The sequence below is a fragment of the Tenrec ecaudatus genome, chromosome 11 (assembly GCF_050624435.1).
Source record: "Tenrec ecaudatus isolate mTenEca1 chromosome 11, mTenEca1.hap1, whole genome shotgun sequence".
In the NCBI taxonomy this organism is placed as follows: domain Eukaryota; kingdom Metazoa; phylum Chordata; class Mammalia; order Afrosoricida; family Tenrecidae; genus Tenrec; species Tenrec ecaudatus.
Genome location: NC_134540.1, coordinates 65,499,106 through 65,571,194, shown reverse-complemented (window position 1 = coordinate 65,571,194; position 72,089 = coordinate 65,499,106). Strand labels below are relative to the sequence as shown.

The window sequence follows — 72,089 nt, the reverse complement described above, 5'->3', positions numbered from 1 at the left end:
CGACCCAAAATATGGGAGAAGCATTCTCACCACCCGAGCTTTCAAGTCCGGGTTATACTGCTTCCAAGACAGACTTGTTCATTCTCCTGACAGATCAGCGTGTCTCTGATACGCCTCACCAACACCATCATTCGAAGGCACCATCAGAACAAAAATTATATCATTGTGAACGATGGGGAGTGCGGACTGGAGACCCAAAGCCCATCTGTAGGTTACTGGACATCCCCTTACGGAAGGGTCTCGGGGAGGAGACAGCCAGTCAGTGTGCAGTGTAGCAATGATGAAAAATACAACTTTGCTCTAGTTTCTTAATGCTTTCCCCTCCCCACCCTCCCACTATCATGATCCCAGTTCTATCTTACAAATCTGGCGAGAACAGAGGATGTACACTGGTACAGATAGGAACTGGAAACACAGGGAATCCAGGGCAGATGATCCCTTCAGGACCAGTGGTGAGAGTCGCGATACTGGGAGGGTGGGTTGAAAAGGTGGAACCCATTACAAGGATCTACATATAACCTCCTCCTTGGGGAACGGACAATGGAAGAGTGGGTGAAGGGAGATGTTGGACAGTGCAAGATATGGCAAAATAATCATTTATAAATTATCAAGGGTTCATGAGGGAATGGGGGGTGAGGAGGGAGGGGGAAAATGAGGAGCTGATGCCAGGGCTTTGGGTCAAGAGCAAATGTTTTGAGAATGATGAGGTCAAGGAATGTACAAATGTGTTTTACATAATTGATATATGTATGGATTATGATAAGAGTTGTATGAGCCCTAATAAAACGATTAAAAAAGAACGAAATCTACTCTTACTATAAGTGCTACGGTAAATTATAAGTGAAAACATGAAGAAATATATACCATACTAACACTAAAAGAAAAAAAAGGCTGGAGAAGCCATATTCAAATGAGAGAAAGTAGATTTCAGAGCAAAAACATTACCAGGGATAAAGAAAGTAATTTAATAATCCTTAAAAGATTCATTCATCAAAAAGACATAATCCTAAATGCTAATGCACATAATACCAGAACTTTTAGATATGTACTCTAAAACAGAGACCTGTACTGAGAAACAGGCAAAGCCTATGGTTAAAGATGGCTATCAGCACTGCTCTCAATGATATATGGAAGTAGGCTAAAATCTATAGGAGCCTAGAAGACTTGATCAATATGATTAACTAACTTAACCTAATGTACATCTATAGGGCAATCTAACCACAGCAGAATATGTGGTTGGTTCTTTTTTCAAGTCCACTTGGAACACTTAGCAAAATCCTATCAAATCTTAAGAAACGTAAAAGGATTTTATCATATAAGGCATGATTCCTTACCACAGTGGGATTCAATTAGAAATCAGTAACACGAATGTATCTGGAAAATCCCACAGATATTTGAAAGCTAAATAGCACACTTATAAATAACTCCTGGGTCACAGGAAAAACCCAAAAGAGGCTTTAGAAAATTATTTAAAACCGAATGAAGATGTAACATAAAATTGGTAGATTGCTAGATCGTTTAGAAGGAAACTCAAAGCATTAAATTCTTTTTTTTTTTTTTGAAACTCAGTACTAATTTATTTTTTTTAAATTTTTTTTTTAAATTTTAACAATTTATTGGGGCTCATACAATTCTTTTCACAGTTCATATATATACATACATCAATTGTATAAAGCACATCTGTACAGTCTTTGCCCTATTCATTTTTTTCTCTTTTCTTCTTTTACATTTTATTAGGGACTCATACAACTCTTACCACAATAAGCATTAAATTCTTATGTTTGAAAAGAAGAAAGGACTTACATTTGAGTTACCAGAGTAAGCAAATACAGGCTACCCAGCTGAATTTGAATTTCAGATAAACCAAGAGTAGTAATTCTTTAAAAGGGTCACCATGGAATGTGGTGCGGTCCTTCCTCGGAAAGTTAGGTAAAGAATTACCATATGAGCCAGCAATCCCTCGACCTGGTATGAGTCCTGGAGAAGGATGAGCCGGGCAGCAAATAGATGGATGCGCTGCCATGTCCATCACAGCACTATTCACAAAGATAGTGAAACCCAGCGGCCCATCCCCAGAAGCACGGGTGACTTTGGTGTGCACACGCTAATCAAGAACAATGATGAAGCTGCAAAGCGCCTCATAAAGCGGATGGACCTGGAGGCCCTTATGCTGAAGGAAATGTGTCAATCACAAAAGGATACATGTTTCATGAGGCCACTGCTGCCAAAATCCCATAAAAGGCTTTCACACTAAAAGCATCATTGTTCGGTAGTTACCATGGGTGGGCAACAAAGAGAAGGCGAATGACTGGCTAGAGAGTGGACATGTGCTAACTCGGGTGGAGGGCTTCCCTAAGAAGAAGATGGGTACAAATAACCGAGGCGGGCGAACACGCTGAGAGGTCTGCAAGAGCTAATGGCAACAAAGGTAATAGATACTGCTGTCTACACTCCGCTGCGATCTACCAGGAGATACAGGGATACAAGGTAGACTGGACAGGTGTTGGAGGGACAGTGGGAATAAATTCAAGGATAGAGATAGGTGAGTTCTAATCAATTGATATGGCCCTTTCAGCCATAATTCTTTATATGATGTATTAGGATTCTGGACTTCATATGCCTGTGGCCATAGTCCCAACTGTGGGGGGCTTTCTCTTCTAATGAACAGGAATAGGAGGGGATTGAGACCTGGCCTTAGTAGAGGGTATGGATCAGACCACACTTTGTTTCCTTGATAATGTCTTTTTGATCCTACTTTAGACCCAGAATAGGAACCCTGGTGGTATAGTGGTTATGAGTTGGGTTACGATCTGCAAGGTCAGCAGTTCAGTGGGAGAAAGATGAGCTTTCTACGCCCCGGAACAGTTACAGTCTCAGAAGCTCACAGGAGCAGTTCTCCCTGTCCTGTAGGGTCACTATGAGTTGGAATCAACTTGATGGCAGCGAGTTTGACTATTTTGGCTTTAGAACAAGATGTAAACCCAACACTCTTTGTTTCTTTGATGAAATCTTCTAAGGATTCCAACTTAGAAGCAGTTGTGAATCAAGCCACACCCTGTTTTTCTTGGGTATGTAATGGTGCCATCATACAATTCCATACATTCACTTTTGAATATTTTTGGCTTCTGGTTCTCAACCCTGCATTTGACTCATTTCTACCTCAGATTTGGGACTGAGTAGTACCCACTACCACAAGAGGCATTTCCTCAAAGTTGTCTGAGTTTCTGTGGAAAGTTGCAGAGAATCACAGAACCCAGGGATGTGAAGAAATATACTTAGAGTGTGTACGTATGTGTGTGTGGGTGGGAGGAGTTTGGGGGGCGTGGGGTGGTGGGGGCCAGGAATAGAGCAAAGTAGTAGCTTGGAAGAGTTTGGCATTTGGGACATCTTTAATCTCCAACTCCTTGGAATTGGTTCTGTATTAATTCTTACAAAAGACATTATTACCACAATAGTTTTAACAGGGGTTATCGGTATACATGTATTTGCCTTTGCTGCAAATATATCCATGAGTGTAGAGGCAAACATTAAAAAAATTCTTAGACATCACCAAACAGCATAAGGGAAGAGTTGCTGGGCCTAAAGTGTCAGACTTATAGTCCCGGGGGAGGCCAAGGTCAACTGACATAACATAGTCCACCAAGAAAGTGTTCTATACCTACTTTCATGAGTAGTGACTGGTGTCTGCAAAGCTTTTGAGAGTCCATCCAAGGGGCAACTATTGGTCTCTCTCCTCACAGAAGAAAGAAGATTGATAGAAATAAAAACACAAACACCAAACTCACTACCATTGAGTCCATTCCGACTTAGAGTAACCCTGAAAGGCAGAGTAGATTTGTTCCTGTGAGTTTACGAGGTTGGAAATCTTTATGGGAATAGAAAGCTTCATCTTTCTCCCACAGAGCAGCTGGTGGCTTTGAACTGCGGACCTTATAGTTAGCAGCCCAACAAGTCCAATGGACTAATGGGTCAAACAAAGCTCAGTCTTCACAGCCTGAGGGAGACCTGAAGAACTAGATGATTCTCATCCACCACTCCCAACTGATCTGAAAAAGTATCACATTAGAAGTTTCTGGACACGTAGTGGTGGGGGAGGGAATGTGGAACAGAATTCAAAATCCTAAGAGAGAGCAGACTTACGAGTTGGACAGACACTGGTAGAACCCCTAAGCCTATGGCCCTTAGTCACTCTTCAGATCTGGGACAGAATTCACCTGCATCCCTTAATTATCAGCCAAACAATAGGTCCATAAGGAGAATATTAACACTAGTGGTGTGCATGCCCTGCACACTAATCAACCATTTAAGATCAAATGGCAGCACTTATCCCCAGGCCACGGGAAAGAAGGAAGCATGGAGACAGGAAAGCCAAGAAGAACGTGGGATAAGCTGGTGGGGGCACATCGACGGGGCATCATTGCAATGAAGAAGATACACCCTGCGTGACCGTGAAACTGCTGATCTGCTACGCGAACTGTCACCTGGTTCACATAACCAGCTCAGTGAGTAAATAAAACAGAGATGTCACCTGAATAGTTGGCGTACACTTCTACTGACTCTCACCTCCTCTTTCTTTTCCATGTCCCTCCCTCCTCCTTTCCCAGTCCTTCTGAACGTGTCCTTGGGCAAATGCTGCCCTTTTAATCTCAAAGGTCTGATTATTCAAAACATGCAAACTTTCCCAGGGCTCCTGTCCCCCTATAGATTTGTCTATTATTTGGCTGAAAATTGAGCCCTGGGGATAAGTTCATTTCCAGACATCAAAGATTAAAAGGGGACAAGGTCTCAAGGGTTCCACAAGTCTCTATTTGCCCTAAAAGGTCCTTCTTCCTTTTTTTGGGGGGGGGGGTAATAATTTTGAATCCTCCCACCCCTTCTAATGATTCCTTTCAGAGCAGTTGAGTCCCCCCCACCCCTTCTAAATGATTTTGAGCCACCACCACCCCACCCCTTCTAAATGATTCCTTTCCGAGCAGTTGGCAGTGGTAAGTTGGCATCATGTAATTCTTCTGGTCCCAGAGCGGTGGAGACTGATGTGTGTGCAGTTCATTAATCCACTGGACTATTATTTTTCTCCATGGGGCTTTCCATTGTCATCCACCTTCTTTCCTCTGGACAGAGAGATCAATAGTTGCATCTTTGATGACTGCTCACACGCTTTTAAGACCCCAAGTTCAGCAAGTGTTTTTCTAGAAATCAACAGGCGGATTGTAAAATTGATAGAGAGAAAAGCAAAGAAACTAAAATACCAAACATTTGTTTGTTTGTTTTAATTGCAGAGTTAGTGGGGGTGGGGGGGGGAGGGGCAGAATTGGAAGACTTGTGCGACTTGACCCCATGCCTTACGATAAAGCTGCAAAAATGAAGACAAATCAACCTAACAAAACCATGAAGACGGAAGATGATGCACGCACACACATACATAGTCTTAATTTTGTGTCTGTGTGGAAAGGCAATTACATGGAGAAACACCAGGCTTTTCAACAAATGGTGCTGGAACAATTGGAAAAAAGACTCAATCCATATTGGATACTGTATACGAAAATCAACTCTGTGAATTCACCGGCATAAATATAAAACCTAACACTCTAAGACTTCTAGAAGACAATGTAGGGAAGAATCTTTGTGATTGTGAGGTAGCCAAAAATTCTGTCTATATACACTCCAAAAGAACAACCTATGAAAGACTGTTTTGTGTCTTAATTGTGGTAGTAGCTACATGCCTGAATGTTTGTCAAAACTTACAAAACTGAAGAAAAAAAAAACAAAAAATAACAACTTACAAAACTGTACACAAAATGGTAAATTTAATGCACATAAATAACTTAAAAACACGAATGCATAATAATATATGGTATGTAAAACCTTAACAGTGCAAATGCAAAGTTTATTAAAAACTGATCATTCCCTTAATTCTAGCTCCAATTGAAGAACAGCTACTTCTTTTGTTGGTTTGTTTGGTTTTGCCACCCCGATGTGATGCGAACATCCCAGTTAGTTCTTCTGACATGGCCCTGCTGATTACTCACCTTGATGAAGTGATCCTGGCAGATACTGGTGCAACAGTAAAGTGTGATGAAGAAAAACAGATGGTGCTGGCGATCAATCGGAATAGTGTCTGGGGTTTTATAGACTTGTATTAAAACAAGCAGCCATCTAAGTGAGGTGTCAACTAAGTTAGTGATCAAGAGATGACAAGTAACAAGATCCAAATTTGATGAAGGGAAAGGTATCAGAGCTTAAATTGTGGCCATCCAATTTGTCGAAGGCTATGGAGGGCAGTGGGAGCCCCAAATCCATCTACAGAGCACCTGTTGGAAGTAAGCCTCGGGCAGCCCTCTGACCTTAATTGAGCAACATGAACCACCTTATTATCAGACAGAGGTTATTGTAAGTTTGATTATGGTGGATGGAACTACAGTGTAATATGATACCTGGTCAGTTGACCTCCTTCTTGACCCATCCTAAATTTGCTCTAGGATTAAATATTTCTCGCTTGTTCCACGACATAAATTTTTCCTCTTTGACTTATTTTAATATTGCCGTGGTCATTTTCATCTCCCCTGCCCCTGTTTTGTTTTTATTGTTTCTGTTATGTTCCCCGGTTTATGAAGCACAGAAGGGACAGGTGCATGGCGACAATAACTGATGTAATAGCTTCTCGGGGATGGGGAGAGAGCGGTTGAGGGGACCTGGGGAGGAAGTAATAAGTACAGTAGGGGAAGGGTGCAATAGCACTGATTGTGGTGATGCATACACAACTCTGTTAAAAGCATCTACCTATGGAATATATGATAGGAATTTTATGCCAATGAAACTATTGGGGGAAAGAAAAAGAGGAAAGAAGAGCTGGTCATTCCATTGATGACACATGGAGAGACATCAGTTGAGTCTGGAGGCAGAAATAGCCAGGGAATGGCCAAAGAAGTGAAAAACAAGAACCAGGTAAACGTTTAAAGCAGTCAGAGTTAAAACAAAGGCTCAAAGAGCACAATGGTGCGGTTGTCCCCGGGCAGAGCAGTGCTTCGTTCTCTTGTGCATTAGAGTTGCTATGAGAGAGAGCTGAAGAAAAGGCACCGAACAGAAGGAGCAAGGGAAAGACAGACAAACCTATAGGGCTCTGTCCACTCACACAGTGTGAGAAACGGGGGAGAGAAGGCACAGATTTGAGACGGCTGACGGTGGACGCCACTCCGCCTCCGTAACTCATTGCAGACCAGCTAGTTGGCGGTGAAGTTTGGGGAGAACCTAGAGCAGAAGCTCAGTGAGGGGTCACTGTGTGCTAAGTCGAACACATCATCGTTATTGCTGTGACAGAAAGAACCTCGAACCAGAAACCGGGCTATGTGGGCTCTTAGTAACCAGCGTTATGACCTGAGGACACCAGAAGAGCCGCAGATGTCACATTTCCTGAGCTTTGGGATGATGGGGTCTCACAACTCCCTTGCCTGTTTCTGTGGAGTCAATTCTGACCCAAAGCGACATAGTAGCAGGACCTCTTGGGGTTTCCAAGGCTGTAATCTTTGTGGAAACTGGTGGCCACCTGAGAGGCTGGTAGAGGTGCAAACTGCCAACCTTTCACTAGAGCTCCTCCATGACTTTAACCATCTTGGGATACATACTTTATCACTGAAAATGAGGCTCATTGGACCATCCATTTCCAGTCTTTCTAAGCACTCAGCACCCCAATGCCTGTGGAGCACATATGATCCTTCCCTTTGACAGATGAGGACGCTGCGCTGAAGACCCAGTGCCCCGTTTGCCACCCACAACAATGGACAGAGCTGTTTCTCTAGCCTCGTAGCCATGCTCGTCAGGATGAGCCCTGAAGCCCACCTCGTGGGCCCAAGGTCCGAGAGGAAAGCCCATTCCTGGGATGAGCTGCAGTGAGAGAGGCACCCTGGCATATCAGTATTGTCTTTATATCAGTATTGTCTTTGCTGCTCCGCTCGTGTTTATGGACGCGCTGCTTGCAGCTCACACTCTCTTCACTAATCCCGAGAGCTGGAAGGCTAAGGTACACGATGGCCCCTGAAGATGTCCAAGTTCTAATCCTTGCCACCAGCGAGCATGTTGCCTTACATGGTAAAGGGGATTGTGATGGTATGATTAAGTGAAGGGTCTTGAAATGAGGGGATTATCCTGGATTATCCCATGAGCCCAGTGTAATCACAAGGTCCTTATAAACTAGAGGCCTACGGGTCAGAGACAGAGCAGGAATATAACCAAGCTGGCTGCAGTCGTGTGAAGAAGGAAGTGGGCATGCAAGTGGTCTCTAGAAGCTTTAAAAAGCAAGGAAATGAATTCTTCCCGAAGCCTTCCGGAGGAACACAGCCCTTCCAGAACAATAAGAAAATCAACGCGTGCGTGTGTCCACGGTGGACCTGCAGTGATTTGTTACGCAGTGAGCGAGCGAGCGAGCGGGCGACAGGGCATTGGGACAGCAGGGGGAGAGCACTGGCATTTTGAAATGAAGTGGATGCAGAAAATGTACAGGCGCGATCCTTGATTTTGCACGTGTCACCACATTTCAACAACACAACCGCTACCCACATTCTACCTGGGGTCACCAGCATCTGTGGGTGAAATCTGTTGACGCCATCTGTCCGAAAAGAAAATGTTCATGACTTTGCCCTACTCAGGAGGTGAAGTTCAACAGACATGATTACACGATTCACCCCCAGATCTCAAATCAACCAGGAACAAAGAAACTTAGAATCCTGTTTTACTCAGGAATGTACTTTAGATAAAAGAATTGGTGCAGAAACTTTGATTGATGCAAATTCATTTCAGGGAGGATTCACTGCATTGAGAAGTTACATGAATTAAAATCCATTGGGAGTTTTTGATGGTGACATCTGTGACCTGCCCAATTTCAAATTGGCCACCTTATCTCCATAAACACCTGGGTCTTCTCAAAGACAGAGATGCAGACAGAGATGCAGTTCAGAAACTCCACTCTTTTGGATTCCAAAGCAAGTGTTGGACTATTTTAGGAGTTGCTCAAATAGAATATTGGAATACAATTTCTTTTCCATATTGGAAATTTGTTTGCGGTTTCTCCCTAGCTTTGGTTGCGGGAGGGGCCTTCGGTTCCGTTGCCCCAAGTATAACTTTCGAGATCATGCCATTCTGTGTTAGCAGTCAGTGACATCACCTGGAAGCCCACAGTGGCTCTCAGGTTACCCTATCAATTGACTTCAGCTTTGGGAGAGGATTACAGGGCGGCTCTTCGCTAAGTGTGCAGATGCCATTACACTAAATCAAAGGTAACTGTGAGGTCTGGCAGGCACCTGTCAACAGGTAAGGAAAGGAGAAGCCCATGAAGGAGCCTGGAGTTGGGATTAAATTCTCCAAGCTTTATTTTTATTTCAGGTTAAAGGGTCAGACAGAAAAGCCATTCCCAATGGTCTTTATTTATGGTTCCCAGAGGCCTGGTTGGTGAAGCGTCGAGAGAAAGAAGGATGACTCAGGTGGGATCCCAGTCCCCCTACCTGGCTGATGACAGACTAAAGGGCTCGCACTTGGTGAAAGCCAAGCATTTTCTAAATGTACATTAATGTTTGCAGGTTCAACACGAAAGGTTCTCATCTGTTACCTCCATGCAAAGAGAGGGAGGCCTGTTCCTCCCCCCTCAATCCTTGGTCGCCTGAAAAGACTTGTTTCCACCATCTGCTTGAGCTTTGAAGGACAAGCTTTGGGTAGGGGGGATCCCACACACTCCCCACATTCCCCCCCCCCATCACTGCTGTGATTCATAGCGGCTGTTGAGTCCGCTCTAACTCACAGCAAGCCCATGTGCAAGACAAGGAAACGTCTGCCCTGCTCCATCTTCATGATGGTTGGAGGATCTGAATCTGTAGCTGTAGCAATGTCAGCCCATCTCACCACAAGGACCCCTTATCTTGCTGGCCTTTCTCCCTAGCCAGCCTTAGTCTAGAAGCTCCAGTGACACCTGTGTGCCGTGGGTGACTCTGCTGGTATTGAAAGCTACTGGTGGCAAGCTTTTAGGGTAACATCCACACTCAAGTCGCCACACAATGGCAATCTATCATCTATCTTTCCACAAGGCTGTCTATCAAGCTCTGGCTCTCACAGGCTTCGCTTCTGTGTTAGGCCGGGTCATCTAGAGTAACAAGCCCATCTGTGTACAAGAACGAACTTTCTGTTTTAGAGGATCACTACATGTTGGCATCGACTTGATAGCAGTGAGCTTGGTTTTTATTTCTTTCCAAATGTCAGTTAGCTACTCACTCACTCTCTCACTCACTAACTCACTCTCTCTCACTCACTAACTCACTCTCACTCACTCACTCTCTCACTCACTAACTCACTCTCTCACTCACTAACTCATTCACTCACTCTCTCATTCACTCATTCTGTCACTCACTAACTCACTCACTCACTAACTCACTTACTCACTCTCTCACTAACTCTCTCACTCACTCTCTCACTAACTCTCTCACTCACTCACTCTCACTCACTCTCTCACTCACTCTCTCACTCACTCACTCTCACTCACTCTCTCACTCACTAACTCTCTCACTCACTAACTCTCACTCACTCACTCTCACTCACTCTCTCACTCACTAACTCACTCACTAACTCACTCACTCTCTCACTCATTAACTCATTCACTCACTCTCTCATTCACTCACTCTGTCACTCACTAACTCACTCTCTCACTCTGTCACTCACTAACTCACTCTCACTCACTCACTAACTCATTCACTCTCACTCACTAACTCACTCTCTCACTAACTCATTCACTCTCACTAACTCACTAACTCACTTACTCACTCTCTCACTAACTCTCTCACTCACTCTCTCACTAACTCTCACTCACTCACTCACTCTCACTCACTCTCTCACTCACTAACTCACTCACTCTCTCACTAACTCTCTCACTCACTAACAAAAAAGAAAAAAAAATGTCAGTTAGCTGAAGGAGCCCTGGTGGTGCTGTGGGTTAGGGATTGGGGTGATAACCTTAAGATCCGTGGTTCAAACCCAACAGCTTCCCTTCGGGAGAAAGATGAGGCTATCTACCTCATAAAGTCTTTCGATCTGCACCAAGCAGTGTTTTGTGAGGAAGAACACAGCGCCAGGGCTGGGCGGTCTAGTGGTATACAGGTCGAACAACCTTGCTTGCTGAAATGGAAGATGACTTGAAGCAGTTACTACTGAAGATCAAACTACAGCCTCAACATGGATTACACCTAAACATTTTTTTAAGGAGAAAAATAGGGATAGCAACAATGCTAACTTTTCAGCCTCCTGATCTGTCAATTCCTGTCATAGAGTTCTCTGTGCCATTTGTTTATGATATTTCTTTTGAGCCTTCTAATAGGAGCAGTTACCGTACCACATCTTCTTACAAATCATAAAAGTATATGTGTGCATGACATTAACAACCAAAAGAAGAATAAGAAAAAGCTCACAACCAGACCAATAAGCAATATCATGACACATGGAGAAAAGACTGAAGTTGTCAAGTACTTCCTTTTTATTTGAATGCACATTTTATTTAGAAGCTGTGGTCGAGAAACTGCCAGAGGTATTTCTTTGGGAAAATTTGCTGTAAAAGACTTCTTTAAAAAGTGTTACAACAAAACAAAACAAAGATGTCCCTTTGAAGACTAAGGTGCACCTGACCCAAGCATGGTATTTTTCTCTAAAAAAAAAAAGTTTTTATTGAAACATACTTCACATATCATACAATTTAATCATTTAGTCATATTAAGATGAGTTTTGCAATCACCAGTACAGTCAATTTCAGAACATTTTTCTCCCACTGTTAATTGTTAGGGTTCTGTTTCCCTTAACCTCCCTGCCATGCTTCTAGGAAATTATTCATCCAGTTTGTCTCTATAGATCTACCGATCCAGGATTGCATATGCAGGAAATTATACCAAACACAGACAGGAAGCAGCAAACAGCAATGATTAGATGAAACAGAAAAACCAAAAAGAAAGAAAATATTAAAAATGGAAACCCCCTTAAAATTAGTCAAAAGGGAGATCAAATGAAAAGGCATTAACATTTTAACCCAACTACATCTATCATAATCAAGCCAGGACTGTCATCAGGGGGAATTCAATGGAGGTTATTCCATGTGTGGATCCTGCACATGGATTTTGGGCTTCTACTGTCATCCACAACCTTCTGCAAACTGGGTGTTCATAATTTAGGCTCTGCTATGATTCCCTCCTCTGGGTTTTGGATTTTATTATTTACAATCCTTGGATTATATAGACTGGTGTGCTTCTTGTTGCGGATTTAGCTAATGCTTCATTTAGATGGCTTCTTGTTTTAAGACAAGCTTCTAAGACACCAGACACTATTCTGTCTCATAGCCGGGCACCATCTGGTGTCTTTACTACCCTTTCCTATAGCATTTCAGTGATTTCTTCATGAAGGAAAGTATGAAGCAAAGCTACCAAGCATGGTACTTTCAATCATCTCAAATGCACGTGAAAGCTCAACAGTGAATAAGGAAGATGGAAGAAGAACTGATGGATTTAAATTATGATGTTGGTGAAGACCATTTAATAGACTGCCAGAAGAATTAACAAATCCGTTAAAGAATTTTTTGGAAGCAAGCCTAGTGAGACTTCGTCTCACACAATTTGGAGATGTTATCAAAACAGATTAGTCTCTGGAAAAACACATCATGCTTGGTAAAATATAGAATCAATGAAAAAGAGGAAGACGTCAACAAGATGGGTTAACAGGGTGGGTCCAACAACGGGCTCCAACACAGGACTGGGGAACATTATGTTCCCTTGCACAGAAGGCTGCCAGAGTTGGAACCGAGTGGAAGGCACCTCATAACAATAAGTTTGCAAATAGCCAAAGAAAAGGGTGAAAAATTATCCTCAGAGGCATGCAAATGAAAACCGATTAAAATGATTGACTAGCAAGACTGTCGATAGTAAGTGTTGGGAAGGAGCTAGAATTGTTACAAACTGCTGATGGGAGTGTTTCTGGTAAGATCGCTGTAGAAAGGAGTTTAGCACTTTTGAAAATGTAGATGTATGCTTGTCACTCCATTCCTACATATTTACCCAGGAAAGAAGAAGACACATTCATACAATGACATGGCATTGGATGGTAATAGCAATGTTGTGTGCAATAGCCCCCAAAAAAGCACAATAGAAAAAGCACAAATGTCCATCACTTGGTGATTGGCTAAGCAAATTGTGGTACAATCACACGATGGAACCTTCAAACCAAAAACAAAACAACAACAACAAAACCCAGATCCACTGCCATCAAGAGGAGTTGGTACTGACTCATAGCAGCCCTAAGGAACAGGGTAGGTCTGCCTCTGGGGGGTTCTGAGACTGTACTTCTTGCAGGAGGAGAAAGCCCCTTCTTTCTCTCATGGAGCCACTGGTGGTTTCGAACTGCTGACCTTGTGGTTAGCAGCCCAACATGTAATCACTACGACTCTGCATGAAAAGGAATGAACTATGAAACCATTGATACATGCAATTACCTGTAATAGTTGTGCTTGGGGAAAGAAGTCAAACCAAAAGAGAATACTAATTAGATGATTCCAGCTATATAAAGATTTAGAAAACTCACCCCAGAGGCTACTATGGTGACAGAAAGCAGGTCAGGGAGAGGAGTACAAGGGGGCACAGACACTGTGAGGGCAGTGACCATGTTCACCGTCATCTGCATGGACTCACAGGACGTGCATCTGTCAAATTAATGCAACTGTGCACTTTTAAAAGTTCGGTTTGTTATCAATTATAGCAGAATAAAAATAAAAGAAGGATATGGAAAAAGAAAAAGGGAACCAGGGGAGAGGAAGGAACAGCAGGAGAAGCAACAGAAGGAGCAGAGGAGGCGGGAGGTGGGGGTGGGAGGGACAGACCCAGGTGCAACATTCAAAATCTAGGGTTTCCCTGGGCACCAGCTCATCAGACTGCCCATCCCCTGGGGCGTGGAGCCCCAAGACTCCATTCTGAGTCTCAGTGCTGAAAGTCACTGGCTCTTCATTAGGGTTATTTAGAGGTTCAAATGGAATAGGAAACGTACCCTTTTCTGTTAAAAGCTACAGTGGTATTTGTAGTAGTGATAGCAGTGTAACACTATAATTGATAATTTCCTGCCAATAACGTTGTTGTTGCTGCCAGCTGCCAAAGAGTCAGCTTCTGGCCCATGGAAACCCCATGCACAACGAATGAAATACTGCCCAGTCCTGTGCCATGCCCATGACCAGTTGAAGATCGGGCCATTGTGATCCAAGGGATTTTCAGCTGGTTGATTTTTAAAAGTAGATTGCCAAGACTTGCTTCCTAGTCTCTCTTAGGCTGTAAGCTCTGTTGAAACCTGCACCACAGCAACATGCAATCCTTCACTGCAGCGCGTGGTGGCTGTGCATGACATGGTACACTGGCTAGAAACAAAACTCAGGTCAACTGCACGAACGGTCACAATTCTTCTACTCAAGCACCAATGCCCCAGCCATAAATATTATCATCACACTCATCAGCGACTCAAGGTCTATGATAACAGAGGACGGGTTTAGTGGCAGCATCCCAGAGCCGTCTCCACTGAGACTGTGCATGGACTCTTTGCAGAAACTGAACGACCCCCATTTTCTCAAGCATAGCTCCTTGCACGTTCAAGTTTGCACCCATGCAAATGGCTTTGGTCACTGATAGGCAGGTAGTGTGCTTTCTACTCCTGTAAACAGTCACCATCTCAAAACCCCACAGAGCACAGGGAATCCAGGCCAGATAAGCCCATCAGGACCAAGAATGTGAGTAGAGATAGCAGAAGGGTAAGGGTAAGGTGGGAGGAGAAAGGGGGAACCAATCACAATTATCTACATATAACCCCCTCCCAGGGGGATGGATAACAGAAAAGTGGGTCAAGGGAGACATTAGTCCATGTAAGACATGGAAAAAATTTTAAATAAATTTTCAAGGATCATGAGGGAGTAAGGATGGGGGCGCAAAGGGGAAAAAATGAGGAGCTGATATCAAGTGCACAAGTAGAAAGAAAATGTTTTGAAAATGATGATGGAAACAAATGTAAAAATATGCTTGACATGATGGATGGATGTCTGGATTGTAATAAGAGCTGTATGAATCCCCAATAAAATGATTAAAAAATAAACCCACAGAGGCAGTTCTACTCTGTCCTATAGGGTCACTATGAGTCAGAATTGACTTCCTGATAGTGAACTTTGAGTTATGTGGCAGTTTTTGCCCCAAATTCACACTCACTGCCATTGAGTCAATGCCAACTCGGAGTGACCCTATAGAACACACCAGGACTGCCCCTGTGGGTTTCAGAGACTGTAATTCTTTACAAGAGTAGAAAGCCTCATCTTTCTTCTGTGGAGCAGTTGGTCATTTTGAACTGCTGACCTTCCAGTTAGCAGTCCAATGGATAGCCCACTCTGCCAACCAGGGCAGGGAAACACTAAAGTGGGAAACAAAATATGAGTTAGTATTTGACATTCCCCATGCATGAGCTGTTTTAGCCCAAAGACGTCAGTTACATTTGTTTCTCTGTTCTGAAGTTTTCCTCTTTTCACTGCTAGCTCTATTTGCTTTTTGTCAATAATTTTCATTAAAGACACATGCAATATATTAATCTCATAATAACAGACACGGGGAAGAGAAGGGGAGATTTTGCTTAAGGGTCATCGAGTTGATGTTAATGGTGGTAGAATCCTTTGAAAAGGGGTAATAGTTATGCTGCACAACCAGAAGGATATAGCCAATGTCACTGAATTATACAAGTAGAAATTGTCGAATTGGAAAATGTCTGGTTGCACATATTTTCCTGGCAGTAATAAATGAATACTGCAGGCATGCCCTGTATCAAGGTCCTTGGTGATGCCAGTGCTTTTTGAATTGCTGCTAAAGGTTAGAAGCTCAAGGTACCCCAAGGCATCGCAGAAGAAAGACCTGGTGGTACGCTTCCATTAGGAGTACAGCCAAGAAAACCCACCGCACCAAGTAGAATCTGCTCCCAGTCTAACACAGCCCATGATAGTATGAAGCTCAAAAGTTGATTCCAGAATTCTCAGAGCCTGGACCAGAAATTTTTGTGATGACTGTACAACTCTTTTGTAATACATTAAACCACTGACTCACTGGTACATTAGGAGCCCTCGTGGTGTAATGGTTACACATTGGGCTTCAATCCACAAAGTCAGCAGTTCAAACCACCAGCCGCTCTGATGGAGACCGTTGGGTCTTTCCACTCCCATAAACAGTCTCGGGTTGGAAACTCACAGTGGTGGTTCTACTCTGCTCTATAGGGTTGCTGTGGGCCAGCATTGACTCCACCGTAGTGAGTTTGTATGGCACATGGATTACATGCCAAGAGAGATTTTGAAAAAAGATACTTTCCACCAGCATTCTCCCATGCTTTATCTCCAAATCAGCATTTTTTTAAACAATTTATTGGGGCTCATACAATTCTTTTCACAGTTCATACATATACATACATCAATTGTATAAAGCACATCTGTATAGTCTTTGCCCTAATCATTTTTTTCTCTTTTCTTCTTTTACATTTTATTAGGGGCTCATACAACTCTTATCACAATCCATACATATACATACATCAATTGTATAAAGCACATCCATACATTCCCTGCCCCAATCATTCTCAAGGCATTTGCTCTCCACTTAAGCCCCTTGCATCAGGTCCTCTTTTTTTTCCCCCCCTCCCTCCCCATTCTTAAGAGATGAACTTTTCTACCTGGAAACAACGGATCCTGTGGTTGTTTCTGCTTTGTTGTACTTAGTTGTCATAGAATCGGCGACCCGTGTTAAACAGAACAAAACATGGCCCTGTCCTACGCCATCTTGATTATCTCTGCTATGCTCAAGTTCATTATCTCTGGTACGCGCAAGCTCATTGCAGTGGCCGCTGCCGCAGTGTTTTTACTCAGTGGGCTGCTAACTGCAAGGTCAGCAGTTTGGAGTCACCAGCCACTGCACGTGAGGCAGACGAGGCTTTCTGCTCCTGTAACGATTTACAGCCTCGGAACCCCCCAGGGGCAGTGCTACTCGGCCCTACCTCTACTCACTGTGAGGTGGAATCCACTCAATGGCAGTGGATTTGGTTTGAGTTTTTCAACCTAGGGGTTTCATCTTTCAGCACAGTTTCAGACTACGTGATTTCTTTGAAAAATACAAATATTTTATTACAAAATTTTTACAAAATGAAACATCCTAAAACCCCCAAAATTTATTATTGATGCTAATTACTAGGCAGTCCAGAAATTAAAGCACCCTTAAATATTTTAGAAACATTCAAAAAAATAAAAAAGAAACATTCAATATCTGAACCTTTATGATCTACCTACGTGATAGCCCCTCAAAAAGCTACAAGTTGCATTTTTTAAAAAGTATTTTCTCTACCAAGAATCTTATCAGCTATACCATTTTTATACTTAAGCTAATATTGAGCTGCGCTTGAATTCAGATTCTTAGCTAAACAATTGCCTGAGCACACACGCAATTACAGGATAGCTGCTTCATCTTCTTCATCCTCTTCCTCCTCCTCTGCGGAAGCATACTTCTTCTTTGAACCTGTGGGAAAGGACCCTCCTTTCCGGCTTGACTTTGCCCTTGGCACGGAATGCAGCAATATGCTTTTCATATTCCCTTTTGCTTGGCTGCTTTCTGCTCATAGGGCTGTTTATCTTTGCCTGATCGTTCAGACCATATTTTACCCACTGTTTATTATTTTATTTTTGCAGTATCCCCAATGGACAGGCCCGGGTGTTCACTTTTAATCTTTGGGCGAAGTTGGGAGCAAACCAGGAAGAAAGCAGCTGGCAGTCTTTTAGGGGCATTGGGATCTTATCACCTTTGAGGGGACGTCATTTTTCATCTCCCTGTCTGAGCGTGCTTTGTCGTTTTTGCATATCTGCAAACTTGGACTTTTCATTTGCACTTCTTAGAGAAGTCTGCGAAGCTGACTGGGGAGACCGGGCAGTTCTGCTGGTGCTCTTCCCGGCAGGTCTGCTCGAAGAAGGGGTACGGGGACACCTTGACCCGCGGCTTGTTGGGGTCTCCTTTGCCCATCGTGAGGGGGCGGGGAGGCGGGGGGGGGGTGGATCTCGGGCGAGCCTGGAAGCTTTTCCTCAGTCCCATGAGACAGTCGGCTCCGCCAGGGCCGCTTCTTTCCACAGGCTCGGGCGTGAACGGAGGTATCCTAACACCATCCCCAGCTCGTGACCGGCAGGCTCCCCGCGCCACCGCAACTTGATGAGAGAGAAGACGGCCTCTGGGAGTCATTTGGTTTTCTCGGACTGATTTTTGGACCTAAATCGCCACACTTGTCTTCCTAGTATGTCTAAACCTGGAAGCTCTGCTATCTGCCCGCCATGGGTGGTGAGCCTACCTGGAAGAGGCACAGTTATAGAAAATAGCACCGATGGCACTTAGGTTCAACTTGCTGGATCATCTCTGATAGATGGCGATGCACACCCATGGACCACTGATGGCACGAGCCCCTCGAGTGGGACCCAGCGCATGTGCAGTGCCTGTCCCTCTGCCTACTGGCATGGGGACCAGTGATGGCACCTTCCAGCATGCTTGCAGCGCAAAGGCCACCCAACTCAGAAGCCCTCACTGCCCTGCGTGCATCCTGACTCACAGCAACCCCACAGGACAGGCTAGAGCTGCCCCGGGACTGCTAACTCTTTACGGGAGTAGAGAGAGACGTCTTTCTCCCACCCACACTATCTCAGGACTTTTGTCCTACTTTCCAACTGTCCTGCTGAAGTGGCCTCTTTGAGAACATCACTTCTTAGCTGTCAAACACGATTCAATTCTTTCTCTCTCTTTCTGTTTCTTTTCCTGATGGGATTTAGAGAAGATGCTTCCTGAAGGTTGTCCTCCCTACTGTTTCTCTTCTGGGTGGGGGCCCAGTGAGAGCTGCCACCGGCAGTGCTGCAGGGCCACATGAGACCCATGATTTAGGCTTTGTGAAAGCAATGAACCCATTAGTATACATGATAATTCCTGGGATTTCTTGGCGGTGTGGAGATAACTGGACCCACCTGAGAGGTGCTCTCAGGTTATCAGCTTGCTCAGGATTGCATTGGCAATCTCTCCTCCCATTGTTTCCCCCACCCAGGAGATTCCTCTAGTCTTTTCTTCCATTCAGCTGGTAATTAGATTCTGCAACTCAACCGCTCCCTTGATTCCAGGAGCCCCAAGCACCCGGCAAACCCATGCCTTGCTTAAGAGTTAAATATTTTCACCTGCCGCATTTTAAAATGTATTAGCTGGCATTCCTTTTATTCGTGGACTGGGAACAGTAACAAAGTACTGATGTCAGCGGAGTACTGCTCATTTCTTTTCCTGAAACCAGGTATTGAGAAATGGCTTTGACATTTAAACCTGGTATAATTTGAGCACGGCGCCCTGGTGGTACAGCTGTTAAGGCTGGGATACTAACCACGAGGTTTGAAATCCACCCTCACGGCTTGGGCTTTTTGGGAGAAAGGCTCGGTTACTTGCTCCCAGGGTGACAGCTAGGCCGGCAGGCCCACGGGGCACTTCTACTACTTCGCTGGGAGTCGGGACCCACTGCACAGCCCCCAACAATCACCTCATGATGGGTGCAGGGGAGCAGCTTCGAGGCTCCCCATTCACTAAACTCTGCCCAGCAAAGAAGACATGGGGTCGACATGGGAGGGGAAGCATGGGGAAACGGTCAAGAATGCGCAGTGTCCCCGCATATCTGAACATGTCCATTTCCTGCACAAAGCCCGCGACCAGCCACGGAAGGGGCCGTCATCAAATCGACCGTCCCGCCTGGTTTGCTGGTGAAAACAGTTGAATGAAAGGAAACGGCAGCCTTCGGTGCCATCATCAATTATAGGCTCCTTCAAGGATAAGCTCCAGATTAAAAATAAACACCCCTTACCTTCCACAGAAACAGATTTTTAGGAAGCCAAGCAAACACACCTGAGGAGGTGCGGTGTTGTCAGACCCTCTAATTGATTAATGACAAGACACATCAGCAAACCACAAGCCACCACTGTGGGCCGTTAACGTGGGAGGTTTGGTGGTGGAGCAAAGGACAAGGCAGTGTCCGACTCGGCAGAGAGTGATTGGGTCACAGCCCTCGCCTGCCCGCCCACCTGCCCGACTCGGCTCCGGGCTGGACGTCAGGCTGGTCACCACGGAGGAAAGGAGGCCCACGGGGACTGCTGTCCACAAGGCTCCCTACAGATCAATGCCCACGACTGGGTTGCATTGGCTTCGTGTGGGCAGATGATGGCGACCAGCTGTATGCCATCTCTCTTCCTCTTCTTCCTCTCAGAGGCAGGGCAGGTTCTGTTCCAGAGTAAGTTATGGGTCGTTCCTCTCCATGCCTAGGGCCCCTACAGGAGGTTGGAAGCCGATAAAGGCTAAAGGGCATGCGCTAATACAGGCCTCGAGACAGGAGGGGGGCGGTACACCTAGGTAGGTGGTGCACCTGGATTGGCCCATCTAGGGCGGGTGGACTTCATTCAGCCAATGGGTCCACCAGTACCATCGACCACGCCTCCCAGCACAAGGCCCTAAAAAACTGAAACCTGCTCTTTGTGCTGGGGTTCTCTCTCTCCCCTCTCCCCCTCCCCTTCCCCTTCTCCCTCTCTCCCTCTCCCTCTTCCCTCCCTCCAGGTGGGCACGTGTGGGTGTAGTCCTGTGTTCAACTTACTGTAATGCCTGAAACGTCTTCTGTCCTTTATAAAAACCCACTTGGGTCACAAACCAGGCTTGGATGTGAATTCTTAAGAACCAAGGTATTTCCCACCCAAGAAATCCGATAGTCTTCCCAGACATTTCTAATAGCGGCACATTTTTAAAAATCATTGTATGGGGGGTCTTGCAGCTCTTATCACAGCCTGTACAGCATGCTGTTTTTGAAGAGTTCCCAACGCTCTGGTGGAACTAGAGTTCCCCTGGCAGTTTGGTGAGCCAGCCACCAGCCGCTCCTCAGGAGAAAGGCCAGGCTTTCTATTCCCACAAAGGGTTCTAGTCTTGGAACCTATAGGTTCCACCCCACCCTATAGGGTAGCTACAATCAACAGGACGACAGTGAGTTTGTGTTTCGTTGCTGTTGTTTTTAATAAATATCTGAGTATCCCTGTAGGCAGCTGTTATTTCTTAGAGTTCACAGAGCTGCCAAGATATATGCAGGACTGATGCCCATCTTCACAGTGTCGCCTCCCAAACACACACACACACACACACACACACACACACACACACACACACACCATTGCCAAAGAACCAATTCTGAGCCCCCTCCCCTCCTATAAGCAAGAGGGTTGCTTCCAGTGGGCGGGTTGAATGGGCCTGGCTCTCTACAAAGGCACAGCATCGGGCCTTGCTTTAGTGGCGCCCTGGGTGGGGGCTCCAACAGCCCCCCGGAGATGAGCTCTTAGCAACAACTCACTGCCATTGAGTGTGGTCCAACTCAAGGCCACCTTAGTTAGAGGGCAGCGGTGAACTGCCCCTGTGGGTTTCCCAGGCGGCAACTCTTTAGTGGCGCAGGCAGAAAGGCTCATCGCGCTCCCTCGGAGCTCCTGGCAGTTTCAAACTGCCACCCAGCCCCCATTGGGGGACAATTTCTCTAAATCCAACACATTTTCAAACTGTAAAATTATACTTTGGTAAGACAGTAATCTCTCAGTGAGTAAATTGACCCGCAGAGGGTGGCCAGGTACAAGCCCCGATCAGGTATTTCTCTGGGGCCTTATCGGAGAGTCAGTGCTGCCCATGAATATGAATAACAAAGCCCACAGACTGGGTGTCTCCAACCTCCGGCAAGCCAAAGACCTACATTTGCATAAACCTTTGCAACTAGACTTCCTCAAAAAAAAAAAAAAGTCCCCCAAACCAACAAAGCACCTCACTGCAGGACATGGTAGAACTGCCTCCGTGGATTTCAGACACTGTAAGTCTTTCCTGACCCATCTTTCACACTCGGTGCTGGTGATGTCCAATGTTGACCTGCAGTTCACAACCCAAAGCGTAACCACTACGCCACAGGGTGCCTTACTTGGGTAGGGAGGCGAGGCCCAGGTCATACACCACCCTTTGACTTGACCCTGGGTCAAGTCGAGGCAAATCCAGGTGCTTGCATCCTGCCTCTTGCTGTAGGCGTGGGGCGCCTCTTCTTCTCGGATTAAAAGAGCAAGACTGTGGGGACCAGAGGCATGGCAGTAGGAGAAGAATGGGGCTGGGGGGGGGTGCACACACAGGGAGCTGGCTTTGAGGAAGCAGAAGTCAGCTGTTTTAAAGTATGGATTAAACACACACTCCAGGTGTTTGGAAACATGTTTTCCAAAGCACTCGGCGGTCTGCATTCCTTTCCAGGGCTCTCTAAGAAAAGTGTCTCTTCTGGCTTAAGAAGAATCATAAAAAAATTGCCACCCCGACCCCCTCATCTTAATCCCTTGCCATTTGAGGAACAATAGAAAAAGCACACCTGACAAAGGTGTTGGGATAATGCCACGGCTCCTCTTTTTTGTGAAGAGCCTAATGGGAAACTCCATCTTCTTCCTTCCTTCAAGTCTAGCGGCGAAAGATCAAGCCAAGGCCCCAATTTGAGCTGCGTTGGGAAATGTGCAAAGCTGCCCAAGGAAAGACGGCTTTCATGTGCAAATCGTTCAGGACAGGTGCTTCCAGCTCCCCGTCCTCCCGGTCTCTGCCCCAACATTTTCTTTTTAACTTGAAATGATTTCTGTTTTCAGATCTAACTCTTGTGCCAAATAAACGTGAAAATGCAGTAACGCTGAGCTGCGCGCCCATGTGCTGGGAGCTGGGGCTGGGAAGGAAGACGTCGCCTCTTTTGAGAGGCCTGCAATTCCAATGTTTTCCAAAGTCTTACCACGCTGAAAAAGGTGCCAAAGGTGCCAGAAGTCTCATTTTCAAGTGGCTTCTGTCTATCAGCATGTCAACGATAAAAATGGACACATTTTTTTTCTGAAGCAGTAAAATCCAGTAGAGATATTTATATGGCAAAGGTAGAACCACGTCTTGCGCTTCTAGTGATTTTCCCATGAGCCAATGGGGCATTCATTTCACAATGGAATAGACTGAGAGATAGAAGTACCACTGACTCAGCCATTCTGGCTTTTTGAGGGGAGGGGATCTTTTTCTTTCCCCCTTTTACCTTCTTGACGTGGGAATCATCTAAAACAATCTAAAGACCAAGCATGAAGACAGTTTACCAAAATGCTCTTGAGTGACCTAAGGTGAGCAGATGCACACATTCTGCATCGACTGATAAGAGAGACAGCAAGATAAAGACAAATCTGCCAAGCAGTTGATTTTATAGGACAGGGTAGAAATGCTTCTCTGGGTTTCCTCACTATCAAACTTTTACCAAAAAAATTCATTTTATTGGGGGCTCTTAAAGCTCTTATAACAATCCATACATACATCAATGGTATCAATCACATTTGAGCATATGTTGCCATCAGCTATCAATCTTTATAGAAGCAGAAAACGTCTTCCTCCCAACGATCGACGAATGTGTTCGCAGTGCTGTCCTAGCGGCAGCCCAATATGTAACCCACTACTCTGCCAGAAATATGCATTATGTATAAGGTAGTTCATAACTATCCCAAATCACAAGTTATCTCAACAACCTATAGGACCCTATAGGACAGAGTATGAAGAGCTGCCCCCTGTGAGTTTCCAAGACTGTACAGGAGTAGAAAGCCTCGTCTTTCTCCTATGAAGTAGCTGGTAGTTTTGAATTCCTAACCTTATGGTTAGCAGCCCAACAAGTAACCACTACGCCACCAGGAACCCTACCATTGACTAGGACACTTGTAAAATATCAGTAGTAATATGAAAAGTGCACATGCAATTGAAAAAAATGATAGAATCCTAATTACTTTTGTTTCACCACTCTTTCCATTAACGTTTTTCTTCAATGTCAGTGCTACTTAATCTAGTTTTTAGATTAAGTAGCAAAGTATATGCCTCTAGAAGAAGATTTAGTTTTATCCCAGAAAAATAAAACCAAATCATAGGCCAAGAAATTTCACTTCATAGAAAAGGCTATAAAAATTCCAAGCTGGAGTATTGGCTAATTGAAGAGTCACTCATTGCTTCCTTTCGTAAGTGCTCTCATCTCCTCTGCAGAGACCGTGGCCTCAACCCTCGTGCCTGACAACCGGCATTTCTCACCAGCAGCACTGGGGCCCAGAGTTTCAGGTTTGGGGTCCTACCAATTGGGTCACTGTGAGTCAGAACTGACTCCATGGCTATGGTTTGGCTTTGGGGGTTCTGTGGACAGCTTCCAACAAAGGCATCCAGCAGGCATATCCACTTCTGCTGACCCTTCCTCAACTCTCAGCCCCCTCGGCTTCCTCCATTTCTCTCAGAGCTCCTCTGCCGCCTTCTCTCAGCGTTCAGTCAGTCATGCATCCAGCAAGTATTGATGAAGCACCTACCCTGTGCTCGGAGTCCTGGTGGGACAGTGGTTATGCACTGGGCTGCCATCTGAAAAGTTGGCAGTTCAAAGCCATCAAAACCCACAGAGGCAGTTCTACCCTGTCCTGTAGGGTCTCTATGCGTTGGCATGGAGTCAAGGGCAGTGAGTTTACACTTCACCTTGTGCTAAGCACTGTGCTCTGTTCCTGGCGGCACACGGTGAGCCAGAGTCCCTGCCCTCGGGAGGTCACATGCAGCCCAGCTCCAGAGACCAGTGTCACCCAAACAATCACACAGATACACCCAATCACAAACTGCGAGAGTGCCCCGAACAAAATCTTACACGATTAGTGACCGTGAAGGGCATTCTAAGGAAGCCCTAATCTACTTTGGGGAGAGGGAGGAGGCGGTGGAGGAGGCAGTCCGGGGCCCTGTGTCTGGGGTGGAGTTTGAGCTGGCATCGGAAGACCAGGTAGCAATTACCTGGGTTGGTAAGGTGGTCCAGGCCAAGGAAGGAGAATTTGCCAAGACCCTCAGGAGGCAAGAAGTATTATTTCTCTTTTCTCTTTCTAACCCCCAGTTGCCTCTGATAATTATCCCCAACAAAAGATCTGGTAAAAAACTACATCTGTAAGAACTGCCGCTGAGAAAAAGTTAATCTTGCCACTGAGAAAAAGTAATCTCGAAGACAGTGCAGGGGGGACGTTATTTCATGTTCAAGAACACGGGGTCTGAGGCGGGACGGAGGGGTGCAGTACTGACGGACAGTTGGAAGGAGGCCTGGAGGTGTAGGGGTTACATCCTGAGCTGCTAACCGAAAGGCCAGCAGTTACCATCCACTCTGAAGACAAAGCAGTGAGGCAGTTGCTCCCAGAAAGAGTTCCCATTTGAGAAACCTAAAAGGGCAGGCTTACCGATAAGGTCACCCTGTCAGAGTGGTCTTGCCAGCGGTGGGTCTTTCCTTTTTCTTAGTACTAAAGCCTTGGCCCTGGCTGGTGCCTGGGCTGCTCTTTGTAAGAGGCCACCCAACTCCAGACTAAAGTCGTTCCCCACCCCCAAGCCAGGTGTAGCCATGCGACTAAATTTCAGTGGGATTCAAATGGAATTTCATGTTACTTCCTTGAAGGTAACCTGCTTATTTCCCCACTTCCTCCTCCTTTCCCTCCCTAAGATGCAGCTTCTACCATGGGGTAGAGGACACAAGGTGAGGGATGATGAGACTCCTGGACCTTCCCTCTCAAGACTGCTTCAGAAGACAATAATGGATGTTGCCTTTGCATTTGAGTTCTCTCTGCTAAAGAAGTTCGCCTTTTTCTGCATGAACACAGGGCTAGTTCCCAAACACTCAAAAACCAAACGCACTGGGTCCCAGTCAATTCCAGCTCCCTGTGACAGGAAGGACCTGCCCCACTTGGGTTTCTAAGACTGTAAATCTTTACAGGAGCATAAAGCCTCATCTTTCTCCAGAGGAGCAGCTAGTGGATTTGAACCATAAAACTCGTGGCTAGTAGCTCAGTGCTTAGCTCACTAGGTCGCCAAGGCCCTTCAGGGGTGGTTAGTTTGTTCAATGATATTGTCCTTAAAATGTCCTCCAAAGCAAACATCATAATGGAAGAGGGGGAAAGCACAACTAATTTAATTATTTCAATAATTGCTCATGCTAGAAAATACCATATTGCCAAGCACGGTGTCCTTTCCTCCTGAGGACAGGTCGAATGTTCTAGAGACATGAGCAGTGTGCCCTGGAACGCATGCAGCCTGTTAACGCACACCTGGGTCTCCCGGGATTTTGGTGTTGAATTCTAGATACCAAGAAGTTAAAAAAAAATTATTTCAGTACTTTAACAGAAAGGGAAAGAATACGTCTTCATTTTAATCTTCATATTAGATTCTCGCTATTGGGGTGATAAGATGCAAAGCTTTCAAATGATTTCCTTTGGGGGGGTTACAATGTGTGTTAAAAGCATTCACTCCCCCTTCTCTCTTAACAGAGGCTTTGGGGTTATCAAGTTGGGCCCCCAACTCACGAAAACCCCATGTGATGTATAACAAATGGAAAGGCTGCCTGCTCCTAAGTCATGGGCACAATCATGTGGATTCGGCTACTGTGACCCGTAGAGTTTGCATCGCCTGACTTTCAGAAGTGCATCACCAGTTTGTTCTGACTGAGGCGTCGCCTGCAAGTTTTATTCAGAACCATAGCAACATGCAAGTGTCCGCTGACGGATGGATGGGGACTAAGCATGAGGTACGCTGCCTGAAATGGACTCTGGACCTCGTAGAAAACAAGAACCCTGCTATTGAACCACCACTGCCACAGACACTGTGGTTAGTTGGCCTCAGATCCAACTCCTGAGGACCCAGCGGTGCCGAGCAGAACGGCTCCATAGGCTATTGATGACTGTGACCTTCTGAGAGCCGACAGCCAGGCCTATCAACAGAAACTCTAGAACGGGGTCCTCAAACTTTTTAAACAGGGGTACAGTTCACTGTCCCTCAGACCGTTGGGGGGCCGGACTATAATTTAAACTATGAACAAATTCCTATGCACACTGGATGAGTCAGCTGCTAAGCAGGACAGGCAGCAGCGGCAAAAACACCCGGCCGGCCGGATAAATTTCCTCAGCGGGCCTCATGTGGCCCACGGGCCATAGTTTGAGGACCCCTGCTCTAGAATATAATGTAATCACGTGTTCAGGTCTTAGGTGGCCATTACCAAATATCACCTGCTCTGTTCTAATACTTGAAGAATGCAACACTAAGCTGTTTGTATTATTCATAACCCTAAATAAATTGAGGGGACTTCTCAGTAAGTGATGCTGAACCATTCAGGAAGATTTGTTGAAAAATAATGAAGTTAGAGCCTTACCTCACATTCGAGTAAATTCCAATGCACTTGAATGGAGGAAATGAAACTGTAAAAGCACTAGAAGGAAACATGGGAGAATGAATTATTTTATACTCTCAGAAATGGGGAAGGCCTGACAACTACACACAACACTCAAGCAACTTTTAAGAAGACATTAGCAGACTGGAGTGTGTGAAAATAAGGTCTCCCTAGCAAAACAACAGTCAAAACAGATTTGAGGGGAAAAGGCATTACAACTCATAATTTAGGCAAAGAGCTCAGTTCCCAAAGCATACCTTTCTCACTCTCACTGACTCAGAGCGACCCTGTACGGCAGGGCAGAGCTGCCCCTGTGTCTGAGACTGTAACTCTTTATGGGAGTAGGAAGCCCCACCTTTCTCCCAAGGGGTGGCAAAACCATCGGGTCACAAGGGGCCCTTCAAGCATACATAGAAAGCTCTTAGAACTTGATATGAAAACTAACACTATCTTAAAAGAAACTGTTACAACACCCACTAGACATCCATCCATCCCACTTGCCTGGCCATGTGGCTACTTAGCGAGAGTGCCTTGAAAGCAGAACCTCTCTTTTTTCCTAGGCTCCCAGGTCGGTCTGGTCCAGAGCCTAATACACTGCAGACCCCAACTACAATTCTTTGTGTGTGTCAAATTAATCAGTTTGCTTTGTCTTATTTTGAAAAGTCTAATCTTTGTTTTGCAACCTTTCCACCAAATGTTTTCTCAGGCAATAAGATTGGTCTTGAAGATGCATTGTGGGGTGGGGAGGAGTCCACTATTTTAATTTCTCCACCAAAAGAAATACAAGTTATCCTTAACTGATGTCTCTGGTCTGCTCCTGACACAGGATCAAAGGGAGTATATTTCACTCCCAGGTTTAACATTAATTAAAAATAAAAACTAGGCAATGGCCAAAATGATTTCTTAGTGACTGCTCAGTGCTTGACTCACATGGTCACATTTAATCCTCCCAACAAATGAGGCGTCTCTACCTACATTTTGTACATGGGAAAATCAAGATTCAGAGACCTAGGTCGTCTTGCTAAGGTTAATGAGCAGCAGAGATGAGCTTGAAGCCCAATCTTGACCACCACAGAGACCAAGGATCTGAAATCGGTCGCCCTATCACCAAAAAGACTTCTCTGAGCCCTCTCTCTGAAGTCTGAGGGAGCCGGGGCTGTAGAAAGGCAGACCTGACGTTCCCAAGAAGGAGGACTTTTGTTCCTTATTTCTGAGTAGACCCGGGGGGCCTAGTGGCCTGGTGGATTACTTGTAGGTCTGGTAGCTGTGAGGTTGATGGGTGACACCCACCTATCAGCAGGCTTCTGCTCCCACAAAGATGGACAGTCTTAGAATCCCTTGGGGGAAGTTCTGCACTGTCTTCTAGGATGCACTGCAATGCACTGGATCGCAGTGATTTTGTTTTTGTTTTTTTACTTCTCCATATACAGCACAATGAATTTAGTGACTGATGGAATGGTTAGGGGTTTGAGTATACCCACCGGGATCTCAGAAGAAAGGCCTGTCAATCTCCCTCTGACAACGCAGCCCTGAAATGCCGTGGAGCGCATCGGATTGCCCTGAGTCGCAGTCCACTCCACAGCCATCGGAGCGTGATTTTTAAAATCTGGGATCAGATCACCCTCCCCACTAACCACCCTTCTTTTTCTCAAAGTATAGGCCAGTGCCTTCATAGGAGTGCTTCTTGACAATTTCTACGTCTTGCATACACTTTGCTCCTCCACATGGCTCTCATTGGCCCCTACACATGTGAGGCTGATACGAGTTGTCATCGAATGAAGACAGGGAGCAGAACCCGTGACATCCGGAAAAAGACCTTGATTGCTTGTGACACCCTTCTCTGATCTTTCTTACTAGAGGATCTTTGCTTTAACTTTGATGTGCACATCTTTATGGTGGAGTGCTTTCTTGTTGGCCTGCTAACCGGAACAAGGTCAGCAGTTCAAAGCCACTGCTTGTCCTGAGGGAGTTCGTCCTTAAGGAGTTACAGTCTTGGAAACCCAGTCCTACAAACTCACTGAGTTGGCATCAACTCGGTTCCAGGCAGTAAATTTGGTTGTTTTGGGGGGGGGGGGTGGTTAAGAAAAGAAGGAGCCCCAGTGGGCTGCTAACCACAATATCGTCAATTTTCAAAATCACCTGGAGAGAACAATGCAGCTGTCTGCTTCCATAAAATGTATAGTCTCCAGAAGCCCAGAGAACAGTAGAATTCTGTCCTATGGGGTTGCTATGAGTTAGAGTAGACTAGCTGGGGATGGGGTTTTGTCTGGGCTTGTGAAGAAATAGCTATCTTCCTTCACCGTGTAAGTGTTGAATAAGTGACTACTTCCCCAACCTCAAGAGTTGTCAAGGTCGCTGCTTGGAATAGGGGAGGCACAGAGTTACAAAATGCATTCCCTGCAGGCGTCCCACCCTAGAGTTTTAAACTCGGAAGGGTGGGGCCTAGGAATCTGCATGTTCACCAGCTTCCTGGACGACTCTGTCTCTGAGAGTCCAATGCCCAGTGGTGGGCAGTGACTCCTTATCTAGTCTAAAATTCCTTACTTGCCATTTCAAGATCAGAGAAAAATGAAGTCTTTCTACAAGAAAACATTTGTCTTCCTAGAAGTGTATCTTCATGGAGATCAATGCCTGATTGGTGGAGATTTTTCCAATTAGCATATCTTGCAGCTAAACTCTGCTGCAGATATGACAGGTTTTCTATTCCTGTGGAGAGTTCCTCTGGGAGCCCCCGGGGCAGCTCTATCCAGTCCTGTAGGGCTGTGAGGAGTTGAAATCTGGAAGAAAGTCAGTTGGGTTGGGTTTGGTCTGGCTACGCTTTGCTCATGGTGGTCGTCACAGTGAAGTGCTTTCCTCTGGCTCCGGCTCTCAGGGAGCCTGTGGGCAACACAAGGAAACACTGCCTGGCCCTGCATCATCCTCACCTTTGTCACGCTGCTGAGCCCACTGTTGTAGCTGCTGTCCTCAAATTCCAAACCAAACTCACTACCATAAGGCGATTCTGACTCAAAGGCCCCCTGCGTGTGTTTCTGAGATGAGCAGAAATCCTCGCCGATCTCCCTCAGAGGCTGGTAGTTTCCCACTGCTGACCTTGCTCTTACCAGCCCAGCCCCTAAGCACTATGTCACTAGGGCTTCGGAAGCCACGACAACTTACCCTTCAAACACAAGCTCCTCAGTGTTCCCAAGCAAGAGAAAGGGACCTCGGGGGTGAGGGGTGGGGCGTGGGGGGTGTTTGCAATTGGGGCAGGGGCAGCCTGAGTCCCCTGGATTCCGTGGGTCTTAGGGCAAGGGACCTTCTCCTGGCATGAAGCTCTCATAAGGCCTCTTATTATTATTATTAATCATTTTATTGGGGGGCTCTTACAAATCATTTTTTCCTTTCTTACAAATCTTATAACAATCCATCATTCAATTGTATTAAACACACTTTTACAAATTTTGCCAACATTTCCAAAACATGTTCTTTCAAACTGAGCCATGCTATCAGCTCCTCTTCCCCCCTCCCTCCCCCACCCTTGATCAATTATATTATTGCTATTTCATATCTTACACCATCTGTCCGTTGTCTCCCTTCACTCACATTTCTGTTATTCATCCCCCTGGGTGGGCTGTAAATATCCAACCTTGTGATGGGGTACCCCTTTCTCCACCGCACACCCCAAGAAATGCTTCTTGAGTTCAATAGTAAACCCAGTTGTAAACTCCCTTGAAACGTTTGCTGAAAGTGTTACATGCCATTAGGAAGGGTTTTCCAGTGACAGTAGTCACAGTACAGGGATCCTTTCCCTTGTTTTTATTTTTTCATATAGACTTGGATCACCTGTCACAAATTCACAACTGTTCCTTCAGAGAGTGTCTTGAAATAAATATCAATTGAATAAAAATTAGTCAAACTTATCATATGAGGCAATTAAATATCTCTCCTTGTTCCCAAATAAATATGCATGTGACCTGTAATTCTTCACTGTGATTTTTATAAAGCTCAAAAAACAGAATTTTTATGAAACTCAGGATTGATGAACCTGTTGGGACAGCAAATAGGATAAGGGGGAGGGGTAAAAGTGAGACCATGCCAAGGAGTCCATGCGGAAAAAGAATGTTTGGGAAGTGATTGCGGTAGCCATTGTACATTCTACATGACATGCTTGAAACATGGAATGATGGGATATATGGTATGTATTGAATCCCAACTAAGGAAAAAATAACAGAATTTTGTTTTCCCCATGTAGAGCTTCATCTTAACCTTACAATGAGCATCCTTTAGCTGAATTTCAGTTTGTTACCATACCAGTCATAAACAGTTCTATGCTTATTGAATTTATTTTTAGGTTTGCAATTTTGTTAATAAGCTAGGTTTATTGTTCTTGTATTACATTATCTATATTCTTATTTTTCTAATTTGGAGCACTTTGACATGATCAAGTGGAATGATTTTATCATTCATATCAGTGGTCGATTAACATTGACCTTCTATGTATGGCAAGTTTTTATTGCAGGAGTGCTACATGGTTTTCTTTTCAAATAAAAAAAATAAGTTTAAAAGTTGAATGAAATAAAAGAAAATATTAAGGAATTAGTAGCCTAAGTCATAGGACCCCTGAGACCCACAGCTGCATGTGCTCCATTAGGAACCCAAAGGCTGGTCATGGGAACTCACTGCCTGGGGAGATGGGAGACAGGACTGGTGGTGCTTCCCCCAAGAACTCCCTAGGGCAGTGCGGTTCTACCCGGTAACAAGTGAGGTCAGCACGAGTCAGCTGCCTTGGTCGGGTGACTGGCAGTGGCCATTGGGCAGGCATCAACATACAGGGCTTAGAAGTGAAAGAGGATCTTGGAACATAAGACAAAACCCAGCCTGGCTCTCAAACCGATTCTGACACAAGCAACCCCAGTATGTCAAAGGAGAGCTGTTTGTTCTCCATAAGGTTTTCAGGGGCTGGTTTCTCGGAAGTGGATTGCCTGCTCTTTCCTCTACGGGGACCGGAACCTCCCACCTTTTGGCTTCGCAGCAGAGTATTTTAGCAGTTTGCACCGCTCAGAGACTCTCCCATCAACATATTATGGTTCTCAGGCGCCATCAAGTTGATTTCCACTCATAAAACCAAACCACCTCTGCTGCTGTCAGTCCGTTTCATCTCATAACATCATTATAGTGCAGAGAACTGTCGGTGGGGGGGAGGGTGTTCCAAGGCAGTGAGTGATCTTTCTGGAAAGATCGTCTTTCTCCCTTGGAGAGGCTGGTGGATGCAAACCACTGACTGACTGTGTGGTTAGTAGCCCAGTGCTGAACCTGCTGTGCCACCATGACTGGGTATAGCTGCCTCACACAGGGCAAGGTAGCCAATTAGCATAACAATCCACAAAGACAGGGCTCTACACCCTACCGTGATAAGTAGTGATTGAGAGCTTCACAGCTAATGAACACACATTTAAGATGTAATTACTGGCTTCTCTTTATTGGGAGGGGAGCAGCACTGTGAAAATCAAAGGCTCAAGGACATAGTCCAAGGAACAAACGGACTGCCTGAACCGAAGCTCCCCTTGCCCGGAGAGCAGAAGATGTCCATGGAGCTCACTCCCAGTATCCACAGATACTGCTTGGTCCCACAGAAGGTCCTGGATAGAATGGGAGGAAAATGTAGAAGAAAATTCAGAATCATAAGGTAGATCAGACTTACTGGACTAACAGAAGCTGTTGGAACTCCTGGAACTGTGACCTTTAAGACACCCTTCCAAACTGGAAAGGAGTTCACCAGGGGGGGGGGTGTCACTTCACAGTCAGCCAACAGACAGGTCTATGCAGTGAAGAATTGCACTCACTGGGAAGGGACGGCTCAGAATAACCAACCAGACCAGGAGACCAAAGGGCAGCAGGACACCAAAAACCCAGCTCAGAAGGCAAGAAGGGACCGGAAAGGACAGATGAAACCAGGGAAGAAGCAGAGAGAGTGCTGCTTTGTGGAGGAAAGCACAGGGGATCTAGTTCCGTGTGTAAACAGATTCAGTGGAAACAGATGGGAAGTTAGCTCTGGAACCTTTCACCCAAACCACAAGAAGAAAGGAAGAGAGGAGACCAGCGGGAAGGAGAAGGAGGAGGAGGATCACAAAGAGGCGGAGGAATAGGGTTTCCTTCGCCTGGATCCGTCCTTGACTTTGCTCTGTCCTGTAAAAGGAAAGGTGGTGCAGGTCACACCCCAGGGAAACTCCCTTTCCAGGGGATTCTGCCTTGACTCTAGTCCTTTTCCTCATGGCCCCTCTTTGACTTGAGTAAGGCAATTGCACCCCACCCTAACGCCCTTACAGCAGACCTACCCCGATGTCATCATCAGGGGACTTGGACGGCTTCACTGGGGAACGATTGCCTCACTATAGAACTGCCAAACCTCTGGGAATCATGGCCCAGCCAAATTCACGTGAATTTCTTGGAGACATAGTTTAATTGGCGACAATTTCAGAGGCCAAACTTTTTTATAACTTACTAAAGGCAAAAAGTAGACATTTTTGAAAATCATCTATTGCTCCAGTAAATTATTTTCAGCGTCAGTCTTTTCTTCGTATCCAGCTACCTATAGAAATTTTGGAAGCAGAACACTGCTAGGGATAGAGCAAGCAGATGAGCTCCTCAGGTCAGAAAACACACACAACCTTATGGCCTCAGAGTTGTTCCCACTCATATTGACCCAATAGGACAGGGTAGACTGCCCCAATGGGCTTCTGTAACTCGTTACAGGCATAGACAGCCTTGTCTCTTTCCAGAGATGCAGCTGGTGGTTTCTAACTGCTGACCTCACACTGGCAGACCAAAGCGTCACCGCTACCTCAAGGCACTCAAAAGAGCTGCCTTCTCAAAGTGGAGTCAACCATCATGACTCAGATGGACTCCAGTCTGCAGGAGGAAGGCCTGCGGCCCTTCCTTTGCTGTTGGGTCACAACTCAACAAGAGCAGAAACCACTGCACACATCAGTTAATAATCATAACTTGGAAAATAGAAAGTTGTCAAAAATGAAATGGAAACCATAAAGGTTGGTATTCTAGGTGTTAGTGCCATGGACTGACATTGGTCACTTTGGATTAAAGTCTCTTGTGATTTATTATGCTGAGAATGACAGATTCAAGGGGAATGGTGTCCCATTCGTCCTCATAAAGGATTTTCTAGATCCACCTTGAAGTACAATACTGTCTATGAAAGAATAATATCTATCTGTCTACAAAGAAATCCACTAACTATAGCTTTTATTCAAATTTACACAATAACCATTAAAGCTAATGATACAGAATTTGACAAATCAAGCAAGATCTTCAGTCTGAAATCGAGCCAGCAGGAAATCAAGCTGTACTGATAATTATTGGCAATTGGAATATAAAAGTTGGAAGCAAAGAGGAAAGAAAGAACAGTTGGGGAGACCATGACCTTGGCGAGAGACACAAAGCTGAAGGTCACGTGGTAGCATTTTGCCAGACCAATGGCTTCTTCATAGCAAATACCTTTTTGCAACAACACAAGTGACTACTATACATGTGAACTTCCCCAGATGGAATGCCCAGACATCAAATGGACCACATCTATGGGGAGAGAGGAGGGAGAAGCTCAATATTAGCAGCTAAAACCAGGCCGGGGGCTGACTGTGGCACAAACCACCCATTACTCATTGGTAAGTTCAGGCTGAAGCTGAAGAAAGTGAAAACAAGTCCACAGGAGCTCAAGTACGACCTGAAGTCTATCCCCCCCTGAATTTCAAGAACATTTCAAGAGGAGATTGATGCACTGAACACTGACAGCAGAATACTGAGCTGCTGTGGGAGGACATCAAGACCTTCATTCATGTAGAAAGCAAAGGGCCATGAAAAAGACAGGAAAGAAAGAAAAAGAAAAGACAAGTAGATGTCAGCGAAGTCTCTGAATCTTGCTCTTAATCCTAAAGCAGCTCAGGCCAATGGACGAAATGATGAAGCCAAAGAACTGAACAGAACATTTTACAGAGTAGCACGAGAAGACGAAGTGCAATATTAAAATGAAAGGTGCAAAGACTTAGAGTTAGACAACCAAAAAGGAAGAACCCACTCAGCATATCGTCAGCTAAGAGAATCCTAGGGGAAAATGGAAGCTTGGAGTTGCGATCTTGAAAGATTCTATAGGCAAAATACCGAAAAATGTAGGATGCGTCAAAAGAAGACAGAACGATTACAGAGTCACTGCACCCCAAAGAATTCCATAGTCGACATGCCCCCATTTCAGGAGGTAGTATATGAGCAAGAACCGGGGGGGGGGCTGAGGGAAGAAGTTCAAGCTGCATGGAATGCATTAGCCAAAACAAGCATCCAGGAAGGGATGAAATACCAGTGGAAATGTTTCAACAAGCTGCTGAAGCACTGGAAGCACTCACCGGTCTATGCCAGGAAGTTTGGAAGACAGCTACTTGGCCACCTGACTGGAAGAGATCCCTATTTGTACCCATTTCAAAGAAAGGAAACCCAACAGAATGCTCAAATCATAGAACGATATCACTAATATCACATGCAAGTAGAATATTGCTTAAGATCATCCAACCACAGTGGCAGCAGCGCAGGGACAGGGAGCTGCCAGGGGTTCAGGCGGGAGTCGCGAGAGGATGCAGAGCAAGGATGTGGAGCAATGTGACAACATTGCTGCTGTCAGATGGATCTTGACTGAAAGCAGAGAATACCGGAAAGATGTTTACTTGTGTTTTATCGATAATGCGACGGTATTGGATTGTGTGGATCATAACCAACTACAGATAACATGGAGAAGAATGGGGAGTCCAGAACTTCATTGTACTCATGCAGAACTTGTACACGGATCAAGAAGCGTATGTCAAAACAGAACAAGGGAATACCGTGCAGTTTACAATAAGAAAGGTGGTGTCAGGGTTGGATTGTCTCACCATATTTACTCATCTGTATGCTGAGAAATCATCAGAGACGCTGAAGTATATGAAGAAGAATGGGGGGGTGGCAGGCTTCCAGGAACGTTTATCAACCATGTGTGATGTGCTTGCTGAAGTGAGCAGGGCTCCAAGCACTTGCTGATGAAGGTCTAGAACTGCAGCCTTGGATGGGGCGCTGAATTTTTTGCTGAAAGATAAGAAGCAACTCAGAAAAGGCGGGTGGAAATGGTTTCCTGGATGGCAGGGTGCAATCCCTGTGACTCAATTGGTACTCGTAGAAACTGCTAATCAGTTTGCTGTGTATTTACAACCAAACCCAAACCACTGCCGTTGGGTTGAGTGGGACTCAGAGAGACCGTCTAGGGTGGAGTAGAACTGCCCCTGTGGGTTTCCAAAGCTGTAAATCGTGGGGTGGCTGGTGGTTTCCTGCTGCTGAGCCGGCCCAACGCGTAACCTGCTACTCCACTAGGGCTCTTTACAGTAACAGCTAAATAAATAAAATCACCTCCGCACACACTAGACAGGTTAAGTGTGGGTTGCAAACCCCTAGAGGGGGGTGTCCGCCTCCACAGATTTCGAGATGTGTGCGAATGCTGTAATAGAGGCAAAGATCCGCTAGGTGGCTCTGTCCTTGTAAAACAAGACTGTCCACCCTGCGCTCCGGAGTAGATTCCGCAGACCCTGGAGGAGCAGAAGAAGGAATTGCCCCATTGGGTTTCCAAGGAAGCACACTGCCACGTTTTCTCCCCAGGAGTGTCTGGGGCGTTGGGGGTGGGTGGGTGGTTCCAACCGCCGTTTCGGTTCCTGCCAAGTGCGTACCCACTGCTCCTTTCAACAAAACTGAAATCCGCAAAAGATCATTCTAGGTAAGAAACAAAATAACCCTACTAGGTATAGCTCTTCATCAAAGCAAGAAACAACAGCCGGCAGTCATGGCTTCCCATTCAGAATAGTTTGGAAGTGGTAATAACGCAGACTTTAAAGCAAAAGCCAAAAAAGCCCCCCAAACCCAAACTGCAAGCACCTACCTATCCAAATGTTCAAGGTATGATGGGTAACCAATTTGTTTCAAGATAAGCGAAGGTATTATGTTCTTAAGAACATAGTGATTCAAGGAAGGATGGTTTAATATTTCCCCTAATTTATTGCCCTCTAGATCGCCAGCTTTTCTTTTGGACGTTTTTTCGTTTGACGTTTAAATTTTTAAAAAGATATCAAATGTGGACATTAAACATGTGTTGTCTAGGTGATATTTTGACTCATAGTAACCCCAGAGGTCAGAGTAAAACTGTCTTGGGTGGGGGGAGGGGGGTCTTCAAGCTATCACGTGTCTGGAGAAAACTTGCACATCTTTCTCCCCCAGGGCTGGGCTAGCAGAGGTGACTTTTCACCGCTCCGCCTCCACGACTCCTTAACTGTGAATAGCAGAACTTTTTAAAAAGCCCTTTCCAGATCTCTAAATTAAAGTTGTCATTGTACATACTAACATCCCCAAAGAAAGGAAATGAGCTGTTTACTTCCTTTCCAGTGCGATTACCCAGTAAGCAAGGTAAACTCGAGTTTACTTGTGTTTCTTTCCTAATCAGGAGTGAGCAGGTTGACGCTCTTCTCCACATCAAAGAGAAGACTAAATAGTTACATTTGAAGTCTCTAAGTGCCAAAATTGACTAATTTGGCATCTTAAATGCCAAAATGGACTAATTAAGGATCTCTTGTAAATAGCTCTTTTAAGGGTTCACACACCTGAAGACAATGCGTGTACACCAAATACCTAAACTACTTTATTCGGAACGATTAACTTCTGAATGATTAAATATCCTGAATTGTTCATCTGTAATGGATTTACAGGAAAAGCAACCACATTTTCAAAGGAGAGCTTCACAGTAGGCACTTACTCAGAACCCGTACCTGTGCTTAATCAAGTACACGCCTGCTGTTGCTTTCAGCCACCTTCAAACGTGATTGTGAGGCGGCGGGTGGAGTCGCCCGCCGGATTTGACTGTTTTGCTCGCTTTTCCGAGCAAGGAACCCTTTGGGAGTTGACAAAAGTGGAGGGCATGTCACACCATAATTCGAGGAGTCGTGTTTTCCTAAACGAGCGCTTACTGCACAGTTTAAATTACGGCTGGCTTTAAAATGCTAATTCCCAAACCACTTGATAAACGTCTTTGGGAAAATGTTCACCCTACTGTTTTTGAAGACAACAAATCACACCACAAGATTACACAGAGCGGACATAAAAATGAACAAATGCTTCCTGAAGGTAGGCGGCACGGGGGAAAATGGACGCAGATTCCCTCTTGTCACAGAATCCCCGGAGGAAAAGGTGCCGCCGGGAGCGCCCGTCTACGGCAGACCCAAAAGGGGGCGGCGATTCCAGTGTTCACAGGCCACTCGAGACCGGGGTGAGTCCCGCAACGTGGTCCTCGGAGACTGAGAGGCCGGAGGGTGAAAACTATCAAAGGCGCGGGGGTGTGTGTGTGTGTGTGAGTGTGTGACCCTAATCCCGCGGCCAGGGGGTGCTGCTGCAGGGGCTGTTTGCCTCCTCTCGGAGACCGTCCCTCGCTGTTCGTGCTCCGTATTGTATAGCTGTGCAAAGAACACGCGCGCCGGCGCCGGGCGCTCCCCGCCTGACCCGCACAGGAGGATGTGGCCCGAGTCGCGCCTCCCGGGACGCGGCCCGGAGGAGCCGCCGGATTAGGGCGCGCGGGTCCCGAGCGCGAGCGCAGGCAGGTGGGGCGTGGCGGGGGCGTGGAGAGTCCCCGCCCGGGGCCGCCCCAGCTGGTGCTATAAGAGGCCAGGTGCCGGCCCTCGGCGCGCATCCCCGCCGCACGCACCTCCCGCTCCCCGCGCACCCGGAGCCCCGGCGCTGCGCGCAGTCCAGCAGGGCCGTCGGATCGGCCCGCCAAGGCATGTTCTCGCCCGAGTGGCGTGGCCAGCCCCGCTCGCCCCTCGCCGCGGCCGCGCCGCAGCCGCCGACGGTCGCCGACATGGCCCTCTACTGCGGTGACAACTTCGGCGTGTACTCGCAGCCCGCCGCCGCCGCCCCGGGCGCCCCCTCTGCGGCCAGGCCGCCCTACGGGCTGACCGACTACGCCGCACCGCCCGCCGCCGCCGCCAACCCCTACCTGTGGCTCAACGGGCCCGGCGTGGGCGGCCCGCCCGGCGCCGCCGCCGCCGCCTACCTGGGGGCCCCCCCGCCGCCGCCGCCCCCCGGGAGCGCGGCCGGGCCCTTCCTGCAGCCGCCGCCGGCCGCCGGCACCTTCGGTTGCGCGCAGCGGCCCTTCGCGCAGCCCGCGCCCGCCTCGCCCGCCGGGCCGGGGGCCACGGGCGAGCTGGGCTGGCTGGCCTCGGCCAGCCGCGAGGACCTGATGAAGATGGTGCGGCCCCCCTACTCGTACTCGGCGCTCATCGCCATGGCCATCCAGAGCGCGCCCGAGCGCAAGCTCACGCTCAGCCACATCTACCAGTTCGTGGCCGACAGCTTCCCCTTCTACCAGCGCAGCAAGGCCGGCTGGCAGAACTCCATCCGCCACAACCTGTCGCTCAATGACTGCTTCAAGAAGGTGCCCCGCGACGAGGACGACCCAGGTGAGGGAGAACCCCCCACCGAGCACGGGAGCCAGGCCCCGGGGGTGCTCCGAGCGGGGGGAGGGGGGGTGCGGTGCGCGGACGACTGGGAAGATTGACGCGGCGCCGAAGGCACTGGGTCTCCTGCCATCGCCGCCCCATTCGAACTGGGGGATGGCCGCAGGTGGACGAGCCACCGCCAGGGCACCTCTGATTGGGGTGAGGGAGAGGAACCCAGAGGACAGGGAAGTGTCAGGCTCTTCAAAGAGGACGCGGGCAGCAGCGGCTGGTCACTTGGGGTTTATGGGGGGAGGGAGGGGAGCCCATCTCCTTCAATGGGAGGGTACCCTTGAGTGGTGTTCATCAGGCCATCTGAAAGGAAGGTCAATTTACAAGGAAGTATATGGGATGAGCCCCTGCGTGTAAATAATGAGATTCGGGCAAACGGAGCATCCCAGCACCCTTTATGAAAGACGCCTTTGAGAGGCTGGGCGCTTGGCCCAGGTGTATCTGCATGCACATAGAACCCCCACCCCCTACCCCTACAGCAAGCTCTATGTGTACTTAAGGAAACCCATGAGGACGTGGAGGTGACGTAAAGATCGTGGCACAGGCGTCAAGAGGCCGGCAAAGGGACTGGAGAACTAGGTCCTACAACTTGTGTTTGTGTCGTAACTATTTTGAGATTGCAAAATACCCCAAGTTGGCTTTTTTCTCAGGGAAGCCCAACAACTCCTGGGTTGAAGCGGCAGGGGCTACAGTGATTGCTGTCTTAGGGAATCCTGAGAGGTGGACCAGAGAAAAGCTGGGGGAAAACACCCCAAAACTAGCAGAGCAGTTCTACTTCAAAGGCGCCCAAGACAGGGTTGGCTGGGTGTGGGGGTGCTGCAGTGGCTAGGAGGAGGCCTGGTGGGGTGTCCTGGGTTCCTGGGTGGAAACCACCAGCTCGCCCTTGGGGGGAAGATGAGTGGCTAGGCCAATGCAGAAGAGTAGAGTGAGCCTCGGGAAGCCACAGGGGAAGCCCTATTCCGTGCCATAGAATCGCTATGAACTGGCATCAACCCGATCGATCGCAGTCAGCGCTGTTTTGGTGTGTTATTGGAGTCCCTGATGTCCGGTGCAGTGGACCCTTGGCGGCCCAGTAGTTATTCATTGGGCTGTGATACCCAAGGTCCCTGGGAGAAAGACTTTCTTTTCTTCTCCGTTAACAGGGGCAGTTGGCCCCTGCTCCTAGGGTCATCGTGAGTTGGCATCAACTGGATGGCAGTGACTCTTGTTTTCATTTTCTGTAATGTCTGGCAGACAGACCCCCGTTAGCCACAATGCAGGGACACCCATGGAGATTACAGCCTAAAATAACCAGTAGGGCAGTTGTACAGACGCAAAGGGTTGCTATGAGTCCCGCTGCGCTGAATAATAACAGAGAGCTGGGGTTTAAAAAGTGTTAATAAGGTGAAAATTCTCCGCCGCAGAAGGGTATCATATCCAAATTGCCGAAATTATTGTAGAGCAGAACAATTGGGCACAAATTATATTTTGATGCTAACCCACTGCTTTGGAGTAGCTTTTCAGTAAGAGTGACCCACCTTAGGAAGAGTAGAACTAACTACCCATCGGGTTTCTAAGGGTGAAATCTTTACAGAGCAGACTGCTACATCTTTTCTCCAACTGGGGGACACAGGCATTTTGCCACTTTAACCCACTGTGCCACCCAGACCTCCCTTTGTGACACTAAGTCCTCCTACAGACCACTTGGGTGTAGGACACTGACTGAGCTCCAGAGGGTTTTCTTGGTTGTGAGCTGTAACAGAAGCAGATGGCTAGGACTTCGCTTGTGGATGGGCTCAAGCCACCAACCTTTTGGTTCACACTGCCAGGTGCTGACTCCTAGTGACCACTAGTGACCATAACACTGCTGGGTCCTGTGCCAGCCTCACAACCGGGATGTGTTAGCTAGTGTTGCATTCCCCGGGCCAATCCTCATTTTGGTTCGTGGTTGAGAGCAGAATCTTCTTGGTTGCTGTATCAATATCCTGATAAACCAAACTCATTCCCATCAGTTAATTCTGGTGCATAGTGATCCTTCAGGGCAAGGAACGACCTCCCTTGAGTTTTCGAGCCGCGTGTTTCTCTCCAAAAGAGAACTGCTGACCTTGTGATTAGCAGCTCAATGTCCAACCATGTGCCACCAGGGCCCCCAGAGTCTAATAGGCATAGGTAGTTTTTCAATGCATTTAGCTTTTTATTTTCTTCTGCTACTAGGAAGGATTTCCATTTCATGTGCACAGTAGGTGGTGGGGGCAGTGTGACACAGGGCTGAGTGAGGGCTGGGTCTGGAGCCTGCCAGCCAGATGAAGCCTCGGCTCTGCCATCACTTACTATGGGAGTATGTCATTTCTTTGTTTGGCCAAAAGTGCAAAGCTGCTGGGAGAGAAAAATCCTTCAAGGTGATGGATCTGTTCTACCTGCATTGAGCTGGAGAGTGCGGGCAGTTTTCTAAGCAGAGCATTTAGTGAGGCCCTGTTCTGGAGATTTGCCCTGAGGACAAAATGCTTAACCTTGAGGAAGCAGCAGCATGTAGCCCCACCCAAGGTGTAGACTTAAGGAGCTTCCTTGTGCTCTTTCTAAAGAGATAACATCCCAGGCTACTTTAAAACAATGGGATGATCAGTTAATCTGCTAGCACTTTTGCTAAGCAATAGGACCAAGTGTACACAGTTAGTTGCCCCCCACCCCCTTCCCCTGTGGTACTTTTTTGTTCTGGAGCCCAGGTGGGTGCAGTGGTTATGCTGCTGGCTGTTAACTGAGAAGTTGCAGGTTCCAGTCCACCCAGCAACTCCACAGGAAAAAAGCCCTGGCTGTGTGCTCCCGGAACGATTCCAAAACCCAAACCAAACCCACTGCCACCAAGTCCATTCTGACTCACAGCAGCGCTGTAGGACAGGGTAGAACCACCCTGGGGGTTTCCAGGACTGCAATTCAGAAGCCTCATTTTCTGCCGAGCCGTCGGGTTCAAACTGCCTAACTACCAGGGATCCTTCCCAGCATGGTGACAGCTTAGGAGATCCAAAGGGTTCTGCCTTATAGGGCCACATGAGTTGTAATTAATCAACAACACACTTTTTGTGTGTGTGTTTTTAAATTCATTTTATTGGGGGCTGGTACAACTCTTATCATAGTCCATATATGCATCCATTGTGTCAAGCACATTTGTACATATGTTGCCCTCATCATTCTCAAAACATTTGCTTTCTGCTTGAGCCCTTGGCATCAGCTCCTCATTTTCCCCTCCCCGCTACCCTCTCCCTCACGAACCCCTGATAATTTATAAATTATTATTTTGTCATATCTTACACTGTCCGACATCTCCTTTCACCCACTCTTCTGTTGTCCATCCCCAGGGAGGAGGTTATGTGTAGATCCTTGTAATCGGTTCGCCCTCTCTACTCCACCTTCCTTAACTTTTTTGCGAAGTGGAAAAGGTCTGCCCTAACCTACTAATAACGCATCTCCCTGCCCCCTCCCTTACTGTGTGTCCAGACTGGGCTAAAAATTTGTCCTGGCCAATTTACAAAATGAGTACTATTACCTCGATTTTTAATGCATAAAGAAATAGATGAAAGTTACACGTCAGAATTCCATAATTTTGCAAGGGCCCTGAGTTTGGATCTAGAATAAAGGAAGGTGTTGGCAATTTCGTTCTAAGCACCTTAGTAAACGAGTTAGATGTTAAGGTTTAAATAACAAGCTACTGCTGGGGGGAATGGGGGAGGTGGAAGCTATCAGAACTGATTTCAGCTGGAGGGGCCGAATAAAATCTCAAAGAGGATACAGGAAAATGACCCGGTGGGTGGGGTCTCTTTGTCAGCATTTAATGTCTGCACCCTCCACCCACAAGTGAGGCTGTGCACACCGGACAGTCGCTGTTGAGCGGGGGTTCGCCTCTGGGGACCCCCCTCCCCCGCCCCGCGCGGGTCAAAGTAGAACTGCTCCGTGGCCTTTCGCTTCCACGGCCGAGTTTTCAGGCTCAAATCCTCCCTCAGTGTGTTGTGTCTCAGATTTGTGTTGTGTCTCCGGGTAGACTTGAACTGCCAGCCTTTGGGGTTAGCAGCTTGAGCACGTGAACTGTGTGCACCACCCAGAAGACACACTCACAAAATACGATTCTTTAACCCCTTTTAACTTCCACTCTCAGGGAAAGGTAATTACTGGACTCTGGATCCGAACTGCGAGAAAATGTTCGACAATGGGAACTTCCGCCGGAAGCGAAAGCGCCGCACCGACGCCGCCGCAGCCAGCAGCAGCAGCAGCAGCACCACCACCTCCACCACCTCCTCCTCCTCCACCACCTCCACCGCAGCCATAGCAACGTCCAAATCGGAAGGGCTGTCTTCGGGATTAGGGGCTGGGCTGGCTGGGAAGCCCGAGAGAGACAGCCCCACCTCGTTGCTGAGAGTCTCCCAGTCCCCCCAGCCGCCGGAGGGCACCAAGAGCACGGCCTCATCGCCGGGAAGGTCCCCGTTCAGCACCACCCCTTGCCTCAATGCCTTCTACAGCAGCCTCAGCAGCAGCTTAGGTGCCAACAACGGGAGCACCCAGCGCCCCCTTCCCGGCAGCCTCCACCTCGGGATCCAGGGGACCCAGCTGCCGGCCAGCAGCTCCTTCTCCCCCAGCCCTCTCCTGGAGCCCTCGCCAGACCCCCTGCCGCTGGGCGGCGGTGGCCCCAACAATAGCAGCAGCCAGAGATCTCCCTACTATAACCCCTTCCCCGCCAGCTCCAGTGGGGGCCAGAGCAGCTCCTTCAGCAGCCCCTTCTACAACTTCAGCATGGTCAACAGCCTCATCTACCCCCGGGAGGGCTCTGAAGTGTAGAACCGCGGGGCTTTGGCCACAGACTTATTAAAAAACAACCGAGTCCAGTTCAGTAAGACTAGATTATTTCCCTGGAGCTCTCTCCCAGGAGACCTTCTGGTTTGGTTGGGCCCCACTTAGAGTTAGCAAGGGTGGTTAACTCTTTACAACCCAGCAGACTTTCTGGGTAAGGCCCTCCCTCGAGAGAGAAATGCACCTCCCTCCATTCTGGGATGGCAAGCCTGGAGGGGAATCACTGTGCACCTATGAGCTTCCAAGGTCAAATGTGTACAGAAGGCAGATGAAGAACAGCCGGGCATCACCTCTGCTTGTACCCACAATAAAACTGAAAACCAGCCCCATGTGTCAGGCACTGTTCCAGCCTTCATTGTCTATAAGGAAAACCCATCTCCCAGAAGTTCAGTTGCCCTGGGCCACATAGGGTCAAATCTTGGAGCCAGGTTCAAATCCAGACAGTCTGGCTCCAGAACTGGTGCTTAGAGCCTCTACGTGCTGCTCCCTGGGAAAGGTGGCGTTCACCAGCGAACGTTTGAAGACAGTGGGTAGGAACAGAGCTAGAGCTATTTTGACCAAAGATTGTTTAAAATACTTTTTTAAAAGTTTAATAAATGGAGACACCAGCATCTTGTAAAAGATTTCATCATTTCCCTGTGCTCTTTTTTACAGCATTAACTTTTAAAAAATTGGAATATAGATACACAAAAAATTATATTTTAAAAACGGCAGGGAAAATGCTTTGTCGGAGGTTTTCATTGCATCAGCATTGCTTTTTAAAAGGTACATAGAGAACCAAAGAGACTCTACCTGTGCACTGTGGACAGGAAAATCTGTTTCTATGAATATCTTTGTATGGCAAATTGTATGGGCTTTTATAAATGTTTTCTAACAATTCTATATTTGTAAATTAATTTATAACTTGAACTGAAACAAAGTTCTTCATTTCCCAAAAAAGTATACTGTATGCAGAGAACCAGGTGAAAATAAACTTTTAAGGGGGGCCATTTCTGGTCACCTTTAGACATAGCGTTTATTTTGTCTTCAATTGCTTTCTCCTAAAAGAATAGAAGTGTATGTTTGCATGAGTGTGAAGCCACCATAGGCTCTGAGTATGTGTGTGTGTGAGAAAGAGAAATCTTTGTTTTATCAACTCAACATCTGAAAATACTAGAATAATTACTTTGGGGGTGCATGCTTAAAGGTTCTGGCCTTTTTCGTTCATTTTCAGGCAAAGTAATGGTGTCATTTAGATGAAACTGAATTTTCATGCACTAGTTTCTGTTCCAAAAAGAACAGATGTGAAGTTGTGCCAACAATGCTCAGGTGATGCTCTAGTTGAGGGTCTTGGTCTTCAGGGCACTGACAGCTTGTTTCCAGGGAAAAAGCTGGAACCTGAAAGAGAATCAGGCTAGGCTTGGGGCTAGATAATTCTTTGCTGGGTGGAGGTGGGAATGGAGCTCCCCTGTGCATCGTGGGATGCTTAGAAGCAAACCTAATCTCTCCCTATTACATGGTAGATGCCTATCCAGGTATGAACACCAAAAAGGCTTTAGACATTACCAAATGCCTTTATTGTGGAGGGTCGGGGTGGAATCTATGGTTGAGAGCCATTGATGATCAACACCTATGATTTACCAATAAAGAAATGGAACCCACTCCCCCAAAGTGATTTGCTTTAGGGTCTAGTGATGAGTCCTTTCTGGAACCCTGATGGCATCATTAGGGGTGGCCTGCAAATTGAGAAGTCAATCTTTGTCCCCAGGAGAAAGACTCTACTTCCCTAGAAGGAACGGGTCCGGGCAGTTCTGCCATGCCCTGTAGGGTTGCTATGGGAAGGCATTGACCTGATGGTTTCGGAGTTGAGTTCCTGAGTGAATTGGGGCTCTGGGGCTCTGGCACTGACTGGACAATTTGTCTATGCAATGCCTTTTCTCCAAAAGGAAATCGCTTGTGACAGGAACGACCAGATACATGAATCTCAGAACTGACCAACTTGTTTGCCCCCATCATATTGGAAGTGGGATCCTCTAATAGTGTTAGGTGCCATCGATTTGTTTTTGACTCATCGTTCTCCCACATACAACAGGGTTTAACACTGCCCAGCTTCCTAACTTGATTAAGAGCTAGGACAAAATAAATCTGAAAAACAAACCCAAGAAACTGCCTTTGACTAGCAGGTGTCAGGGAAGAATGGAGAAACAAGAAAAGGTTGACCAGCCTGAGTTTGAAAGCTCTGGATGGTTGATAGATGCAAAATGCCAGAACCCTGCCATTTGTTAGCACAAAAGCAGAGCGGAAAATGTACCTACAGTCCACTTCCATCGCTTGAACAGCTAACTGCAAAGGGCAGTAGGGTGACCCACTCCCATGATAAGATGCTGTGCAAGACCATCAGGGAATTAACTCATCCTCTGGTGGGTTAGACACCAGGTTCCCAGCTACAAGGTGGTTCAAACCAACTAGCTACTCCTAGGGAGAACGTTGGGCTCTTGTATGATCTCAAGACCCCAGCATAGGGGTTGTGAAATCAGAACAGCCTCAATGGCAGTGGGGTTGGTTTTGGTGGACATTGGCTTAAAGAGGGAAGAATGTGCCCCTCTGGCTCATGTTTCTAGGCCAAAGTCTGCCACCACAATGCCCATTGGCACTGAAATCCTAAAACGAAAGAAAAACTCAGTGCCACTGGGGCAATTCCAACTTCATAGTGACCCTCCTGGATAGAGTAGAACTTCCCAGGTGGGAATATGAGACTGTAGCTTTATGGGAGTAGAAAGTCTCATCTTTCTCCCTCGGAATGGCTGGTAGTTTTGAACTGCTGATCTTGTGGTTAACAGTCCAACATGAAATCATTATGTCACCAGGCACTCTCCAAAACCAAATACTGCCAAAGCCAATGCTGATTCATAGCCTACCCACTGTGTGTTTCCAAGACTATAACTGTTTATGGGAGTAGAAAGCCCAGTGTTTCTCCCACTGAACTGCTGATGGTTTCGAACTGCCGTCCATGCAGATCACAGTCCAACTCATACCCACTGCACCAATCTCCTGGAATCTCATCTGACAGACATTATGGATCAGAGTTAGATTTTACTTTCTGGAGAGGAGGGAGAAGTTGGGCCTGTGAAATCCAGCAGGGCCCCTTCTTTCTCTAGGGCTTCATGCACCCGCCCGATTGCTGAACCAGGCTTGCAATTCAGGCAGCTGGAACATTTATAACTTGAGGCAGCTGTCTTCAGTCATTAGGACGCAGCCCACCATTCAGAATAAGCCAGGGGCAACGGAGAAGCTAATAAGCAGGTGTCAGGTTTCTTTCTCGACACCTTTAGATCTTTTATCCCCCCCCCCCTTTTTTTTTTTTAGCTTACTGGACATTAAAAAAAAAAAAGCAGCAAGAGCTCCCAAAGCCTTCCAACATGGTGGGCTCTCACACCCCTATCCTGCCACAGGCCAGGAATGCCACTGGACTTGAGGAAGCTCTTAAACTCTGCTCTTCCTCCTCAGAGTTTCTAGGACTTTGAGTGGCTGAGTTTTCCTAATCAAATTGAGTCGGAACCAACAGGAAGCAGTGAGTTCGAGTGAGTGAGCCCTCTGGAGGAAGATGATGAGGGGTGTCTTGAGCTACATCAGTGAAGAAGGAACAAATTCCAGGTGGGCTTCCTGGGCCTGGGGCGGGCACTGGTTCCTGAAATCAGAGACCTGGCAAGCCCACCTGGCCTTGACTTTGTCATGGAAAGCTGGGGACCTTCGAGGAGTGGAGAAGGAACTCATTTCCTAATGGATTTGAAAACAAAATAAGTCCCAGAGAACCAGGTATCCACTTCCCTGTTTTATCGTGAAGTCTCTGGATATGGCAGTAAATGGTTTGATACTAGAAGTGAAGTGAAAACTCTCCAGTCCTGGACTGACAGAGGCTGCAGGTCCCTGTCTTCTCCCTGCTGGATCCCTTGCCCCCTGACTCCTTTGAAGAGGATCCAAACACCAGGACTGCTTCAGGGGTACAAACCCATGCTGCTTCAGGATGGGCCGAAGCCAGGGTCACTGAGAGAGTCCTCATGACCTTGGGTCTCTGCACGTCAGTATTCCTGGCTGCCTCTTTCCCACCAGACTCAGGCCTGAAAGAATGGCTTCTTTGCACTTTCAAGAGACTGGAGCCTACAAGTGTGTGGGACTTTTTCTCCTCCACGTTCATTCTCTTGAAATGCACTGCGCCAACCACTACACTGCTCCGACTTAGGATGAGAAAGTGGGACTTGAACCAGGATGAGGAGATCTTTGCCCTCTCATGACCAAAGCGGCTGCCAACATAACTGCTTGCCCCCAACACTTGATCACCTGGCCCACCCACAAGCACGGTGCCCACCGGCTCCATTTTATGAAGAGTTCACACGTCTCCTGAGTCAAGGGGATCATAAGTGTACCTACCTGCTTCCGAGTAGACCCCAGCTCCTGTTTGCCACATCACCTCACATGCCTTCATTCAGAGGACTGTTGAGGGGATCGAGAAAGCTATTTAAGTTCATTTTGAGTATTCACCCAAGTAATACAGAGAGGACGTTCATGACGGGTCTATCCACCCACAGAGCCTCCAATTGTCCTCTCTCAGAAAGTCTGACTTTGATATCACCCATTTGCCTAACAGCCCTGGGAGGCGAGGGCTAGCCTTATGTTGCAGAAAGGTAAAAGCAGACTAAAATCTTGGCAACATGTCAGAGAACCTTAGAAGCCTCATCGGAAAGGAAAGTCCAGTCATTCATCAACTCCTTTAATCCCAGTGAGTCAGGCAATAAAGGCACCAGACACCTGCTAGTTCATATTTAGGTTCTTCTGTTTCCTTCACACTTCACATCCAAGCCAGCAAGAAGACATGTTGGCTCGAGTCACCAAGTGGGTCGCCCAATCCCTCCCCCCTCACCCGGTTCACCTGCCATAACCACCTGCATCTCTTACCGGAGGACCCAAGCTGTCTTTCTAACTGGTCTCACATCCTCAGCCCCTGGCGCCCTACCATCCACTCGCCACTTGGAAGGCAGCATGATCTTTGAAACAACTAGGTCAACACATGACTCTCCAGCTTACAACCTTTTCGTAAGTGCTTGGCTACCTACTCAAAAGTCAGTGGTTCAAACCAACCAACAATGGCTTCACAGGAGGAAGACCTGGCATTCTGGTCCCCCAAAGAATTTAGCCTAATGAAAACAATAACATAATTGATTAAGGGGTCTCCAGGGGGGAAGGACAAGAAAGGAGCTGATACCAAGGGCTCCAATAGAAAGTCAATGTTTAGAAAATAATGATGGCAACATACGTACAAATATGCTTAATAAAATTGAAGTATGAATTGTTACAAGAGCTGTAAGAGACCCCAATAAAATGATCTTTAAAAAAAAAAAAGAAAAAAGAATTTAGCCCAGAAAACCCTAGGGGACAGGAAGGGGGAGGCAATGAAAAGAAAATTTTAAATAAAAAATGACAACTATGGGGCAGTTCTATTCTGTAGGGTATATTTGAGTGGAAACCAACTGGGTGGCACTTGGCAGTTACTAGTCAATTCTGACGTTCTTAAGTAGCCCTTCCTGAGCAGGTTCCTGCCCCCCTCGCACCCCACCCTCCCAACAAGCTCTCCAGACACTCCTGCTGTGCATCTTCTGTTTGGGGATCAATCCTTGTAGTCATTGTCCCTCAATTTTCCCCATCCTCAGCTCACAGGCTCCTCCTGAAAGCAGCTGTTTCTGGCTACCCCAGCCCTTCCCCACTTCTGTCAACTCTGCAAAGGCCATCTTTTATCAAGAGTCTTCTTCCTTTCACTAAGTCTTTGAATTAAGATGAAATAAAAATGATATTTTAGTGGGAACGTTTCTGGGGATGAGCGCGGAGCAGGAAAGTCAGTCGAAGGGAGGGTGGTGTGATTCCCCAGCTGCATTTTAAGGCTGACCCCAGGTTTGTCACATCCTAGCAGGCGCCACACCCATCCTGCTCTCTTTTGGGGAAACTGAGGCCCAGAGGTCTCCATGTCTCCGAAGCCTTTATTTATGATATATGTCACTTGATGGGCCATGGCATCATGTGTCTCACACAACAGCTAAAGTTCGCCTTCTCCTTCAGATTTCTAACTGGGCAAAACCCCCAAGAATTTTTGCTATGCTTAGTCTGGATTTACAACTCACCCGTCTCCATCTCCCTACACACTGCTTCCCCCTTTCCACCTTCAGACTTTCCCAGCATTCTCCTGGAGACGAGCGTCTCCGCCCAAACACCTGGAGTCTTTGATCATCAGCCCTTCAGTTGCCCCCAGCACTCACCACAGCTAGCGGACTTTCAGGTTCTGCCCCTTTCTTGCGTTTGGGGAAAGCTTGACACCAGCAGGAGCAGCTGGTGCAGCGCCCTTTCTTTGTATACTGATGGTAAGAGTCAGATTGCCACTTCAGCGGAGACTTTTGAAAACCTTCGATGGGATTAACTGCCAAGGAGCCAACACGGTGCCTCCCACAGCCGGGTGATTCCAACCCAGAGCCAAAGCTTCTCGCCCGGCTTGCTCCGAGTTCCTACAGGATGCCCTGCGGTGGCTGTATCTCTTGAGTCAGGTGCTAGTGCCGTCGTAGGTGTGTTTCCATGGCAGGCTTGTTGCCATGACTGCAGTTGAGCTGATGGCACCTGTGTGGCCATGATTCTTCTTCTTTTAAAAAGATTTAAATGTTTTATATTATTTATTTATTTTTATGATCCTTTTTACCAGGAGCTCTTGCAGCACTTACAACATCCCTGCATCAATTGTATCAGGCCTAAGTGGCCATCATCATCTTGTAAACAATGACATTCTACTTGCGCCCTTGGTATCCGCTCCTCTTTTTTCCCTCCCTCCCCGCCCCCAGCCTCGGGAGCCCTTGATAAAAGAGGACATATTACATGAGAAGATCTTCCCACATGGAAAGTGGACACTCATGCTTTCAGGTGGAGGGACCCTTCACCCACTCTTCTGCATAAGTTCGAACCCCTTAACTGTTTGGGTCACTCAGGAAGTCCGTACATTTTGGTGGAGGGGGATAGGGGGGCGGGGAAGTAAGGAGAAGGTGACAGCAATAGTGTGACAGGTGTTTTACTTCGGGATATATGGAGTATGGTGGGAATCTCTCAGAGACACCTCCCTCCCCCCTCCCAAACCCAATCTGAACAAGAGTTGGCCAGGTGAAGGCAAGGGAACTAGTTTGAGGGAAGGACCAGTATGGCATTCTGGAAAGCGACGTTGGCTCTTACGGTGGTGGGGCAGGGGTCAGGGATCAGGGACAACACATGGGAGGCACACAGGCACACATGAGGTTTTGGTGGGATGAGGGCAGTTGTAGTAAGGTGGCGGACTTCTCACCTCGTGCGCTAGAGAAGGGGGTCCAGCCCCTGCCAATGTACGCTGTGAGCAGCTATCCATTTGATGGCACCTACCAACAAGGGTACAAACAGAGGTCACTGTGAGTCACAATCGACTCGATTTGAGTGATTTATTTTTAAACCACAGCCCAGCGGTGAGGAAGACAGGTCAACACATGGCCTGGTGGAGTCCACCAACAAAATAAAAACACGTATAATTTCATTTTTAGAATGAAAATCCGCTTTCCAATCAAGGTCTCTGTGTGAGAGAGACCTTTGGAGGAAGAAGATTTTCTGGAATCTTCTAAAGAAACACGCGCTAGAGAAGGTGGTGGTCTGAAGTGGTGAGAAACAAAGAGGAAGGAAGCAGTGGGGAGGCTTGAGACCTAGAGGGGTTCGCATGTTCAGATTTAGAGGCTGAGAGAGAAGGCAGAGCTAGGAGGGCTATGAGGATTTTTGTCTTCAAGGGCGGAGTGAAAGGCATATCTGTTAGAACGGGAATAAAAGAAAATCGGACCCAGAACTCGGGTTTTAATTAACATGTTTTATTAGCGTTAAGGACCTGACCAGGTGCTTAGAACAGAATGAGAGGAAAGGGAGAGGGGAGATTGGAAGACCGAGTGAAGAGAGAATAACCTAACGTAAGAAAGGGACAGCTAGAGAGAGGAAGAGACAGAGGGACAGACGTGTGGCCACAGGAGAAGGTGAAGTCAGAGAGAGAGAGAACAAAGGAATCCACGCGAATAAACTGGGGACAGAAATAAATGACCATGTCTAAAAGGAGCCTGCGCTTCCCTCTGAATGGCAGTGGCACCAGCAGAAAGGTGAAGGGCCTCTTGGGAAGGGGGGTGTCATGCTATGCTAGGTGGGGATGGAGAAGGGGTAGGAGATGCTGCTGGCTGTGGCTGAGAACCCCAGTGTCACTGTTGGATCCTTTAGTATCATTTTCCCAGGAAAGAGGGACCATTGGTGGGTCCCCTAGGAGGAAATGGCCTGCAGGGGCCTGCGACTGTAGAGAGAGATTAGGAGCAAGGACTAGACTGTGACACAATCTTGGGATGTATACAAAGGAGGGGAGTTTACTTGTTCCCAGAATGACTGGCTCCAGCACTGTACTGTACAAGGCCCTATGCTAGCGGCTGGGGATAAGGTAGACAATCAAACAAATGCATTCCCTTCTCTCCTAGATTTTATATTGGCAGCTGAATACCAATGAAAGAATATCAGTCATGAATTTATAATTATTGTTAGTTGTCGATCGATCAGTGCTGACTCGGGGTACAGAGTAGAGCTGCTCCTTAAGGGGCCCAAGCTGTAACCTTTCAGAAGCAAACCCAAAGTCCTTCTACCCAGGTGCCTCTGGGTGAGTTTGAATTGCCAACCTTTCAGGTAGTAGTTAAATGCTTCACTGTGCCACCCAGGGAGCTGTGAATGTGTGACTCAGAAGTGGTACACATTCTATAACAGAGCCCTGGCAGTGCAGTGGTTAAGTGCTCAGCTGCGAACCCGGAGGTTGTCAGTTCAAACCTGCTAGAAGCTCATTGGAAGGCAAATGTGGCAGTTAGCTGTCATCAAGATGCCAGTCTTGAATATCGGCATATAATTCACATAGCGTACAACTCCATCGTGCAATCACTGTGAGAGACACAAGAACAGGAAGAGAGTGTATGCAGGTGAACTCTTTATTCTCACACTTCAGAAGCCTGGGAGGCCAGGGTGGAGGGAGGCCTTCACACTTGTGAGTTAGAGACGAGGCCCAACCATATTCTCATAATAAGATCAATCCCTACAATGTCCTCCTATAATATTGCTACCTTAAAGTTAACTTCTTAGAAGCACATGGCTGATTGCTATGACTGATTGCTGTCTGGCTGGCAGCTTTATCTATAGGAGCAGACATGTCCCAATTGTTCTTCTTGCTCAGGGGGCAGTTATTCCCCCTCACCTGCCCTGGGCACTGGCGTTAGGTTACTCCTCCAATGAACTCAGGGACCTCTAGGGTTAGGAGGGTTGTGCAAGGAGGGTCCTCCTTCCACATGGGATGTTACTGCAGTTATTCCAGCTGCCGATTTAGATGATAATCCTGCCAATGGGGATGAAAACCACAACAACACTCACCCAGTTCATTTGGATTTGTAAAGACACATGGGGTGGAGGGAGCTGATGTCACAGAGCTCAGGAAGGGGAAGAGACAGTTTTGAACTGATTGTACAATACTGCTTGATATGCTTCAACTATGGAATGATATTATCACCTGTATTAGCTCCCAATAAAATAGTTTTGAGGAAAAAGAGAGAGAAACCGATTTGTTTAAAAGATAGCAAGAAAGTAAAATCAGCAAGACTTGGTGAGACCTTGGGATGGAGAGGTGAGGGCATCCTGGGAACTGGCCGGGACGGTGCCATCGACTACGGTAGGGAAAACCCAGGGACCAGTCATTAGGTTGTTTGGTGCAGGCAATCAGGAACTTGATGATTGACATGAGGTGCCACTGAGGCCCTCGAGTAGCAGCACTGTGGACAGGTCTGGAACTCAGAAGAGCCCGGCCTGGGGGATTAACTTATGAGCCCTTGGTGTCGAGATGTGGGTGGAGTCATTGATGTGGGTCAGATCTCTCACCAAGCGGCAGGGAGATGAAGCTGTGGGAGCGCGGCTGTGACCGGCAGGCTAGAAGAGGGTGCCTGCGGAGAAGGAGGAGGGGCGGGCAAGGGGGCTGCTGCCTCCCAGAAACCAAGGACAGTGAATATTAAAGAAGAAAAACATTCCATTCCGCCCAGGGCTCCAAATGGCACACCGTATTTGCATTTTAAAAGACATTGTCATACATACATACATACATACATACATACATACATACATACATACATACATACAACATAGTGTCAAATTGTTTCCTATAATTTTCCAAGTTATCTACATTAGTGTCTTGAATGCCATCCCAATGGGGGGTAGTATGCATATTTTGTTTGTTTGCCAGTCTTAGGTGGTTGGCTGGGAGATAAATCAAAACCAAACTCACTGCCATTGATTGGATGCCAACTCAGCTCGAGGACAGGGCAGGGTAGCACTAACTGGCCCAGTGAGTTTCTGAGACTGCACTTCTTCATGGGGGTCCAAAGCCCTGACTTACTCCCCAGGAGTGGGAATGGCTGACCTTTGGTTAGCAGCCTACAGGGAGCCAGGATGCCACCAGGACTCCCAGAGGAGCTGGGTAGATGTTTATCTACATGCAGAAGTTAACACAATTCTTCCTTTGGTTACTCAGGGTCAGGTACAAAAAGAAATGCGAAGAGGGAAAAATTCCCTTCAGGTTCTAGTTTCACATAGTGAAGGGAATAGAAATGCATCTTCATTCCCTCTCCCTACTGGTAGAGCAAGAGCACAAGTTGTAAACTCCCCAGGTCAAGCACAACACGGGAGGGAGGAGAGAACTGAAAAGTGTATGGGACAGTATTTGGGTTAAGAGAGAGAGAGAGAGAGAGAGAGAGAGAGAGAGAGAGAGAGAGGAATTTCCAAAAGGAGAAATAGTTGTTAATCATCCTATAGGTAACTCAATGATTCTCTGAAAGAAATATTCATAGTATCCATCGTATTGAGGTAAATATAACAAAGAACCAAAGTGCCAGGGGCAGGGAGTCATAGAGGGACATTCTGATTCTGATTCCAAGCTGGTCCAGTGCAGAAGGAGAAAGCAGTCCAGCCGAAGAGAGAGCACACATCCAACATGGGGAAGAAGTGTCAGGTAGCAGGCCGGCGGGTCTCAGCATCATGAGTGAGGTGGAGGGCAGAGACAAGAGGATTGAAGAGGTGGCACCAGGTCACATGCCTCATTTTCTGACCCAAAGTGACATTTGATTACTGCCCTTTGAACACTGGAAAGTCATACCAGGGCTTGAAGCAGGGAAGTGGCTCCACATAGAATGCACTGTACAGACTTTGACTGCAGGATGGAGGCCTCGTGAGAGAAGTCAATAAGTAGTTGGTTCTAAAAGACACTTGGAAAACTCGATGCAGTGTAAACAAGACAGAAAAGGAAACTGGCCACCCTACATGTGCACACAATTGCCACCAACGTTATAAACAGAAGAATAGAAACAAAGCAGAGGCGATCCAAGACACCGCAGAAGAAACGTTTGCAGAGGTTAAAAAAGCAAGGGACTCCAATGGTTTGGGGTTTCCTCGTTTCTTTTTACAATGAATTTACAAATGCCTGTTCCAGGCAGGATTTCTGGAACGAAGAGCCACTGTGGACAGTGTGGAATGACAAGGCTAATGCCTGCTAAAGAAAGGGGGAGACCTGTTGGTTCAATGGAACAATAAATCTACCTGAAAATGATCGTGGGGACAGGGCAGGACCAGGACCTGTTTCATTCCTTTGTGCACGAGGTCACCATGAGTTAGGGGCTCTCTTGATAGTCAGTAACAACCACCCTAACAAAGGAGAATCCGATGGGCAGCAGACTCAGAGAAAACCTGGAGAAATAGGTCTGTGGAGGAGGGGATCACATTCAGCTGAGTCTGCGGCCTGGGCGGCTGGGGGCGCGGGGGTGGGGGTGGGGGGGGTGTAGTACAGCTATTGACAGTGATTGCCTCACTTTGCTTAACATGCAAATTCCAGGAGCCAGCATCCCATTAACTCTTGGGCTGGATCGTAAAGACTGTTGTGAGGATGGCCTGCAATGGAACATTATTGTGTTCTATTGTGCGTAGCAGCACTGTGAGTTGAACCCACGTGTCGCCATCTAACAACCACATTCTGGTGGGGGAGACATCACTCAATGTAGCGCTGCAATTCTTCACTGCTGGTTTGTGCATCCATCATTGCCAGCAAGTCCACCTCCACTCAGTGACCCTCTACCGACTTGCAGAGGCCAGCAGTCTGCATGGGAGCAGGGAGTCTCAACTTTCTCCTGAGGAAGTGTGAGCCACCCATCTTGCTACCTTGACAGTGCCACAGCCATCTGCAAGTCCAGGCTACTTTGTATCAATCTTAAGAAGCTTCTCTTGGCCCCAGGGTCTCACATGCAATTCCATTTAGGTAATTTGTATCTTTCCAGGCAGCCCGCTTCACAAGGCCCATTTAACTTTCTCTCCTTGCAACTTCCAGATGAGCGAGTACAATATTTGTCTCAGTAGAAATGATAGGTTCCATGGGCAGCTAATATTCCACAACTGGGTATTGGCACTGTAGAGTAAGTTTTGGACTGCTAACCACAAGGTCAGCAGTTCAAACCCACCAGCCACACGGCTAGGGAAAGAGAAAGACTCAATCCACCTTTGAGTCAGATGCATAGCAACCCTATAGGACAGGGTAGAACTGCCTCAGTGGGTTTCTGAGATTGTAACCTTACAGGAGTAAAAAACCTCATCTTCGTCCTGCGGAATGTCTGGTGGTTTCAAACTGCTGACCTTGAGTTAGCAGCCCCAAGCGTTCAGAGGTGATGTTTTGACATGCTTTGGTTATTTATCCTGTGGGGGAAACTTCACTAGATGGCAGCCCTATAAGTTTTGGGCAGATTGCTTTTTTGCTTTCTGTGCATGAACGACTCCATAAAGACCTAGGTGGGAAGCTACATCTTGCTTTCCCTTTTTATGAAGCCATCAATGTGGTAAGATAGTGAAATGATAAAGTTAATGAACCTGTAGTATGCAGGTAAAGAGAGTTAGCAGAGGCCCAAGTTTGGACAGTACACGCCATAGCTATTCCTCTAATTTTTTGTTGATTAAATGAAGAAAAATAAATCATTGTCATACAAAGTCTCCAGGACAGATACCAAAGAGTATATTGGTATTCTCCAGTATCAAATCCACATGGAGACTAATAACTGCTATTAGTTATTACCAGATCATTATAATATATTGCTCTTCTCCAAGCCTTTCCAGTTTTTGTACTTGTCTAACTGGAAAACTGAGAGATGAAGAAGTGAGTAACATCCCCCCAGTGGCTTTCACATGCTAGAATTTCCTGGCAGCTCAACATTGCTTCACGCGGCAGTATCAATGTCTCAGGGTTGCCGTAACAAACTCCCACAAACTGGGGGCTTAAGAACAAGAGGAACTTTGTGTCTCCTTGCTCTGGGGGCTAGAAGAATAGGATCAAGGTGCTGGCAATGTCAGGCAGCTTCCACAACCCCCAGGAAGGAATCTTTCTTATCTCTACCAGCTATTGATGGCCCCAAGCAACCTTGATTTCTGACTGCATTTCTCAAATATCTGCCTGTCTCCTTGTGGCCTTCTCCAGGGCCTTCTCTGGATCTAAGCCTCCTTCTTATAAAGACACTAGTCATTAGGTTTAGGGCCCACCCTAAGCCAAGTATGACTGCATCTCCCTTGATTATATCCACCCACAAGGTCACATTCACAAATCCTGGCACTCAGGACTCCCACATTTTTGGTGAAAATAGTTACAGGTAAATAATAAGTAGTTATTCTCTCTATATTTCATCTATAGATCAATTAAAAAAAATCCTTCCTGCCATCCAGTAGAAGCCTACTCACGGAGACCCTAATAGGACAGGGCGGAACTCCCCCTGTGAGTTTCTGAGTTGGTATTCTTTATGAGCATAGAAAACCTCAGAGGCTGGTGGTTTTGAACTGCTAATCTTGCAGTTAGCAGCCCACCCTGTAGCCACTACACTACCGGGCTGTAACCTACAGACAGAGGTCAAACAGTGTTTCCAGGAGCTATGCAAGATGTCAATACATACATGAAGAAAGCTGCTCAGTTTCATTAGAAGTCAGGGAAATGTAAAAAAAAAAAAGTCAGGGAAATGTGATCAAGAGATATCTTTTGTTTGTTTCTTATATGAACAAATTGAAAAAAGATCACTGACTCCCTAAATTGGCGTCGGTGTTCTCTCATCAGTGTAAACTTCTCTCACGTTGGTTCTCGGCCTTTGGGCTAAGGTCAAGTGTGGCATAAACTACTCTCACTAGGGAGAAATTTCGTGGCAATATCTACATCAATATTTAAGGCACACTTAAGTTGTACCCAGAAATTTCACTCTGGCCAATTCTTTCAAGAAACACCATAAAATGTGTACCTATATTATCTGCTTTTCATATTTGTCATGGTGTCTTTATGCCTAACCTTTAACCTTTTAAGGTCAGCTTCTTTTTCCTTCAGATTGTATATTGTGAAATTTTGTGTTTGAAACATTCTACAAATCCTTCTCATTTCATAATGTCACTACTTAATCGACATAACAGATACACTTGAGGTTCTGTCATCTTATTACATTATCTTTGCTGGTTTTTTTCTGTTTCATGCAAAAAAAAAGATGTAAGTGTGTGTATGTATGTGTATATGTATGTGTATATATGTATATATATACCATATTAAATGAAGGGGGAAGTGCAGACTGGAGACCCAAGGCCCAAGTGTCGGCCAATGGAGATCCCCTCATAGAGGCGTTTAGGAGAGGAGATGGGTTAATTAGGGTGCGAGGTAGTACCGATGAAGAACACAGCTTTCCCCCAGATCCTGGATGCTTCCTCCCCCCAACTACCATGATCCAAATTCTACCTTGCAGGGCTGGATAGGACAGAGGCTGTACACTGGTACATATGAGGGCTGGAGGTACAGGGAATCCAGGGTGGATGATACCTTCAGGACTAAGGGTGTGAGGGATGATGCTGGGAGAGTGGAGGGTGAGTGGGTTGGAAAGGGGGAACTGATTACAAGGATCCACATGTAACCTCTTCCCTGGGAGAGGGACAGCAGAGAAGGGGGGAAGGGAGACTCCGGATAGGGCAAGATATGACAAAATAACGAGGTATAAATTACCAAGGGCACATGAGGGAGGGGGGAAAGGGGAGGGAGGGGAAAAAAAAAAGAGGACCTAATGCAAGGGGCTTAAGTGGAGAGCAAATGCCTTGAGAATGATTGGGGCAGGGAATGTATGGATGTGCTTTATACAATTGATGTATGTATATGTATGGATGGTGATAAGAGTTGTATGAGTCCCTAATAAAATGTAAAAAAAGAAAAGAGGAGAAAAAAATGATTAGGGCAAAGACTGTACAGATGTGCTTTATACAATTGATGTATGTATATGTATGAACTGTGTTAAGAATTGTATGAGCCCCTAATAAATTGTTAAAATTTAAAATAAATAAATAAAATTTGAAAACCTAAAAAAAAAAAATAGCAAACCTGCTGTCATGCAGTCCATTCTGACTCGGAGCGAGCCTGCAGGACAGAATAGAACTGCCTTACAGGGTTTCCTAGACAGGAGCCCCGGTGGCCTAATGGTTACTCATTAGCTAGGTTATTAACATCAAGGTCAGCAATTTAAAACCACCAGTTGTTCCTTAAGAGAAAGTCAAAGCTTTCTACGCCTGCAAAGATTTACAGTCTCAGAAACCCACAGGGCTTCTCCGCTGTCCTGTGGGATCTCGGCGATCGGAAACAACTTGATGGAAGTGCACTTGTTAGTTTTCCTACAGGCTCTCCCTCCCATGACCGCCACATCTTCCTCCAGTTCAAACCAGACCATTCCGATAGCTGCTGAGAGCTTAGCCATTGTGACCCTACATCTTGTACTATGTGGTCATTAGGCTTCAGAGTTTCTTCCATAGGGACTGCGTTTTCTTCTCCGTACCCTCAGTGACTCCCCTCCCTCCTCTGTGTCTCTGTGTAGGGACACAAGCAGTCCTGGTGGCCTGAAGGGCGATTCTTAGGTTCTAACAGAAAGGACAGGGGTTCCAGCTGCCCAGCACTCCCGGGGACAAGGATGTGGCAGTCCGCTGCAGGAAGACTGCAGGTGGGGGACCCTCAGAACGGTTCTGTGATTCTGAATGGATTTGATGGCAGCGGGTTTGTTGGATGCGCGCTATGTGGTCCTAGGGTGGTTCTGCCACTCAGCGCCGGCAAGCCTTCCTGGCACGCTAGGCCTCAGTTTCACCATCTGCGAAATAGAAAACCTTCTATTCATTTACTGACGGGGGTGGGTGGGGGGGTGGGGAGGTGGGCGGGGGGTGGGGAGCTCGCCTTTGCATCCTGACAGCTCTGTAGGAATCCTTACTAGATTAAAATCTACTGCTCATCTTCAGTCTTCAAGGAAAAACCCTTTTCCCTCAGGGCTCTGCCAGCCCTCCTCTTAACTGCTGATAACTGGTTCCTGCCCAGAGCAATCCCATGGTCTCTTGCTGGGATTATTGCCCAGGGAAAATAGATGGCAGTTTGTTTTGCTTTTGAGGCTCTTATTTTTCTACAACGGGACAATTAGACAATAACAAACAAAGGCCCCCAAACTGCTGGCAGCACCCTGCAGAGAGTCTCAGGGACTGAGAACCTGGTTTCTGGGGGCTGCTATAAGGCTTTCCCTGAGCTAAGACTTCAGCCAATCCTTACAGGAGTACAGCTGTCCTACTGTGACCTTACTCTGCACCTTCGCTCCCGCTCCAGGGTCTGGACCCATAGGGAGTGTCAGGACCACAGGTGCAAGTGTCCTTGCTTGCAGATATGGAGGGAATGTGACCCTAAGCTCCACCCAAGGCTCTGGAATTTGAACTTGTTACTCTGGAAGCAACTCTCAGGAAAACTGTGCCCTCCTTGGTCCCTAGTGCCTTCTGGGTCAGGGTAGCAGGCTCTCTGAAGCCGTTTTACTCCTTCCCACCCTTTAACGAGGACCCCACTTCCAACACCAGGAAGGCAGAGGCTCTTTCTGCCAGCTCCAGGGGCACTGGAGGGACTGCTCCTGCCCTGACCCTGCTCCACCGGCAGGTTTCTGCCCTTTAGGCCGAAGGCGGACTCCCCAGGGCTCCATTGGAATTTCAAAAGATTGCTGGGCTCCCTCTCTGCAGGAAGGACCATTCTCAGACTTGCAGGCGCGTTTTCTGGTCCTTCCTTAGGAGGAAAATGCTGGAAATAGATAACATCTACTCCAGCAGAGAATTTTGGGAGTAGATGTTATCAGCCTCCAGTATTCCCCACCCCGCAGAGGCCAGAGAACACACTTTGAATTGCCCTGGTGGTCGGTGCAAACCACAAGGTCAGCAGTTCCAGCCACCAGCCACCGGGTGGGAAAAAGGCGAGGCTTTCCCCAGGGCTTCCTATGGGGTCTTTATGAGTGGGAACTAACTGGATGGCAGTTCAGTTGGTTTGGCTTCAGGGTTTTTGTGAGAAGACTGCTAACCTCAAGGTAGGTGGTTCAAACCCATCAGACCAATCAAGCGGTCTGTCCTATGAAAGGGGAAATGAGTCTGAAGGACTGGACGGAAGTGAGTTAAGTAACCCACATGCGCTTCCACTGCAGGCCAATGAAACCCGGGATAAAGAGGGGAAGGGACTTTCTTGCCTCGCTGCTCTCGAGCAGCAGTCAGTTCTGGCTCAGCCTGACTGAGCCTCTCCCAGCCAGTCTCTTGGCAAATTTCTCACCCACTGGCAAATGCAGTTGCCAGTACTCAGTATAGAGCATTTAACAGGTTGGAGAGAGCCTTTGGGCTGGGAAGTCAGTAGAGCTGCCTTACAAATGTCCCTTAAAAATGGGTTCTGTTTTGTTTTGTCCATGTTTGGGGGAGGGGGAGGAAAAACTTTGTGCCCAAGAACAGATTTTGCCCAAAAGGCTCCCGGGGCCCTGGAATGGGTGCACCTGCCAGTCTGGGTTGGATGTGGAGGACAGGTCTGAATCTCTGGAAGGACCTGCCCCTCCCCCCCCCCCCCCCCGCAAGTTGCGGAGATGGACCCCTATACTTCTCTCACCTACCTGGAGTGGCCCCATCTTCCTCAACCAAACAGGATCTTTCCAGAAAGGATGTAAGGAGCCAGTGCAAATCTGGATCCGAGTTTGCCAAACTACAGTCTGTGGGCTACATCCCGTCCATGGGCCTCTGTGTATGCTTGCGAGCTAAGGATGATCTGTACATTTAAAAATGGCTGGGAGGAAAAGCGGAAGAATACTGTACCACATAAGGCGCACTCAAGACGCAAATCTCCGCATCTGTAAACCAGGTTTTCTACCCTACCGCCTGCCAGTTTGCCGCAGTGTGCATTGCTGTGGCTCTAGAAGCTACGCTGTCAGTTTTTCAAATACTAGCGGGTGATCGCAGCAAAGCTTCCAGATTAAGGCAGACTAGGAAGAGAAGCCTGGTGGTATATTTTGAAAAACTAGCCCTTCAAGACTGGATGAATCACAAGAGAATTCTGAGTATCTTGTTGGAAGACGAGCCCCTTAGGCTGGTGGGCTCTCAAAACACACAGGGATGGAAACAAGGGGCTCAAGCCAGCCAACAATTGTGAAGATGGCTCAGGACCAGGCAATATTTCATCCTGTGATCCCTGGGGTCACCAGGAATTGGAGGGACTTGACGGTAACAACAATAATCCAGGTCTTGTTAGAACACAGCCACCACCATTTTCTGACCGAGTGTCTGGGGCTGCTTGGGAATTCGTTCCCAGTGTTTGTTTGTTTTGTTTTTTCGTTACCAGTGTTGATTTATGAAGTTGCTGGAGCCTTCCATGGTTACTCTCTGGCTCTTCATGTAAAATTGTCTAACCCTTGATCTAGGCCTGAGATAGAATGAAATATTTCATTTGGTTCAGTGGAAGCAGAAATAAGTTTTCCAGGGAAGCAGATATTTGCACATCAATTAAAAATGGTCTGGATTGTCTTTGTATTGTCTCTGTGAGGTGCTGTTGAGTTCAGTTGGTTCAAAATCATAGCGACCCAATGGGCCACCTACCGTCCAGGTGCACCGTCCTCACAAGTGTCCTCAGGTTGGAGTCCCTTGTTGCCACCACTGTGTCCATTCATCTTTTCCAGGGCCTTCCTCTGTCTCACTGCCCCTCAACTTTCCTCTGTCTCACTGGTCCTCAACTTTCCTCTGTCTCACTGGCCCTCAATTGTCCTCTGCTTTCACTGGAGAATATCCATGAGATGGTTGGCACACCCATGGCCAGACGCATTCCTTCTTTGAGTATTTTCCCCTTTTCTCTTAGCCTCTTTCTTTAAATTTATTTTTCTAGCCTGTTTCTTCATTTTGTGTGAACTCTCCAAATGACTCTTAAATGCAAAATGTGAGCCTTGGAAGGCAAGGCAGGTGGGTCAGAGATGACTGATTCTTTATTTTCCCCCTTTACCTCATCTCCCCAGCACCTGGGAAGTCTGGGTGCACGCAGACTGAGGATCACATACATCTGATGATGGTTACCCCAAGGCACCCCAAGACCTAAATCCCTCCCAGATTCATGAAGACTTTCTATAGCTTAAGTAGACTTCGAATTGCCCTGCCACCTGTACCAAAATGCACCGTGCTTGTTAATCTCAAATTCTTTTCTGTTTCCATAATCTTGGTAAAGTTTCATGCACCCAAATAGTAAATCCAGCTTGGTCCATGGCTCTTAAAGAGGGAACCAGATCTACTCTTCTGATGTCCAGAATGAAGGTTTGTTTGGGTGGGGGAGTCTGGGCAACTAAAAAGACCTGCGCAGTTTTTATTTCCTGCAGCCTAGGTGCATAGGGCAAACAGGGACGCTCATAAAGGTTGGTGGTTCAAACGCCCACAGGTGCCTCTAGGGCAGGCCTGGCAATCTTTTTGCTAAAGGTCACAGCCTTGAAAGTCCTATAGGGCAGTGCTACTCTCCTAAGAAGGGGTCGACAGGGGTCCAAGCCCACTCCACGGCAGCCAACCACAGCCACGACTGTCACGTGTTGGGTGCCTTCAGTGACGGATGAAAGTCTACACGTGTCTGCTGTTGCATTCGGAGCTTTTGACTCTTTCCGAGGGGGAAACGGGTGAGGATTCCCACCCAATTCAGCTCGCCAGCAAGTTCCGGGAAGTTGAGAACAGATGTTAGGCAAACACATGGGAAGTTCCTGAAATTTAGAAGAGATGGAACCAGGTTGGAAACTCAGGTGACCAGACACTGTAATTCTCATTAATAAAAATTATATCATGAGTTAGTCATTTTCCCAGGTTTACACAAGATCAAACCTGGGGGTGGAAACCTTTGTGATTAAAAAAACAAAACAAAGCAAAAACACGTCTCATTTCTCCCTAGACTTCTAGAATGTTCCACACTCAATGCATGGCAGGATTGTATCTGGTATTTGGTGGAGTTTCCGAAGCACCTGTGCAACTTAACTGGAGTGTTTCCTCAGATGGAAATGGAGTTCCCTTGACTTCTGTGATGAAGATTCAAATGTCAGTGCTCTGGATTGGGGCAGTTGGAGCCTGAATTTTTTCAATTAAAAAAATTTAGCCTCACACTATTTATTAGTTGTAAACCTCTCATTGCGGAAGCATAAAAACCAACGACAAAACCAGTACAAGTTCAACTGATCCAATGATGGCACGGCAGACAGCCAGTGAACCCAGGTGAACGCCGCGTGCCTGCCCTCACACGGGGCTCCTTACAGACCAGCTTGGCTCTTCTCCAGCGTCTTCTCTTGGGGTTGTGCCTGTTCTCATCTGAGTCCATTGGGAAATGGACAGGTTCTGCTTTTGTTTCTTTGCCAGGAATCTCTTGATCCTGGACGTCCTGTGAGAAGATATTGTGAAGACAGAAGGCAGTTGTCCTCAGGATCCAGAGAAACAGAAAGCTGGAACTTGTATCTTTAATAGCTGGAACCTGTATCTTTAATAGATGTTCCATGAAAACCCTTCTTATTGGCCAACCAATGAGTAGTGACTTAAGATTGTAATTAAAAAAATCATTTTATTGGGGACTCATACAACTCTTATCACAATCCATACATACATCACTAGTGCAAAGCACATTTATACATTCATTACCCTCATCATTCTCAAAGCATTTGCTCTCCACCTAAGCCCCTGGCATCAGCTCCTCATTTCCCCCCTCCCTCCCCCCTTCCCCCTCCCACGTGAACTCTTGATAATTTATAAATTATTATTTTGTCATATCTTACACTGTCTGCTGTCTCCCTTCACCCACTTTTCTGTTGTCCATCCCCAGAGACAAGGTTATATGTAGATCCTTGTAATCAGTTCCTTATAATCTCTACCTCACCCTCCCTCCACCCTCTCAGTATCGCCACTCCCACCACTGGTCCTGAAGGGATCATCCGTCCTGGATTCCCTGTTTCCAGTTCCTATCTGTACCAGTGTACATCCTCTGGTCTAGCCAGATTTGTCAGGTAGAATTGGGATCATGATAGTGGAGGGGTGGGGTGGGGGGAGGAAGCATTTAGGAACTAGAGGAAAGTTGTATGTTTCATCATTGCCACACTGCACCCTGACTGGCTCATCTCCTCACCACGACCCTTCTGTAAGGGGATGTCCAGTTGCCTACAGATGGGCTTTTGGTCCCCACTCTGCACTCCCCCTCATTCACAATAATACAATTTTTTGTTTTGATGATGACCGATACCTGATCCCTTTAACACCTTGTGATCACACAGGCCGGTGTGCTTCTTCCATGTGGACTTTGTTGCTTCTGAGCTAGATGGCCGCTTGTTTACCTTCAAGCCTTTAAGACCCCAGATGCTATATCTTTTGATAGTCGGGCACCATCAGCTTTCTTCGCCACATTTGCTTATGCACCCATTTGTCTTCAGTGATCATATCAGGGAGATGAGTACAAAATATGTCTTTTTGTTCTTTGATGCCTGATAACTGATCTCCTAAGGCTGTAATGTTTTGAGAATGATGATGGTAACATATGTACAAATGAGGTTGGCACAATGGATGGATGGATAGATTGTGATAAGATGAGCCCCAATAAAATAATTTTTAAAAAGATTGCAATTTCCAGAAATGCTGAATACAATGCAGTTGGAAAAAATAAGATATATAGATATTTTTCCCAGTCTGTCAGTTCTCTTTTTATTCTTTTGATGAAGTGTTGTGATGTACATAAACATTGTATTTTTAGGAGTGCCCAGTTCTCTAGTTTGTCTGGTCTAGTGTGAGTAGCTTTTTAAAAAAGCGTTTTTTAAAAATGTTTGTCTCAATGTTTAAAGGTTGTCTTATAATCTGCTTCCCAGCAGGAAAACCTTAAGGAGTAGTTCTACTCTGTAACTCACTGCAGTGCCGTGAGTCAGAATGACCAACTCAGCGACAATGGGTTTTATTGGAAAAAAGAGTTACATATACATCAAGCTTACTGACCTTGAGAGACATGATATATTTGCATATGGGGAAACACCTTCTAGCAGGCCTACTGGGAGGAATAATGACTCTTCCCTTCAGGAAAGACCCACTTTCTTGCCTCCAGGATATGAACCTTGCTCCCCCCCCCCACCCTTTGCCTCCGAGAAAGTGAGCCTTGAGTCACCTTCTTGCCTCCAGGGATGTGAGCTTCGATAGGTCTAGGCTAGCAAGTGTGCGCACACAGCCTGGTTTGGGAATCCCGTCCCTCTTAAAGCATGCCTCACTCAGTACATCTACGGCAAAGACCTCTATCAGGCTGAAAGGAGTCTCCTGGGAGATAAGTAAGTCAGCAAGGAGACAATTGAATTGCCATCCGAAACTTAAGGTCATTGGCTTTGACCTCGGAGTCAGATCGATCAATTCCATCATGGTGGGATTTTGGTTTTGTTTTTTAAACTTTCTTTATTGGACACTGGTAATTTGGTGATAAAATTCTCACCTCTCAATTTTCTTTCCAATGCGCCTAATGCACAGCCACCAACTTTTCAGCTCATGAAGGCTGAGGTACTGCCGAACAGGCTCAGACTGAGCAGACTAGGAAGAAAGACCTGGCAATTTCTTGTTGAGAAGCAGTCGGTGAAACCCTGTGGATCACAGAAGCCCAGTGTGCAGCTGATGGCGGGCATGGAGTGATCGTGAGTTGGGGGTCACCTTGAGTGCATGCCAACTCCATATAGCTAGCAGCAACAGCAACATTCTACTTGCTTTTCCCACTCATCCAAGCAAAATTCTACGGATTAAAGTTGGAAATATTGGGAGTAGTGATACCAGCTGGGTAGGGGAAAGGTGGGGGGCAGGGGGAGAAGAGGGTGAAACTGAGAACCAACTACAATCATCAGCGTATTAAGCCCCACACCCCCATCCCAGGGGGCCAAACAACAGAAATGTGGGCAAAGGGAGACAGAGGATGGAGTAAGATATGAACATAATAATTATTTATTAATTTGTCAGGGGTTCATGAGGGTGGGGGGGAGGCAAAAAAGGAGGAGCTGGTACCAAGGGCTCAAGCAGAAAGAAAATGTATTGAAAATGATGATGGCAACATATGTGCAAGTGCGTTTGATACAATTGATGTATGAATTGTTATAAGTGCTATAAGAACCCCCCCCCCTAATGATTCATTATAAAGAAATAAATATATTTATGTGCTCCAAAGCCTCGGAGCCCTGCCTATGGAGCTATGCATAAGGGGGCAACACTAACTTGGAGTAATGATATTGGGCAGCTCATGCCTGAGTATTTCCTAGGCACCCACATCTCAAACACAGGTCTGGGAAGTAGTTGTGTTGGAACCATCTGAAAAATTAGTAGGATAGATGCTCTTAACTTACTGGGAAGCCTTTGACCCAGGGTGTCTGAGAGAGCCTCTTTTTATTTAGTTGCCATTGAGTTGATTCTGACTCCTGGAGCCCCCTGTGTATAGAGTCAATCAGCTTTGTAAGGGCTTTCCAGGGCGTGACCTTTCAGAAGAGGAACATGAAGCCTATCTTTCTGCGGCACCTCATGGTGGCTTCGACACACCCACCTTTTAGCTAGTAGCTGAGTGCTATGTTAGGCTTGGTTGCCTGGAGATGCTAAACCAGTGACACTCATACATGTGTAAGAAAGAGCTTTATATTAAGAAGGCATCCCAGCCAAACCCACAGGTCCCATGCTAGCCAGCTCCCTCTTCAGACTCACAGAGCGGCAGGCCAGTGATGCAGGAAGGAAGAAGCTCACAGGCCAGTGGGTACAGGATGGTGTGAGTCCAAGGGCAGTGGAAGCATGGCAAGGCACCCAGAGCTCGTAGGGTCCAGCAGCCCACATGGGGCCATCCCTGGAGGCAGGCACCCAATGCTAGCCTGCAGGAAGGCTAAGGGGCAGAGAGAGGGGGCAGAGGCTCCCTAGTGTCTCTCTTATAAAAAGACCCCACCTCCCAGGTCATGACCTGATTGACAGGTTGCCTCCACCCCTGCACAAGTGCAAGTTGACATAGCTGTCACTCGTGCTTAACTCTTTGTACCACCCAGGATTCTGGATAAGGCTTTAGAACCAGTGTATTTTGAGACGCTTCTCACAATGATTCGGGTGCACCCTAGGACTGGATTGCATTGTGTGGTTTATCTGGAAGATCTTGGCAGCAACTGGATGCACAGCTGGTTCAGCTCCCTCCCGATTTCCTCAAGCTTCTCTTGATCCTGTGCCAGCTGTGTGCCATGTTCCCCACTCCCCAGTTCTTCGTGCTTTGGCTCTTGGCACATGCTGGCTGATGGAAGTTCCTAGCCTGGTGAGATGACCCCAATCTTTCATTCTCAAGGGCTTGGGTCTTTGGTAGCTCTGCTTGAATTGGGTTCTTGTCGTTTCTCATGGACTTTTATCATAGGATAGAGTGTCCTGAGGGATATCCTGGAGAAGTCCCTGCATTCCAGACAGATTCCTCCTCACCTCTATGTGTGGCTACAACCTGTAATTTCCCTTTGAGAGCCAGGATTGCTTGCCCCAAATAGTACGGTGGACACTTTGCCCACTGAGTCATTGGAATGAAGCACCAAATGAGTCCAGGCGGCAGCTTCCACTTCCAGTCCAATGGAGCCACAGTATCCTCTACGGAAGTAGCCCTCCTTGAGGACGAAGACCTCCAGAGCAACAGGACCCAAAGTTTTGGAAACGGGAAGTCGTGTATTACCTATGGATCAACAGGGACAACATCAGGATTTTCTTTTATCGCTGGTCCCTGATTCAGGACATAAGCCACACTGTGCAGGACACTGTCCTAGTCCTACACAAGGGAGCACCCAGTTGATGATTCCACCTGAAACGGTCAGCCACTCTTCAACGAGGCTTCTGTTTCAGGGTAATAGGGTTGTGGTAAGGCCAGTGAATTCCAAGATTATAAAACTGTCATTATCTTTAATGTGCTCTAAAATCAGTTCCTTAGAAGCAATACTACTTGAATAAAGGTGAATCCGACATTCTGTAAGTCCACAGATGTACTGCAGTACACAGAGTAAGGGTCTATTTTAGATAAAAGAGGTGCAGCGAAGTCTATTTATACATATACATTCTCGAGGAAAACGTTAAAAAATGCAAAATATATTCTTCTTCCTTAATTTTCCTCTTTCCTTATGCCCTCAAAGCAAACTCACTGCATTAAGTCCAACCCACAGCAACCCATTCTAGGGTTCTGCAGAAGGAGATCGCCCATCTTTTCCCTGGGAAGTAGCAGGTGGGTTTGAACTGCTGACCTTGAGGTTAACAGCCCAACTCTTACCCAACAGCGCCACCAGGGCTTTGGTTGCTAATCTGTTGGCATGCATCTTCTCTGCTTTTTCCTATACATCTAAGTATGTATGCTTGTATCCGCAGGTCTATTCAGCACATTCTTTACATTTTCATGGGTTCCAGTGACACGCCATTGTTGCTCTTTGCCACGGAGTTGATTTGATCTCATGAAGATCCCATATGTTACAGAGTAAAGTTTTCTTTTGACTTTATTTATTTAAAATAATTTTATTAGGGGCTCATACAACTCTTATCACAATCCATACACACATCAATTATGTAAAGCACATTTGTACATTCATCGACCTCATCATTCTCAAAACATTTGCTCTCCACCTAAGTCTCTGGCATCAGCTCCTCATTTTTCTCCTCCCTCCCTGCTCCCCCCTCCCTCATGAGCCCTTGATAATTTATAAATTATTATTTTGTTCTATATTGCCCTGTCCAATGTCTCCCTTCACCTACTTTACAGAGTAGAGTTTACCTTATGGGCAAGAGTGGCGAGACTTCCTCTTACATACTTTGGACATGTTCTTGGGAGAGACCAGTCCCTAGAGAAGGACATCGTGCTTGGTGAAGTACAAGGGCAGCAGAAAAGAGGAGGCCTCAGAGAGATGGATGGACACAGTGGCTGCAACAATGGGTTCACGCATAGGAACAGTTGTGCGAAGAAGCTCCTTTTCGTACTTGAAAATCAGTACTTTTCGTTTCCACTATTTCAATTCATAAGCAGCACCACCTTTTCATAACTCTACCTTGCACTCCCCTCGTAGAGCAGGGAGACCTGGTGGTCTTGTGGGTTATGACTTGGGCTGCTAATTGGAGTCAGCAATCTGTCTACCAGCGGCCCTGGGGAGAAGGGTGAGACTTCCAGCTTCCATATTTACAGCCCCGGAAACCTAGAGGGCAGCTCAACTGTGCCTTCTAGGTCAATGTGAGTCAGAATCAACTCAATGGCAGTGAGTTTCTATTTTGTTTTTTAGTGGGCTAGGCAGTGGGTCTCTGCCCAAAAGGTCACTGTGTTAGGCTGGGTTGACTAGAAAAACAAATCCAATTACAGTCATATACAAATAAGGAGGTCTGTATCAGTAACTACGGTGTATCAAGAAAACATCCCAGTCCGGATAAAGACTATAAGTCCAATACTAGTCCATAAGTCTGATTAAGTCCCTCTTCAGACTCACGCAGCCACATGCAATGATGCCGATTGCAGGAAGATCACAGGCCAGTGAGTGCAGTCTTGCGGATCCAGTGGCAGTGGAAGCATCAGAGGGCTTGCACAGTCTCCACATGGAGTCAACTGGAAGGTGAATGCAGAGAGAGAGAGAAGTTCCCAGGAGCCTCCTTATCAGAAGGCTATGCCCACAAGGAGACACCATTAGGCTAGACTCCGCTCATATCTTAAGGTGCCATGATGGTACAACTAACCTATCACAGTGGAGTGATTTGCCAGCCTCTCCCTGAGACAAAGATGTGGCTGTTTGCTATCATCAGAAGCCCCACGGATCAGAATTGCCTCCACGGCAGTAGGAATGGCTAATATTGTTAAATTTATTTTTATGTTATTCATTTTTCCATCCATGTCTACTCTTTGGTAAAATATCTGTTTAAGTCTTTTGCCCATTTTAACGGATTTTTTTTGGCTTTCCTCCTCTTTAATTTGGAGAATTCTTTATATATTTT

General features: G+C 46.8%; 1 protein-coding gene across 1 annotated transcript; it reads left to right on the top strand.

Moving 5' to 3' along the window:
- Positions 1 to 39,223: 39,223 nt before the first annotated feature.
- Positions 39,224 to 44,675, top strand: FOXI3 (forkhead box I3). The gene is made up of 2 exons (XM_075562645.1): positions 39,224 to 39,824; positions 43,999 to 44,675. Exons 1-2 carry the CDS (start codon positions 39,224 to 39,226, stop codon positions 44,673 to 44,675), a joined length of 1,278 nt encoding a protein of 425 aa, XP_075418760.1.
- The last annotated feature ends 27,414 nt before the right edge of the window (positions 44,676 to 72,089 follow it).

Bases quoted from the DNA above. Each gene is read 5' to 3' on its own strand.
- FOXI3 (XM_075562645.1), top strand. From the start codon at position 39,224: ATGGCCCTCTACTGCGGTGACAACTTCGGCGTGTACTCGCAGCCCGCC. The intron at 39,825-43,998 runs GTGAGGGAGAAC...TTCCACTCTCAG, and splicing joins CCGCGACGAGGACGACCCAG to GGAAAGGTAATTACTGGACT.